General features: G+C 35.3%; 2 protein-coding genes across 2 annotated transcripts; both read left to right on the forward strand.

The window, feature by feature from the left end:
* The first annotated feature begins 23850 nt into the window (after positions 1-23850).
* LOC132562119 (excitatory amino acid transporter 2-like) lies at positions 23851-50076 on the forward strand. The gene is made up of 9 exons (XM_060226844.1): positions 23851-24278; positions 31231-31429; positions 32249-32462; positions 37550-37836; positions 38299-38425; positions 39415-39648; positions 44408-44602; positions 45229-45363; positions 47042-50076. The coding sequence occupies exons 1-9, from the start codon at positions 24144-24146 to the stop codon at positions 47262-47264; spliced, it is 1749 nt and encodes a 582-aa protein (XP_060082827.1). The 5' UTR covers positions 23851-24143; the 3' UTR covers positions 47265-50076.
* Positions 50077-61459: 11383 nt separating this feature from the next.
* On the forward strand, positions 61460-62423 carry LOC132562123 (uncharacterized protein K02A2.6-like). The gene is made up of 3 exons (XM_060226849.1): positions 61460-61526; positions 61671-61838; positions 61882-62423. Exons 1-3 carry the CDS (start codon positions 61460-61462, stop codon positions 62421-62423), a joined length of 777 nt encoding a protein of 258 aa, XP_060082832.1.
* Positions 62424-72089: the final 9666 nt, after the last annotated feature.

Below are 72089 nucleotides of genomic sequence, written 5' to 3' on the forward strand. Positions count from 1 at the left end.
AATACAGGGAACATGTTGTTACAAATACAGGAAACATGTTGGTACAAATACAGAGACATGTTGTTACAAATACAGAAAACATGTTGATACAAATACAGGGAATATGCTGATACAAATACAGGGAACATGTTGTTACAAATACAGGAAACATGTTGTTACAAATACAGGGAACATGTTGTTACAAATACAAGGACATGTTGTTACAAATACCGGGAACATGTTGGTACAAATACAGGGAACATGTTGTTACAAATACAGGGAACATGTTGATACAAATACAGGAAACATGTTGTTACAAATACAGGAAACATGTTGATACAAATACAGGAAACATGTTCGTACAAATACAAGGAACATGTTGATACAAATGCAGGGAACATGTTGTTACAAATGCAGGGAACATGTTGTTACAAATACAGGAACATATTGATACAAATACAGGGAACATGTTGATACAAATACAGGAAACATGTTGTTACAAATACAGGAAACATGTTGATACAAATACAGGAAACATGTTCGTACAAATACAAGGAACATGTTGATACAAATGCAGGGAACATGTTGTTACAAATGCAGGGAACATGTTGTTACAAATACAGGAACATATTGATACAAATACAGGGAACATGTTGTTACAAATACAGGGATATTTTGTTACAAATATAGGGATATTTTGTTACAAACACAGGGAACATGTTGTTACAAATACAGGGACATGTTGTTACAAATACAAGCAACATGTTGTTACAAAGACAGGGAGATGTTGTTACAAATACAGGGAACATGTTATTACAAATGCAGGGATGATGATAATCATTTACTGTGATTTTGATTCACTGTAGAAATATTTAGTTGGTATCTAAATTTCAAGCAGCAGTAAATAAAGTAAAATTAACTTCCCTGCCAATATTACCAGATATGAAGTACTTCATCACAAATGATTCTGTATATCAATTTCTTGGAAGCTCTTCTTCTTCTGTAGATTGACAATTTTTTTCCAATTTGGTTTAAATCATTCTTTGATAAAGGGAACTTTTGTATATAAATAATGGGTCTGACACCTTCTAGGGGCAGGGGGTTGAGGCTCCATAGGGGAAATACATATTAATCTTTAGAATCCTTTTGTTTAGATAAAGCAATGTCAGCCAAACAAAACCAGGTGATAGCTTGAATAATATTTCTTTATTAAAACTGTCTAACATGCTAGCGTATGTCCAACAGTATCAGGTAACCACAAAGGATTTGCCTTTTCTATGCCATAGTGGAGTTCATGTAAAACATTATGATGTTCCTTATCTTTGTATTTCTCATGATACTCAATTGAATTTTTGAGTAAATGATGAATATTTCATCAAGATCATGATGTAAACAGTCACATTTATGAAGGCACATGAAATAAAACTCTAAGTTTCCAAATGTCATGCATTATAAATCGCAAAATTTTACTGCCAAAATTATATGACTCAGTGGAGGATTTTATGTTTAGATTGACATTGAATTGTGTCTTCTAAAATTCTGGGAATTCATAATGTATCAGCACAGAAAGAGTGCAAGGAAAAGAATGAAATTCGACAAAAACTTATGACCTCCTAACGCTAGATGGTGACATCTTTTGCAATTTTGCTAATAAATATTTTTTTGTCTTGGGGTTACTTCCCTTGACAAAGACAGATCCTTGATAGTATCGCTGATGAGTATCATCAGTAATATTTCGGCACTGGTTCAGCAGGTTATTTCAATTTCAACATGTAAAACATCCACTTTTATAGCCTTTTGACTTTTCTGCAGACGAGTCAGGACCTGCGTTTGATCACTTGAAAAGTAATGACTGTTTGTTTTTACCAAAGTAACTTGAAACTGATGATATACTGTTCTGTAGAAAAGGTCTCCAAATCTCACAATTTCAGACTTAGTTTATAGAAAAAAATAAATGATTTTCTACCTCACAAAGTACATGTCTGCTTAGATCATCCTTAGGTATAATCATCATTTCTTATGGTAATAGGATAATGATATGAAACATGCTGAGTGCACCTTGGATACAATTGAGCAAAATATCAAGAGTTGCTTGAAGTTTTAAATACCAGGTGTAAACCAGTGGATGTCTTTATGTGATGTTTGTACCTATTGTGAATAACATTTCACTGGCTGTGATGTAAAAGTTATGGGTTGTATTATTGGAACGTGTTAAGGCAGTGTAATCGTTGCCACATGATATCTTTTCAATACAACTTCCCAGCAGCCTCAAACTTAAAGCATATTAAGAATTGTGGTTAAGAAAACATTTCCTTGTTTCAGGGTCAAATGGCAAGGTGAAGGTGAAGCAAACAGGATATTGAAATTTGTTTTCAGACGTTATTTGATATATGAATGGCTATTATCTGATTGAGTTTAAACTAATGTTGGAAGAGTATTGTATCTTCTTTTACACTTCACATTATATGTATTGAGATGTGACAAAAGAATGTTTGGCATAACATTTATAATGAAGGTTCAAGAATACAAAAGTTAAATGAAAAGTTGTGTTACAGTTTTTATTTAGGGATTTATGTATTTCTATATATAGAGATATTGATAAGATATGAAAAAACTTAAAAAAATTAATGATATGCATCTTTCCTGTTTTATATACATATAAATTTCATCATTTAAACATGAAATTGTATAAACATATGTGCTCAGTGTCGACAAAACATACCAAGATTTATATAAAACTTTTTTGATATTTTAATCACCATCTTCCATACAACTTGGGGTGCTTTTTTGCCCCTTGAGGGCTTGAGACATTGAGAAACCTGAATTTACACTTTTCTCAATTCAACTTTATAACTTGTATTTATTTTATGTTCTATGTTTGTGATGTAATTTATGTAGTATTTGTGTCTTGATGAAGGGGCAGATTGTCTCGAAAATATTCACCTGTCTGTACTGTCATTATTACTTCATTGATTGTACATGTGATAATATGTATATATATATTTATGATTGTATGTATATATATATATATATATATATGATTGTATGTATATATATATTTATGATTGTATGTATATATATATATTTATGATTGTATGTATATATATGTGAAAGTATCTACATGTGTTTGTGAGAGAATGTGTATATACATGTGATTGTATGTATATATATATTTATGATTGTATGTATATATATATTTATGATTGTATGTATATATATGTGAAAGTATCTACATGTGTTTGTGAGAGAATGTGTATATACATGTGATTGTATGTATATATATATTTATGATTGTATGTATATATATATTTATGATTGTATGTATATATATATTTATGATTGTATGTATATATATATTTATGATTGTATGTATATATATGTGAAAGTATCTACATGTGTTTGTGAGAGAATGTGTATATACATGTGATTGTATGTATATATATATATATTTATGTATACATATATTGTATGTATATATATATATTTATGATTGTATGTATATATATATATATGTGATATAGTATATACATGTGTTTGTGAGAGAATGTGTATATACATGTGATTGTATGTATATATGTATTTAATATTATATATGTCATAATATATGTATGATCAATGAAGTAATAGCAACAGTGCGGACAAGCAAATTGTCAAATTTTCGAGGCAACCTGCCCCTTTATCAAGACACAAATATTACATAAAATACATCACATATATAAAACATGAAAATGTGATTATATATATATATTCCTGTAATTATATGTATATATATATATATATTAGATATTTATTATATATGTCCCTTTATTAAGACAGAAATATTACATGAAATATGATGTAATTAATGTAATATTTGAGTCTTCATAAAGCGGCAAATTGCCTAGAAAATGATTGTATATATACATTAAGGCTGTTACTAAATAGTTTTCTGTAACTGGTCTGACCCACCATTTCCTTTTTGTTCCATTTTCTTTAAGACTTGTTAAGTAGGATGACAATCACAACAACCTTGGAGTAAGTTGATATTGATCTATTATGTATCATCGACCGGTTTTCGCCTAGAAGTAAGAAAATCTTCTCCGAAAGTACTCAAAAAAATGGGCAAACATATATTGGGACATTAATAGAGGGGGTCACATGTGTGACCTTCTATGACTTTCTATGGACTGTAGCAAACTCCTCCCTCTTCATTTCAGTTCTAGACTATAGTCTCCTTGTCCTTACTAGTTGGGAATCTGGACGAAAAATTAGTAGTATCTTTCTAGGTCATTTTCATTGGTAGGAAGTGGTCCAATCGGTTCCTTCGGCGGATCCGTAGTAGGTGCAGGGATTCCAAAATAGAGGACTAAGCATACAACCCAGGAAATTGAGTCAACACCATTACTTTCATACTTGTTCAGGACGTTCCTGTTACTCCTCCCTTGGATACCTACCAGTGACAAACAGGGACAAGCTAAGTAGGATAACAAAATTGTTGCAATAGAAAATCAGGTAAACACTATGTTAATAGTGAAAATGTAGGGATGAGAAAATCAATAGATTACTATCAGAGACACTGTCACATCATGCAATCGTAAAAAGACATCCTCATACAAATGAATAAATTTACAAAATGTTTCACAGCTAAATGTTTTTTTTTGTCTTTTTAAAAAACTACAATCTGTTCTTCCAATAACAGGTTCACACAGATATGATTTTAACAGATAAATTTTTTCCTCATTCTTGACACATTTCATTTTTAGCAGAAATGTTGTCATGGTTACGTATCAAATTTCCAACCGGTTCACTAGACATCACATTTACATCTGCCTCTTCACAATTAACAGATACATTCATTCTCATTTTGTAAAAATGGTTAATGGACTTTACACATTTGATTATTACAATTCTTGTTGAAAAGGAGAAATTCTAATGATCCTTCAACACCTTGACTAACAGTTTTCCTATTTGTATCCAGAATTGTGTAATTGCCCACACTCTGTCTCAGCACTGTAATAAGCATTGTGTTATTCTAACAGTTTAAGTGGGACATGTAATTTCTGGAAGAATTTTTTAGAAATAATCTTTTTCATTCCATAAAAATGCTTTTTACAACGCTTTGTCGGCTGGTTCTGATGGAACATAAACATCTTCGTGTGATTACTTTTGTCTTCAAAAGTTTTAAGGTCACATGCCCTTTTAAGTATTTCATTATATGGCATTTTTATCCAGTCCTCAGTCACACAATATTTGTCAGAGGAAAATCATCTTCTCTAGAACAATTGAATAGAAGCTGATTGTTGGTCTGATGCAATTGCAATCCAAAGGGACAAGGAATGACTATGTATGTGGTGAACTACACAGAGATTAATCTATAACCATAAAATGGTAAAAGTGTGAGACTAGCGACTCAACATTGTAAATGTGTGATCCTTCACTGTGTTAAACACTTATGAAGAGTGTTTTCCCTAATTTGTTGTAGAACATCTTTTAGGGGTGATGGAAATATTAGTTGGAATGGTTTCAGAGGATAAGTGTCTCTCATCAGCAATAAAATGTATGATAATGGTCAGTGTAAAGGATAAGTTCCACCAGATTTTCAAAATTATTTCAATTTCTGTCTCCTTGCAAATGATGTTTCCTTCCATTTTTGGCAAGCACATTGAAATATTGAACAAGTAACATGTAATAGAGATTGGGCAGAAGCTCTGCAAAATGATGTATTTTCAAGGGGTTTAATTCAGTTTTGTGGTGTTTAAAAAAATAACCATTCCATGCAAACTTTATTTCATGCATAGGTCTTTCATATTGATTAAATCAGTTTATGGGCATATAGTTTAATTGATTAAGAGCTAACCACCAAATCAGTGAAAATAAAATCCCCACGAAAATTAATGATTCTTTAGTAAATCAACTCCTACTGATGATAAAAAGTTAATGGAAATGCTGAGAGATATTCTGTCGTATGTGGACGTGATTAGGTGGCAGGAAAATGGACAGCTCTAAAGTGTATAACGATTAAGATTAAGGTTAAATCAATGGTGTTTGGTAGCTCGTCAAACAAGCTGTGTACACAGAAACAGTGTAATATTAGATGTTGGTGGGATTCTGAGACTAAAACAAAGTGTATGACAGGAGCTAGCAGATCACATCAAAATTGGAAGTATCACAAGAGATAAAAAATGACAAAAAGTTTCATCACATTGTGAAAACAATAAACATGTTTAGATATCCCCTCTCTCTTCCTCCTGACTTAGGATAATTATACAATGAAATCCCCCCTCTGTCAGAAGCTCTTGAAGCTACCTCTGCAGTATCCACACATTAATATTCCTGTGATACCAGTAATATGCACAGCTGTTTTTCTTGGGTCTAGTTTTCCTATGATGATGTATGGGTGTCTCAGAAAAACAAGCCAACTGATACAGATGTACCAACCTTCTATCTCTCTTTCTTCTCTGAGAACTCTCCAGCACAAAGCGTTTTGCATAGTGTGTGAGGTTTGTTATTAATTACAAAATACAAAGACGTTATCAACATCAAGATCGAGTGCATCAGGAGATCTTAAGATCATATCTTACGTCCATTCATACAGGGATACTTATATTGGGAGTACAAATTATTTCAGTTCTAAGATAATATTTGAATAGAGTTTCTAAGGTTATCATTGATTAAAATGTTGTTCTAATTATTTCATCGCAATTCAAAAGCTTCCACTCAGTTGAAATGGATGGTCATGAGATTTTGATATGCCTAACCAGACTTGAAACAGTTCTTTAATTCCTCAGAGAAATGTCCTACATGGAGAGTACATCTTTAAAAATGTTTTCTTATTTTGGCAGCGCAGTAGTTAATATTGTAAAATATTTTCACTGTAAAAGAGTCTATACTTTAAACAGAAAATTTCTTCAATCACTGATTTCACATTACAAGACAACAGAGGTGATGGTTTAAAGACATATTATGAGTGCAAGAATTCATTTTGAACAAAGTTTTCTTCACAAGAATTCTATCTTGATTATAAAAATCACTTTTTAATGCGTTTTCAGTACAAGAATTCCCTAACTTTAGATATCTTTTTCAAATCAATTTAATGGTGTAACCAGTCCATTTGAAAAGTGCATTTTACTTGGTACCCACAGATCAGTCAAAATCTTTTCGAAAAGAAACAATAAAGCTAAAATTGAAAAATCATTTTCTCAATTTAATTTCCATCATCACAAGAACTGGTCTCCAGCTGCTACATTTGATTTTCAAAATTGATTTTAGAGGTGACCTTGAGCTGATGTGTTGTTGGGCCAACAGAAATTATAGAAAATTAGACAGGTTTCTTGGGTCATGAAAATTTTAATCCAAAATCTATTTAGTTTTATTCGGTTCTATACTTGATCATCCATCTTTTTCTTTTCTTCTGTTGTGAATTTGAATTTTTTACTAGTAATTTGAAACCATCATGACAATCACTCATTATTACTGTGAATTTTACTGATAAAACAGATAATTTTAAGCCTGAATATTCTTTTGCTTGGATTGCAAAATGAATGTTGATTTTGTTCAATATCAAATTATCTCACAAAGGAAAAATATATATGTATATCTTAAGAAACTATTTTAAAGTTTGTTTTATCAACAAATCCTCTTAATTGTTCAGTTAAGTATCATCGACTTTGTTAACCACAAGTTTCTTTAACTTTTGTAAATGATATAAGAAATTTTTAATTTACCTGACAAATCCTCTTGTGGTTGTGTGATATTACACATTCAGGTTTTAGATTTGCTACATTAAATACACCAAGTATTAGACGATGATTTATGTTCATTTTCTGTTTATGAATTCCTAAGTGTAGTACTTACAGAGTACTCTCTAGAGTTCTACGCCATACCTAAAAAATAACTTGACAAGTGCTGTTTAAACAAGAACCATCTATCACCTGTATATTATAAATTTTCAGAAAACATAAGTTTGCTTCATATACCGTACACTGAGGTGGTGGTGGAATGCATGGGATGATGATATATACCACATCCTACTGCCGTGTAAATTATTAACTGCTATCCCTGTTGGAAAGAGAGCATAGAACTGATGGATCATAAATCCTGTATTTCATACTATTGTGTGTATTAGGACTGTTAGGATGCTAAGAAGATTTGGTTGTAGATTATAACAGGTGAGATCTGAAACCTGGTTTAATGATCTGCTGCTTAACCTTTAAAAGTGTTGTTAAATTGTGTAAATGAAGTTGGGTTTGGTGTTATATCAGTGTGTTGGTATAACCTTGTCTGTAAATCCTTCCTTCTCTCTCTCTCTCTGGCTGCAGACTTTCTCCACTGTATTATTCAAACCTTGCCACAATATTACCAAAAAAGAGAAGATTTTTGGATCAAGGTTAGGTCGCTGTGACCTTTCTGTACTTAAAATTTTCCCTATTTAAAGCAAATGTACTAGTATCTGAATGTCTGTCTACAAAATAACACTGGGAATAGGCACTTTCTTTATTTTTGGATCTAGAGGTCAACAGTACTGAGCACTTCCTGTGAGAAAATTTTAATGTAATTTGTATTCTACAATGGTCCTTGTAATGAGACTTTTCAAACTGATAACAGTACTACTGGGTAAACAGCTGCAAGGATAAGAGCCTTTTTTTCAGAATTTTTTAAACATTAAAGGAACTGCTTATGTCATATTTTGTTTCCTTGGTCATGTCACCAGATTTTATTTGTATGGAATTTAATCTGCTGCCCTGTTAAATCTGATACACCTGTTAAATCTGATTCACCTGCATTTAATAAGATGTTATGTGAATATAAGTCTGTCCCCATATTTCATTATTTATGTTTGATGTGATTTCCTAGTGTTGCTACCTAGTTCTGAATGATAGGGAGATGTTGATGGTAGGTGCCTAAGGAGTCTTCTTATGGAACAATCATTGACAATCATTGCCATAGGTGACACAAGCATTTCTACAAGGCCTTGGAAACTGAAAGAGGATAGAACATATTTACAGAAAACAAATATATAAATCTATTGTTTGAAATTGCCAATTGATTTAACATATTTTTCTGTGTGTTTTGATTTTTTGACTTAAGACCTGTACTGGACTCGATCATGATTTATATTTCAACATGGTCATTTCTGAAAAGAATTCTTTTTATTGCTAGTTCTAAGGAAGTAATTGGCAAATGTATGTTGCCTTTTTTTATACATATTCTGTATTGTTGTGAGATTATTTTGACCACATATGTGATGTGATTTTTTTTTGGTAAAAAATTGCATGTTTTATTCATTATTATTGATATTTAATGATGATAAGTGACCACATAAATTAATAAATTCAATGATACATTCTAAAAACAAAAATAAGATTGAATGTATTATCAATCCTAGATATACAGAATATCATATGTCATTGCTTGCTGGATTTATTGTCCTGTGAACAGCCACAATCATTTTAAAGCGGGGGTCATCTTGTAGAAGATGGCGGCTACCTCACTGAAAGTCATGGGTGGCCTGCTTTTTGGGATAAAGAGTCTCCTGCCAAGGGACACAACTATGACAGGAGAGATCAGTTGTAATCTGAAAAAATAAACCTGAAAAAATAAACTAAAGGGTAGAGATCAAAACACAAACTGCAGGTCTTCATCTTTACTTGTAAAGTCAGTTGCTCTTCAGACTGACATGCTATTGCCCGCCTTCTGTCGACATCTTGGAATTGACTTGTTCTATAGCTATAGTATCAATAGATAAAATTCAGGATAGCTTTAAAGTGTATATTCTGATTCATCACAAATGGTGTGAAATCATGTGACTGCATGTCTATATCACTTATGTCCGTTTTCACCGTTCTGAGGAGAACAGTCCCAAAATTAGACATATCTCATCAATATTTCACATTAATGTTACCAGAGTAAGTCCCTCTGACAAAATATGGTTATATCTTCCATCTGATAACTAACCTAACAATTTGGAAATTGACTTAAATTTTTGATTGCATTGTCTGCGAGAGGTGTTGTTGCCAAGGAAACATGACAATATTTATTCAATAATCATTGTTTCACGTAAACTTTATAGCTTTCACTTAAACAATAAATCAAGGATTTTATCGTTTTTTGTAGCACAATTAATGATACAATGGATCCTTGATATTTCAGCCATTTTTAGCTCACCTGGCCCAAAGTGCCAAGTGAGGTTATGCCATACCGCGTCGTCCGTTTTCCGTCTGTCTGTCCGGTGTCTGTCCGTCCTGTGTCCGTCAACTTTTCATTTAAACAACTTCTTCTGAAATACCGAAATGCGTAAAGTTATCATATTTGGCTGGAAGGTACCTTTGATGAAGCCCAACAAATTTAGCAAAAAGAAATTACCTTAACCCATATTCAAGGTCACAGAGGTCAATTGTGTGTAAACATTTAAATGACTTCTTACAAAATACTGGAAGGCCTAGAATCATTATATATGGCTAGAAGGATCCTTTGATGAAGCACAACAAAGTTTGCGAAAAAAATAACCTTGACCCATATTCAAGGTCACAGAGGTCAAATGTGTTAAAACATATAAACGACTTCTTCCAAAATACCGGAAGGCCTAGAATCATTATATATGGCTGGAAGGATCCTTTGATGAAGCCCATCAAAGTTTGCAAAAAGAAATGACCTTGACCAATCTTCAAGGTCACAGGGGTCAAAGGTGTTTAAACAATTTATGAAATCCAAGAAAGTTTGCAAAAAGAAATAACCTTGACCATTAGGCAATTCACAGGGGTCAAATGTGTTAAATGTGGAACATATGCACAGATATAGTACTGTTGGTCATAAAGATCCAGGTGAGTGATAGAGTCCCTCTGGACCTCTTGTTTAAGGTACTTTCAAGTAAGAACCAAATACACAGTGTCAATGTTTTTTAGCTCTCTGTATAGCAGATGATGGGTTTGAGATGGAGAAGAAGAATGGCCATCTTGCTTTTGTTTTTCAAATCTTTATTTGGAATTTTCACAAGGTTTTTGTCTATCTGTTCTATTTCTTAGTACTTATATATACATGTTAGTAATATATAAGTACATAACATTGACATTATGTTGATAACAATAGTATAAATGTGTAGAATACAGAAGAAATTAGAATGTATTTAGATAAGTGAGACTTTCTTTTGTTCTTACTCTGTTCAAAACATATCTTGAAGAAGCATTTGCTGATCATCTTTGAAAAGACAAATCTCTACCCTGTTTATTGCTGTAGATAATGATAAGTACTTAAATATGTCCTCCTTTTGACATGCTCCTTGAAAATAAAGTTTGTTAAAAAAAAAAAGAAAACAGTGAGATTACAAGTTTTAGCTTGTCAACTGGATTGCTTTAGATTCTAAAAGGCTTCCTGAAATAATGATAGGTTTTGATGATAACAATGGATTTGATAGGTAATATCATCTACCACAGTGAAATTTAACTTTGATGATTAATTATTGATTTTAATGAGTTATTGAAAATACATTTAAATGAGATTTTCATTTCAGTAATAATTGCCATAACTTTAGTATGCACCCATCTCTGTAGCCAAAAAACAAAAGATTCAAAACTCCCCCTACAGTCCCATGAGCCATTATGACAGAGATAAAGACATAGACAGTTATCTACCTTCATCTTTCCATTATGGCGCCTCTGATGACTGATGTATTTCAGATGAGTTCTTTCATTTTCTTGCCTTTCAGCAACTCATTTAGTTTCTGAGACTTGTTTTTTTGCTCAGTTTGTGTTGTTTATGCCCATCTGCCCTTATATTATGTTCATTTGGATTGCTTAATTGTTGTTGTGCAGTGGCCAGTGCTGAAGATTTTTTCTTTTACCATTACTCCCCTGGTTTGGCAGTCTGGAGTTTAGCATTGGTGACTTGTGAGAGGTTAACGCAAATGACTTTGACATGCATGACAAGCAGCTTGCTTCTCAGTCCACTAAGCTGGAATCAAGAGAGCTGGCAGCCTGGCCAAGAAGTTCTGTGGACCATGTGGTGTTTAGTTCTAAGGAAAACCACTAGATGGAGAGATTGCAAAACAGCTGAAACTGTGGCTCAGTCTGTGGCTGTGCCTCCTCAGTAATCTGGGGTATTTTTTATTCTTGTGTATTTTGGCGCAGGTTGGGGCACCTACTCCTTCATGGGGAATTACTTTCCAATTTTATCTGACACTTTTTTTGGATTGGGTTGGGGGTTCCCTGAACCTTTTCCTGTGCTGTGATGGGCAGCCTGGTCTCGAAGTCTCCACTGTGGTTAGGTGAATTTGCATATTAAAGTTATGGTAATTATTACTGAAATGAAATTGAGTTTTTTTCAAGTAAAACAAATTTTCAAGGTGTAATACTTACCATATCTTTATGGAGTCCCACCCTAGACTCCCCTTTCATTATAAGTTTGTCTGCTCCAAACAGGTTTTTCAAAGACGGGAGATCGCGCTATGTGTTTGTCGTAATAGCTCATGGGACTGTAGGGAGGGCAGGATTTTTTTCAATCTTTTGTTTTTGGACTACAAAGATGGGTGAAGGCACTGTATTTGAATACTAAAGTTATGGTAAGTATTACATCATGAAGATTTGTTTTGTTTGAAAAAAAAATCAAGTTAAGAATATATTTTAATGAGTTTTTAACAATAAATTTAATGAGTTATTGAAAATATTAATGAGGTCTAATGGATTTTGATACCTTTGAAGGAATCTCATCAGAAAAGCTATTTCAAGCAAGTGCTCAATAGCTATATAGTAATTAAGAAAAATCAAGTTTGAACCAGTCTTTATTAGTGTATTAATATAAACATGTATGCTGTTCAGTGTATATGTATAGGCCTTTTGACCAGAATAGATATCATTTTGATAGTATCAATGAGTTAGTTGTTAGAAATTTTAATGGATTGTAATTATAGAATTTTAATGGTGTGAATGATATAACTATGTTGATTGTGATTGTGTTTGATTATACAAATATGTGTAAGAACTTGTATAATTGATATTAATGGGTTAGGGTGAGTATTCAGATATAGCAATTTCAACCATTACTTTGACTGTATATAATAAATTTGTTCTAAGTAAGAGATATGAGTCTAGTGTGTGATGAATGTGATCCCTGTTTGTTGTAATTGTGATCTGTTTGTTGAACAACAATGAAAGTAATAGGTCTAGACTCCGCCTCAAGTGTACTCTTACATAGAAATAAGAGATGTGTTCCTCAGATGGATTGGTAGATGTCTGTGGACTCCAGTTTATCTCCAGGGTTACAGATGTCAGCTGACACTATCACTTACTAGTAAACACTGCCCTCTGTGTTCAGATCAGGTTGAGTGTCAGGCTTCAGTGTCAGGCCACATAACCTCCCTCCTCCTGGAAACTTAAACAGTCCTGTTGATAACAGAAGTCCAGGTGTAATGGATAATAACACAGCTTCAGAATAATTACTGATTTATAAGTCATCTCCCAGTGACCAGCTGTTAAAAGCCTGGGTTAAGCATGTGGACCAGTTTTATTGGTCAAGCTTTGGAGATGTACATGTAGCAGTAAAAAGGGTTTAAAAATTAAAACACATCAAATTAAAGCTACTGTGATTGGTGTGATTACATGCATAATCTTTTTTTGCTATTTTTCACTTTTATAAGAAAAATACCAGTTGAGGTAGTGTTGAATGTGTTTTGAGGATTAGCGTTGTTTCCACATGACTACCAGGACATGCATTACTCACTCTCATTTGATTAGAGGTTTGATTAAAGTCAAAGTACTGTAAGTTCTGAGGAAACAAATGTCAGAAAAAGATTTTTCAACTGTGATTGATGTGAATGCTGTATTTGCTGTAAATGTTATACAGACTAAAGTGTTCAAACATCATTTAAAACAGAAAAATGTACAAGTTACAAGGAAAAATTGAAATTATTTACATATTTTGGAAAATTTACAATATGCAAATATTAAAATATTCAATTTATCACAAAGATTACTTATTGTTAATTCATTGGCACTTAATGCTTAGACCATGGCAATTAGATGCTGATGGCATTCAAAATAACTCAACTTATTGCTTTGATAACAGTACATTGAGTAGAACTTTTATGAAGTGTGTTGTCCACAATCTATGAATGACTATGTGGTCTCTTGACATAACAGTAAGTCTACAAAGATGGAAGGTTTTTGGATGAAACCAAAATACTGAAATAACAATAAAACTCCAATTTGTTTGAAATCTTTCTGTTTAAGCATATACCTTTGAAAGTTTTAGGAAGTAATGAAAAGATTTTGTTCGCCAAAATGACCATGTGGATGTATTATTTTAAATTTCTAAAAGGTTTTAACTAAGATAAATGATGTAAATATATTCATAATTCAAAGCATAGAAAAATATTATTTGAAAAGAAATAGGCAAAGTTATCTGCATCATAACCATCCAGTTCTTGTAATGGCAAGACAGACATACATGTTACATATGTAGAATGAAAAATATAGGATATGTAGTTAAAATTTGGAAGGAGAAAATGGAGAGCTTCTCTTTTGTGTCTTTTCAATATTGTTTTTCAATATTTTATTAAGTCGACTTTCTAACAAGCTTATTACAGGACAAATACATTTCTGCTAAATATCACTGGAGAACATTGCCAAATAGCTAAATGAGAAGAAAGGATAAGAGAGACGGATAAAGGCAACAAGAATAAGAATGGCTGAATAGAATTCACAAAGGCATCGAGAAAGTTGACGATAATGTAAATCCATCTGATTTAAATAATAAAAGTCACTGAATCATGTGTAACAATTGTGATATAAAGTGTCATTCATCATATTTTTAAATATTCAAATATTGTAATTTTCAATCAAGAGTATTATTCAGGCCTGCAGGCCTATATTAAACATGTCTCTGAACTCTGAAGTATATGTTGTTTCTCTTCTTTTTTTTCTTTGTTCTTTTCAATCTATTTGTCAACATTGATTACAATATCCTCTCCTGTTATTTGTCTTTTTATCACAAAGGTTTATGTTCCATGTAATTATATTCCAGTCTGTCACAAGTTTTAGTAATCCCTACACATGAAGTACTTGAATCTCACAGAAAGCACCACTTCCTGCAATTTAGTTTCATTCCTAGGAAGACAGGGTGGAAATTACAGTGTATAATGAGTAACTTCAGACTTGCTTAAATACCATTCTACATGTTTACAAGGGAAACTTGATTTGGTTACCTGCTATTCTTTGATGTTTTAAAATCACAATTAGTGGTCCAGTGGATGTTGGCAAATCACAATAATTGCTGACTGCAATACATATCTGCTGATATTTCATGAATTTGTGACAAATTGATATATAAAGTTTCTCAAAATTTTCAATGGACTTACGCTGTTCTTGTCCATTTTTAACATTATCAGTTTGCCCATGTTTGAAGTAGGATGAAAACATTGAAAAATTCCAACAAGAACTCAGTGGGCATGACCCAGTACAGTATGTACATGTATACATGAACAGTATATGCCTCTCACCGATAAAATTAACATGGTTGATGAAACTTGGTTGCTGCACTTGTTACCTTAATCCCTTGCTCAAGTTTGATGATGATGATGATGATGATGATGACGATAATGATTGATGTTTGTTGATAATGCATTGCGAAAGATGATGTTGGATGATGATTATATGTTGCGTACAATTTATATATATATTATTTATGATGATGATTATTAAAATGTGACTAGAGTGAAAAAAAAAAAAAGTTTGATTATCAGCAAATTTTACAGCATTCAAAATTATTTTAGTATTCACAGTATATGCTACTAAATTGTTATTATTATCACTCTCAATGAAGCTCTTAACATTAACAATAAATGGTTTCAATACTCTAGTTTTCCCTGTTGCTCAATTTAAATGTATATATTTTACAAATAAATATGGGCTTGGGATCTTAATGACTATGTCCTTGTTATGATTTCATCCAAAGTGTTAGATTCAAGAAAAAAATAAGATCTAATTTGAAAAGAAGACAAAGTGTATTGATAGTTTCAACCTGGAGATGATAATAATTATTTCTTGTATCATGGGGAAAAGGTAATCATAAGTCCAGACTGAGGCTGGGATTTGCTGTTTCAGTAATGAACATGCAGTGTCTGATTGGTCAAATGCGAGATATTTTATAAATGAAATTTTATGAGTGAAAGTAGTGGTTCTAAAATTTCTCTCTAGATGGCATCATGACTCAAATCACATACACATAGTAAAGGCAACAGCATAGAACACAAATGACTTTTGGTCAAAAAGTGGTGCTGCGACCAGGATTCAAACTAAAATGTACACAATATGGTCTTTTTGAACTGATGACATTACAAATTTTTTTTTATTGTTTTGTAGACACTATATACAGATTTTCTTGTCTATTTACAAAATTGCAGATTAAAAACTTCTTATATTAAAAAAATATCTCAGTTTCTTAGTTAAAAACAAAAGTAATGAAAGTTAACTATTCCACAACCTAATAACATATATATATGTTTTTAATTTTTTTTTTTTTCTTGTATTTTATTGCTTTTTTGTCTAAAGTTAGAAAACCAATCTGGTATTATCTTACTAATATGCTATACGAAACAGCTACAATTTAATAGATAATAACTTAATTACATATATATTATAACTAGACATTATAATTCATCATCATGTTATGGGAAAATTTAATTTCTTTTCGCAAAAATTTAATTGAATCATAGATATGAAAAAGAATTTTGAAAATGACAGAGGCCCATAACAGCCTCTCCAAATACACCAGAGTTATTAGAGATGAAATGGTAAATCATGTGTAAAATTATGATTTATTGCACAACAGACTTGATGAATAATATGTCCATTAAAAATGATAAGTCATATATAAGATAAATAAAGATATAATCACTGCAACTGAGGATTTAAATTTGAATTTCAAAATAGATTTTTTAAACATTCAATTGTCTATTGCCTGCTGAATTTCATTCCTACATTTTGTAAGTTAATTGTAGTGTTCATGCTTGTTCAGGTTAGAAAAGCAGGCTGTCATATCCCAGGTTACTAGTGTGTTTGCTGACATTTTTTCTCGTGTGACTTTTGTGAATGATGTGTATGCATATACTGGCACCAAAAACACATGTTCCTGGTAAGTGGGAGTGGGAAAGAGGGACAGAGTACATGTGCATGCTGTATGACTGGGAAAGCCAAGTTGTTGGGGAGGACACTACAGTACACATTCTGATATACCACTGATAATCCTACAGAAAAAGATAATTTAGGTTAAATGACGTAGTACACTAGGTATTTTCCATCAGCTTAAGACAGCATGTTAACAGTATGCTGGTACATTAAAAGTAATTTTATGATATCCTTCGTATGGCCTCCTTCTCAACACCTGTACATAGGAGGATTAAAATTCTCAGTCTTAGGCCCCAATTTTAAACATGAATTGTTAGTAAATTGTTCATAAATTGTTCATAATTTCAAAAGATTTAATAAGTTAACCTGAAAGAACAGCTGACTATATGTTGTGTGTGGTAGAGGACTTTGTCACAAAGAGGTCTTTAATGTATTTAATTTAGGCTTTAGAAGGGGTGTTCCCTCAACTATTCATGTCTAGGACCATAGGTAGAAACATCAAAGGAAGGCTATTTATAGTCATATAGGTACTGTATTTACCTGACATATTTTACCGATTTCAATTTTGATGACACAGACGGGTTTACATATTCACAGATGTATGGCTTTAAAATGATATTACAGATGTATCATTATAAATCAACAATTAATTATTGATATTTTGTCTCTTAGTACTTCAGTATTGCAGCCAGAATGTTTCATCTTTACATACATGTATACATGCACATGTCCTTCTAGAAATTGAATCAACTTCTTACTCTGTTAAATTGATAAATAATAAATCTATGCATAATCATTTACCTTTCTCCGCGAGAAGACCCAATTCTGTATAAATGACCGTTATATGCTAAGTTGTTACCCCCTTTTCTATTCTGGATGAACTTAAAATCGAACTGAGCATTAGCCATGATTGATTTCTAACAATATCAGTTAAGTGTCAGAACCAATTAATGAATGATGGAATTGGGGATTAATTTTGAATCTTATATAGATAAATATATAGCTTAGATACTGAACTCCAGGTGTCATGTCATATGTAGCTTGGTCTCCGTTAACACAGTATTAACACAGCTCATCATGTTTTTAAAGGTTGAGCTAAGATAAGTGAACAGTTTTCATATTAAAACATTTCACAGGAAAAATATCATCTGAACCCAAAAATATTATAATTGAAAATTATATAGTGGAAATGATATCACAACAGTTTATATTGTAATACATAACACAAATAGTATAACATCATTAAACATGGCATAATAATTAAATATACATTACATCACCATATACTTTTTTATTATGTTATGCTTTTAATTATTTTATCTAATTTCCTTTTTTGGCTGAGTTTCTTATACATGTACAGGTGAGGGTGGTCGGGTGGCACAGTGGTAATTCACTCGCCTTTCACCTAGCCGACCGGGATTCGATTCCCAGAACGGATGTGAAAAGGTAAGGGGTCACCTGCCCGACCATACAGGTTTTCCCCGGGTACTCCCGTTTCCTCCCACAATAAGACCCCTCCCACACTTACATCCGGGCCAACAAGGGTGATTAGTATAAGTTGGCATAACTTGTTTCGCAATTGTTGTAAAATAAATAAAGTTTATATTTATATATTATATAGAGAACCACAGGTAGAAACACAGGTAAACCAAACTGACATTAATGATATAGACTATAATCACTGTAAATTTCCCGGTAGATGGTGATAATAGGTATGTGTTCCGGAATACAGCCGTTTAGAACATGTGCAATTTTCTTCTTAGAAATTCCAAAAAGCAGGCAGGTAAGCTTTTTTAATAATAGTAGGTCAAAAATTCCTTAGTCTTCTTTTGTTTTATCTTATCCCTCAAGCCCAGGGGACCACCACCCAACACATAACATCTCTTATTACCTAGCATGCAGGAAGTATATATTGCCACATAGGATTCCTTTTTGTTTTTTTGACAGGGAGGTGGGGGGAGTGGAGGAGAGTGAGAGGATGAACAAAACCTTATATCTAATTACAAGAAGGCCCACACTTGACAAGATACTATTCAAACATGATTTCAAAGCATATTGCTTCAGCTATGAGGAAGAAGCTAGATGAGTATGCAGTGTTTGTGACCTGCATTTAATCGCCTGTTAACATACCTCCTAGGGCTATCATTGTTATTTTGGCCTGGTTGAACACACTCTGGGTTTATCAAAACAGTACCTTTTTTTAGAGTGTCAGAAGGGGCATATTGTACTGTGCAACCAGATGCAGTTATAGAAATTAACTTATGAAAACAATACTGAATGTTTTTTTTAGATTGACAGAGTGTTGATAGATTATCAGAACACTGTGGAGGCATTCAGTTGTTTTTTTTTTGCCTTGTGTTGCTTCTGATACAGTTAAACTAATACTACATGCATTGTTAAGTTCCTTAGCCCACAAATGTCAAAACGTCTACATCAAAAGTGTCTCATTTGGTACAACCCCAATATCATAACTACAGTAGAGTTTGATCTAAGTACTATTGTTGGTTTTGGCAGATGGTAAGTGAGTACAGCATGTCACTTGGAAAAGCTAGCAGTTTTATAATGATAGTAATAACATATAATAGTATTCAGTGCCGCTAATGATGCCAATAATGAAGCACTCATGTGACCTCAAATTTTAGAAATGCTGTGACAACCTATATTCAATAATACAGGGTCATGCTGATTAAATTTGTTATATTGTTATGAGGGAAAATCCTCTCTTTCCAAATTTGTCACAGATAACTAATAAACATACAGGCTGGAACAGCAGTCAAATATGTTTAAATTAATGATCTTGACCACAGTTCACAGTTATTAACACAAGGTCAGTATATCTGGTGCTCTTCGATGTGCTGTAAGTTCTTGTAAAGCAGGGTTTTCAAATTTTGAGGAGGATAGAGGGGGCTGATTGAAAAAAAATGCTTAGACAGGAAGGATGAGATAGGGAGAACAAGACACTGAAAAGTCTTGATTAATGTTATCTGGGAATAAGGCCTTGTAATAAGCCCACCCATATTTTTTATTTCTGACAGATTTTATTTAACCATTAATTCATTGTCCTAAATATACGAGCAAGTTATGTGCTGAACCCTTTAACATATTGCAGGATGCATACAGTATGTGGTAGACAATGAAAATAACTGGTCAGTTTAGTCATTACTTCAACACTCTTTCTTGCTTTTTACTTTCCATTGACAATATTCTGTAATCAGTCAGTTCTTAGTTAAAGTATGCTGCTTGTAGTACTCTTGGACAACAGCCAAAGTCTGTCCAGTTAATGGAATGTTATGTTTTATCTATAAATGCTTCTTTCTTTTAATTCAATTGTTCTACTGACCAAGAGCTGATGATTTTAGGATCATCTTGTTCTCACACATTTCTAGCTGTCTTTATTCACTTTCTGAACAGCCTCTGCTGTACTGTACAACATAATTTTTATGGTTGTAAACATTTTATGTTTGTTAACAGGTCGTTCTCCATGCCTGTGGATATCTAAAGGTTATTTTGTATCTGATACAGCATAGCTATTGTTAAGTGACTACATTTAGATATTTTTTGGACTTGGTATAAAGCTTGCTAGTACTTCTCTTAGCAAATAGATCTTGGCTGACAAGCTTCTCAACAGAAAGTTTTTCAAGCTTACTCTTTACTTTACATGACACAAATGATATATTTTACCATTTTCACTATAGAGACATATTTTCTTTTGTCAGTTCTTGCTCCGGTCAACCTTTCTCTCATCACAGTAAGTTGAAGATTTTGTCTTAGCAAGATTATGTCAGCCAGTATAAGCCCTTTACATAATAGAATTATTTATTGTTCTCAACAAGTTAAAAAGTAACTAAGTGTCTAAATTGTTACTTGAGCTGGGAAAACATGTCACAAGATGATGTAGCTAGCCTGAATACCAAGGTCTTAAAAGATGTTAAACCAGAATATTTTTGTGGTAGACCATGTATCATGTCCGCTTAAAGGGCAATGAAATATTGGATGTCAGGATTTTTATTTCTTTTCCCCCATGGATACCTTCCGGGATGAAAAAAACAGCTTATTATAGATAGTTATATATACTTATCTTCAAAATTCATTTGTAGGTACCTGTGCTATCACGTATTTGATATCTGTTACCTGCTGATTAAATTTGCATAATATCTATTAAACCTCAAAATACATATGCATGCTGACAAAAATATATTAGAGACATATACTGGTATGTTGATACATGTAGATTTACATTAAATTTTCAAAACTGACAGCCAATTTAGCAAAACATTACCCGTATATTTAAATAATTGCAATTAGTTAAAAGATCTTAATAGTGTGATACCTTATAAAATCTACATTTCATATTATTTGGATGTTACAGATCTTTTTAGAAATGCACATTTCTTATCAGATCCATATTGTATTGAAGTATTAACATATATTAAAAATTGGCTTTGTGACCATAGTAATAGTCATGTAATGTTTTAAACAGGCAAATGTATGTAAAGTTGTACAATAGACACACAAGTGAATAACACATTTCAAGCCCAATTTTCTTTCTAATTATGGTGAATTTAGTCTTCATAAGTGTATTGGCAGTAATATTGTATCAGCTTATGTTGAGAGTGAGGTAGGGGACATGATAGCTCAGTCAGGGTAAAGCATCAGACTTTACAACCACAGATGGAGATTCAAGGGTCCCTGATTCTTATTCTGGGTATTTGTGTTTCTCAGGAGGCTGATTTCAGGGATCACCCTGTGCTGCTGTGGTTGTATCCTTGGGAAAAACACTTGTTCCTCCTGCTTGTTGTTCAGTGAGTTTGTCACCAGCTCTCTTAACATGGCTCTATCTGATTGACTGTGAAGATAGACAGTGTTTATCTGTACCGGACATGTCATTTGTACATATTTGTACAATTTCTGAAATATCTCATCACTCGAAGGAAAAAAAAAAAAAAAGAAAATACATATTGTGCTCACATTAAGCCCAAAAATGAAGTTGTACATTGAATATTCAGATATTGAATATTTATCTCTCGTCTTCTGAGAAATCAAAGAAAGTGCCTTCAGAATTCAAACTCTAATTACATGAAACTAGATTGGAAAAGGAATGAAAGAAACATTCACATGGAGACCCCTTAGAAATACAAGATGAATAAGACCACGTGTTTTGGGAGAATGTCATCTGCATCTTTGTTAGTCCTGGGAAGTAATGTCCCTAATGAAAACAAGATAAACAACAACACCACCAAAGATACACATTAATGAGCATCAAACATGTCCAGCTTCTTATCGCAAAAGATTAGGAAATACAATATTTCCCAGTTTGATCATTATGACAATCAGAACACTTCCCCATAATCTTCATTAACCTGCTTCTCAGGAAACCCTGTGTTATAAGTTTGTCTGTCAGTTGTTGACATCTTACATAAAAATCGTGATATTGGGAAGAAAGCCTTGGCTGCTTTGTCATGGGTATAGCAATCTGTACTACAACACCTTACCATTTGATAAACAGGAAAAACAGACAACAGAATTTTGGCAGAGCGGAAAACAGTTCACATAGGATCAACAAACAAGTGCTCTTAACTAATTAAGAGTAGAAAAATTAGAATACAATAATTATCAAATTCATTAATTCTATCATAAAGGTTAAAGTTCTATTTCATTATGAATAATGCATAAGTGACAGCATGCATTGCATTAGATATTCTGTGAGTCTGTATATTCTGAGCTAGGTCTCTGAATGCATTTCAAATATCTTCCTAATGGATGTGTTCACCTGACTGAGACAATAACAATTTTGACCTCAGCTGTAGATTGTCTGTAAACAGAATGGCAAATGTGTTACATTTTAGTGAAGGTTGCCAGGATCTCAGTGAACAGAGGAACTAGCCCTTGAAATACAGTAATGACTATGGAGTCAGGTGTAGAAGCCACTCCCCTCCCCCTACTCCCCCCATTTTCCGACCCCTCCCTTTCCACTTTACCCAATCTACATGATCCCCCTCCTCACCTTTCCCCCATATTTCCCTCATTCTTGGTCTGTCTACCAGTCATTAAGTTTTTGTAAAGAATTCTAAATCTCTTCCTATACAACCTTAACTACCTTCATTTGAAACTTAGAATTAGACATTGCCTTGAGATTGAAATTTTCAGTCTTAAATTTCTTCTTTAAAATTAAAGAGTCATGAGACATAACTAGTCTACCTTTTTCCATACTTGCCTTCCCTTTCCCTATTCTGTATCATATTCCATCTCTTTTCTTCCCCTCTGCTTTGATCTTTTTCACTTTCCCACAAGCTGCATCTATTTAAGTCTTCAACTCTTCTGTTCACGAAACCTCCTTCTCGTTCGCCTTTCAATCTCTTTTCTATTTCTTCTCAACCTTTTCGTTATAATGCATTCTCCCTGTAGATTATCAAGGCATTCATGTCATTCTTCATATTTATGTATTACACCTTTAAATATTTAAATGTTTAAACAAATGACATTGTGTTCTTGATATTATGTTAATAGAAGTATGTGATAGTGTGTATCAATTATTCTTTGTGGTATCCATGTGTGATACAACAATCTGTTCTCTGCACATGCTGGAAAGTGGACAGGAACACCACTTATGTAGTTTGGTCTCATTTCAGAGTTTGCCCAGCTGTGTACACATAGTATCATTGTTGGAGTGCCTCCTCAGCCACAGTAGCCCTGGATGCTAAGCTGTGTCCCCAGTATCAGTAGAGTGCCTCTGTCAGCCTCAGTAGCTCTGAATCGCTACGGTAACACCACACCATAACAGGGAGTAGTAAGGGAATACTGGCCTGACACTGTGTAACACTGCTGTAATAGAGATTATTGGGAACCAACTAAACATTTTAACTACAGCTAATCTCATCTGACAAACTGGTGTGGGTAAAAGATATTCATCACAGTCCTCCAATCAGACTGGCCAACAGTGAGAATTTTATCCAGGTTTTTTCAGACAGTGCCCTACTGAGATTTTGTACTCAGTGGTGTGTGAGTGATATCTCTCTGTAGTAGTTGTCTCCTTAATTCACACAGATTTGGAAGGAAAACTACTCCAAAACCATGGCCGATCAAGGAACTACATATACAGAGCCGATGGTGGACCAAGTGGACCATAATGACCCAGCTTCTAAAAACAAGTTCAAGGCAAACTTTAACAGGTTCAGGAAAAGCAATGTAGGGAAACGCTTTAAAAAGGTAAGACTTTGTGTGTTGCACATATTGAAGTTACTATGAAAATAAATTACCATTACAAAGATAAATGTTTTAAAAAAATAATATGACACACTAGCTGATCAGAGTTTACTGATGTTTAGTGAAGAAGAACATTAGTGTGCATGTAGACATTCAAACTGCTGGATTTTTTTTTTTTTTTATTCCTTTTTTTATTTCAATCATTTACATTCTCTTGTGTTATTAAAGGCACCATAGTAGTATACAGATAACAAGACTCCGACAAACCTTCTGTAGAAAGCACACCATCGCCATAGTAACTCCAGCTATCATATTCCCAGAAGAGTCATTAGGAGAAAATATCCTTGGAAAGTGTACTCTAAATATCAAGACATTTACTGTATATAAGATTACATCCAATTTAGCTGGGGAAAAGCCACTCATCAATGTATAGATATCCATGTATTAGATAGGGCTTTATCATAGTGACTTTACCAAGATCGCCAGTAAACAGGTTACTTTAAACATTTTCTTCGCGACTGAAGTAGATATAATTATGACTTGTATGTAAGTGTAGAACATCTTATTTAAATGAACCAGTATTATAAATCCCAGAGAAATTGATTTTGATTTTTGAGCAATAATGACTCCAGAATTAATGTGTCAATAAAGAAAAGCAATGGCAGAGATATCATGACTGTTGAAAAATTCATGGATGTGTTTAAAAATTTTGAAATAGATAATACAAGAAAAAAGGGAAAAAAAGGGGGAAAAAATCAAATTGTGTAAAGATTTCTGAAAGGTTTTAAGAAATTGGTCAGTAATTACACAGAAAGTATATGTCAGAGTTGTTACAACTGAGAAATGACTATCAGAACTTATCCAGCCAAAAATATGAATGAAACAGGGTATTTCAACAGAAAAGGAGAATCATTTGAATGTTTCAACATGAAAATGTGAATCAGTTAAGGATCAAGAATTGCAAAAAATGTGAATAGATAAATACAGAAAATTCTGTTACAATTCTCAACAGACAATGATACTTTTCATGGGGCAAATATTACTTAAACAATATCTGTAAAGTAAATGTTATCAGAACCAAGATCATTTGTACAAATATGACCACTGCCTGGATCTTAATATTTGACTACTGCCAGGATATTTGAACAAATATGTTACTTCAGACTGGATATTTAAACAAGTTTGTGATGACTGCCTGGATATTTAAATAAATAATGGAGCAAATGTTTGATATATACTACCGGAATAGTTGAACGAATATGTGATTACTATCTGGATATCTAAATATATGACTACTATCTAGATATTTGGACAAATGTGATTATTGCCTGGATATTTGAACAAATATGTGAATGCTGTGTATTTGAAAAAGGTATATCCTGCAAGGACATATAAAAAGATATGGACTACTCCCTGGATACTTGTCCAAAGACCACAACCAAGGAGAACAGACTGGCGTTTGGATATTAGAACAAATATGTGACTATTAACTGGATTAGGTTGTACTACCAGGATATTATGAATATTGCGAGTATCATGCAACATTGTGACCACCATCTTCTACTACGTGGAAGTTTTTCTTGGATACAAAACTTAATACTACCAGGATATTCCAACAGAAATGTGATTTCAACAGAAAAAGTAATCATCACAGGAATAATATAGTTGTTTTTTCTCTTCCTCCTAGATATTTATACAGAACATTTTCCAACTTCAAGACAGATTAGATATTAATTTATGATACATAAGGATAAGTTTAATTAGTGAAAAAGTATACATGTATGTTCTTTGATGTTCAACAAATAGTTTTGTTAATACCCCAGTTTATCCTTAATTAATGGTGGCCCTCATTGTCTTTTATTAGTTTTGACTTTTTCAACTTTACTTCATTAAAAATAAATGGCATGCAATTAACAGGAAGAGTTTCAAATTTGCCAAAACTGATCTTAGTCGACTAATTACTGGGAAAGAAGGTATCATTTAATCATGGTTCTGTCCATATATCTAACAGGATTTGACTCTTCTAGCACTGCAATAAAATCAAGAGGGTGCACTGAATTCATTTCTTGTCTACAAAATCTTGTGTAGTTTTTATTCAAATTTCATGAATCTCCACTGGTTTTATCATCATACTGAAGTTGTGCCCCTGCACTTGGTTGACACTGTATATGGAGCAATGCCAATTTTGTAAAACATCTTAACCTTAATCTTGAATTACAACAAACTCCTTCAGTTTCTTTGCGAGTTTCACATATACACGTGTATTTAATAACCATAATCTAAAATTGTGCATTTGATTGAGTTTTTATTGGAGTTATCTCCCTTCTGTATAATATTCAGGCAGTTTTGATGAAAGATGTTAAGACAAGTTTTTACTATACCAGTGTAAATAGTAATTTTACAATGCTGTTGTTACAGCTAGGATACCAGCACTGTGTAAAATATATCAAAATAAACTAATTAAAGTCACAGGCTTGAATAGTGTCAACTATGTGTTGACTAAATGGGCTGGTTAATTACAACTGATATATTTAGAAATTAATTGACAGAATTGTTTAGCTTAACTGTTATGGAGCACTACAACCAGTTTTGTTTGCGATGCCCCATTTAAATGTTGTACATCTTTCATCTTTTATACTAAAATACCATCTCCTCTGAAACCATTCATCGGAATTCAACCAAATTTTGATGGTAGCATCCTTAGTGTATTAAGATAAAACATGATAAAATAAAAAGGAAAATGCCTAACATTGCTACCGTTACAATGTGTATCCTCATAAACCTACTGGGCAGAAGTTAGCCTGTTAAGCCCCTTGTGCCTCTTGTTACAAGAGAATAGATAGCAGTAGTTAGTCTGTGATTAAAATCTAGTTTCAAAATTGTAAAAAAAATTCATAAATTTATGGCATGGAATTAAATATATCTATAAAAATAAGGGAAATATGATAGAGTTATAGGGCCATGTACTATCAAAGATGTTGGTATTTAGGAATCTCAAAAGTGGATACGTTGTCTGCATTTCATTCTATGCAGATATACAATTGTATATGAAAAAATCCCTGTGAACATGTTTTGTGGACTGGGCCTTTTGGGTGGGCAGCCAGGGTGGTATTAAGTGTATGGGAAAGCTTGTGTGTGTACTTGAATGTGGGAGGTTGTGAACAGGAAGTTGGACACATAGATGTCACTTCTTCATGTTTGTTTATGTTAAGTTATATAAACAGACTCGACGGCTGTACACATGGGACTATTTTTGTAACAATCAGTGTTAGCAATATTTAATGTTATTAATTCTTATTGAATTTTATTAGTGGGGTAGGTGAGTTGGTGAAAAGGAGACATCAATGTAGCTCAAGGTTTTATCATATATGTGCTAATTAACATATATACGGTCAAGCAAAGCATGCGGTCAATCAATACAAGACTAGAATTAGACTGGCATGTGTCTAGAATCTTAAAAAGAAGAAAGAAAAAACTTAAAATCTAGCCAGTTCCAAGTTTCAAATGAAGGGGAAATCAGTTAGAAGAATAGAGCTGGAGAATTCATTACAAAAACCAAGGGGCTTGTAATAATTTTAATTTTCTGCCCAAACCAAGAAATCAGCTTAAATGATTTTCACTTTGTCAAACACATAGAATGGATTCTGCTTTTCAAGCAGGTCCTATTAATACAATGCCTCCACATTATTGGCTTAAATATACATTTTTCAGTGATTGCATTGAGAAGATCTTTGTACAACATTATATAATCTGGCATTTTTTAGTTTTCTTTTATGTAGATCCAAGCGGACATAAAATTTGCATGATCTACATGAAACATTTGTGATCATAATTGTTTTTCTTTGTTCTGGACAACTATAGTTAAAAATCTGTGTTATATGTTTATCATGTTCTGTGATAAGCATGTGGCTGGTAATAAGTACACCCACTAGAGCTATCACTGTTAAGTGGTACTACCAACTAAATATTGTCCAGCAATAAGCCCGCCCCCTGACTTTGAGTCATTGTATTTGCCCCATGGACAAATAGATACAATAATTGTGACATGGAGGAATCCATCCACTGTGTTCATATTATGATATTTCTGTAACTTTTGAATGCTGTAATTATCTTTGTAAGGACACAAAAGGGAAAAACACAGGAACATTTTGAATTTGTTAGAAATAAAAATTATTGATGTCATTCCAGTGGAATAAAATGTAATTACCATCACTTTGATGGACTTTGATTTTTTATGACATTTCAGTTCAGTATCAGATGCTGACCTGAAAAGTCCTGAAGAGTAGCCTGAAAATATGAGCAGTACTTTATGGTCTCCTTATTTTTTTTTGATTTCAGAGAAAATGAAATCTTTTATGATCTGATTGTCCACATCAGTTATGTATGTAAATATAGATATGTCCTGTTAGAACTTTGCTTTCTAATTACTGCGGGTGTCTAATTTCTGTAATAGAGAACATACTTTAATTAAAATTGGAAATGTTATAGGTGACAATTGATTAAAATATATACGTAGGTGAGTGAGTGTAATAGCATTATGTATCCCATTATTTGGTGTAATCAGTGCATGCTTGGTTTTTGTAAGTTCACACATTATAAATACACAAAAGAGATGGTAAAGTGCAGCTAATAATCTATGTACTTTTAAGTAAAGCAATTTTATTTTTAAATTTTGACATTTTGGATTTGGTTTATTTAATAGCTAGAAAGTTCTGTCACCAATACAGACTTTTTATTTTCATAATTTTCCATAGTGGCGAAATCAGCTTCTGTCCTTGAATAATAAAATCATAAAGACGAAATATGCGTTATGAAATATTGAAGAAGCTAAAGATGATTTTCTTGTTTTTACCATTTTAACATTTAAGTTGTCAAAGAAATAGTAAAGAATATCAGTAGGTAAAAAACACTGAAAAGTCATTTGGCAAATTAGATTTGTTTCCTGACGAATGTAGGACAATCATTACTCCCTTGTAATCCATGGATTTCCTATGGAAAGTGTGACTTAGTGGCTCACAAACGCGCTGGAGTTCACAAAATACTGCAAATTCATTTCGGTTGTCAGTTTCACTTTAGTAAATGTAGTTTGTTTGGTGTAGCATTTGTCACGTTTGTTAGATTTCCCACAGGGATAGTGCTTCTCTAGTGCAATAGGTGTTTCCTTGATAAATCACTTGGATCTCTATGGATTCCAAACTAGCATATAAAATTAGAAACCTTCCAATATGTGTGTCATGGGATCTGTACTTTATAGTTGTAATCTTACTAAAAAAGGCGATTTATCAGAGTCATGGAGGAAGTGTGTTGAAATCTTAATAATGATAAATGCCTACAGTGGGAGAGAGCTAACATTTCTTTGCTTATTTTCAGATCTTTCTAAATGTACTAGAAGAGTAAACACAGGTAACAGGATTTTCTGCAATGTATCTAAATGAGCTAATCAGCTAGTCTGGTTTTACTTTATCTAATTCTAAATTAAGTTGATATGTGTTAATGTACCTGTGTCTTTTGTAAATAAGCACTTTAAAGATTGTTGAAATTGACATCGGGATTTATGTTCTTGTATTAAAAATGATTTTTGAATGGTTAAGGAAATGTCAGACTCAGAGTGATACTGGTGGCTGATAAGGAATAGGTTTTACACTATTTCTCACACTTTTATATAATTTAACACAATTAAAACACTTCAGAAGCCAATTCAGACACATTCTTTCTGTAAGAGTCATCGAGTGATGTATTGCCACCCAGAACTCATGCACATATACAATAAATTTTTATACATATCATAAACAGATTAGTTTACATGTTAAATAAAAAAAAAATCACTTTGTTATCATAAAATAGTGACATCAAATAATATGTAAGACATGAAAGTGTAATCAGGTGACATATACACACACTTACATTTGTATGTACACTTACATTTGTATGATCTAAATGAACACAGATTGTATGACTGATGTTAGATGTACATATGTATTCTAATTTCCTCTGTACTTTCAATCTGACACGATGGATTTTTATATCTTTAAAGATTACCTATCTGAAATGTTCTTGAGATACAAAATATTGTCTTTGAAACAAGGGTTATGTGTGCTACATAAAAATGTTAAATATTTGTAACAATGCCACTGGAATTCTTAGTCTTTATGCTACAGTCCATACACCCAGTTGAGCTGCAGGGTGTAAAAATTGTACCTACTTCTGCATTGCATGATTATAGGAGAATACTTAACTTGGGCTCTAACCATTTCTTGTTTTTATACATCATTTTTACCCATAACCTGATGCTTTCCCATGGCACTTTCTCACTTTTGGCCTTTTAATTTGAGTGTTCATCCCCGTGAGGAAGGCTTTGTTGAAGGATTCTGTCTTAAGGTCAAGAGGGGATAAGTGTATGACATTTTTTTGGTATGTTTTGTCCACAAGTTCTTTTATCATTTAATATTATTAGGTAGAAGTCAAAAATAATTTTGAATGATGGTCACATGGGGGACACTATTAAGTTACAAGATCTTAAAATCTTCTTCTTTAATACCAGAAAGTAAAGACTGATAGTTATATGGTGTTGGGTCCATTAGGCACCCAAGGAGGTGTGGTATTTAGTGTTCTCTAAGGAATTAACCTTAGCTTACATCTATGATACCTCACACAGAATGTTTGTGATTTGATAGAGTTAAGGATGTATGCTGCCTTACACAATACCTGTGATTTATGTTAGAAGTAAGGTTGTATGTTTCTTCATATGTGTGACAATTAATTGGATAAAAGATATTGTTTTACCTTACACAATATATATGTGATTTTTATTTTGAAGTATTTACACAGTGACTAACACCTCAGAAACCTTGAAGAATTCCATTGTAAGCATGATTACCTAGTATTGCTATGTCTCAAATTGTTTGTTTCTGTTATTCATGTTTGAGTGTTAATGGTTTCATGCTTTCTACATCAGGCAGGATCATGGGGGAAGGACAACCTACTACTTATCCTTACAATTGCTGGTGTTGTTATGGGTCTCATCCTTGGCTTCGCCCTTAGAGTTGTAGAACCTTCTGATCAAGCAAAGATGTTAATTGCATTCCCTGGAGACATCTTGATGCGGATGCTGAAAATGTTGATTCTTCCTCTCATCGTATCATGCATGATAACAGGTATGTAGTGGTATAAATAAGAAGGTGTCAACTGAATGTTTGTTTTATATAATGTTTTCACTTTACCCACAAAGCATTACTAAGACACTGATCCTGTTGTTGTCATAGTCCTTTACATGCAATCTTTTCTGGGTCCATCAAAGCATAGTTGGTTGAGCACTGCACACTCATACAGTCTAAGGTGAAGATGAAAAGTGTGTGGTATCCTTTTCTTAAGGCAATTTATATTTCTCATGAAATTGAGATCATGAATTTTCCAGTGCTGTCATTGATGAGTTACAGACTTTACCTCAATTTAGTGAGATAGCCATTACTATAGAGAGATTCTGCCTGAATATGACCCTGACTGTCCATGAGGTGATAAACCCATAGGCAAACATATTACCCTCACTGAACATCAGCTGGGAGGGACATTGCAGGCTATCCAAAGCAACTGGAGTTAAGTGTCATGTCCATTCCATGGATTTTACCATCATAGCACAGGATTGTTCTTGAACTTGGCTTCTTGCGAAACACAAACTGACCCAGGTAGCCATAGAATGACAAAACCTTAACAGCTCTATACATTATTAACTATAACACTGCTGTACAGAGCGAACATTGAAACATGCTGGAATAAAGTTCCTTGTAAAAGATATTGTTGATTACTTCAGATCCATGTCTGAATGGTCGTGAGTTTGATGAATACCATGTTTATTAGATTGCATATCAGGGCAGCAGTTAAAACCCCATAGCTTTCTTCCACCTTTATAGTCCTTCTTTTTATCACTCAAAACTACTGGTACATTAATATTTGATCACTGTTGATTCTCTTTACAGGATTAGCATCAATTGACGCCAAATCGAGTGGTCGTATGGGTCTGCGTGCCATTGTTTATTACTTTGGTACAACCTTCATCGCCATCATCCTAGGAATCATCTTGGTTGTGTCCATCCACCCAGGTGACAAGAACCTCATGCCTCCAGATGAAGGGGGACCCTCTAAGGGTGATGATAGAGTTAGCTCTCTTGATGCTTTCCTAGACTTGATCAGGTGAGATTTTCTTGTCAAGTATATTAGATTTGTTTAGCAATGAAGTTGTTCAGATTATGAGGCTTTGGGTTAAAACTTTCACTTTATTGTTAAAAGCTTTTAAACTTTAACAATTGTCAGATATATATCAAATGTCGACATAACAATCTAAGGTTATGTCTTTTATGTATTATTGATGTTATGACCTTTAACTTAACAACAGCAATGAATGAATGACAAATACTTTGACTTTTACTCTTCTACAGCGTGATGATTGGTTGATCTTTAACCTAACCACTGAGTGACTGTAGACTGACCTATAATGTGACGAAAAATGATGACTTTTAACCTTAACACAAAGTGATATTGATCGACCATTAACCTTAACACAAAGTGATATTGATCGACCATTAACCTTAACACAAAGTGGTATTGATTGACCATTAACCTTAACACAAAGTGATATTGATCGACCTTTAACTTTATAACAGTGTAATGATTGATTGACATTTAACTTTACTACATATTGATAATTGATTGATTTTTAACCTTACCACTGAGTAACTGAAGACTGACCTTTAACCTTACCACAAATTGTTGATAAAAGATGATTGACTGATCTTAACCTTATTACATAGTGATGATTGACCTTCAACCTAACAACATAGTGATGATTTACCTATAACCTAGCCACAGAGTGATGATTTACCTATAACCTAGCCACAGAGTGATGATTTACCTATAACATAGCCACAGAGTGATAATTTACCTATAACCTTATCACAGAGTGATGATTTACCTATAACCTTACCACAGAGTGATGGTTTACCTATAACCTAACCACAGAGTGATGATTTACCTATAACCTTACCACAGAGTGATGCTTTCCCTATAACCTTACCACAGAGAGATGATTTACCTATAACCTAACCACAGAGTGATGATTTACCTATAATCTAACCACAGAGTGAGCAATTGCCTATAACCTTACCACAGAGTGATGGTTTTCCTATAACCTTACCACAGAGTGATGATTTACCTATAACCTAACCACAGAGTGATGATTTACCTATAACCTTACCACAGAGTGATGATTTACCTATAATCTTACCACAGAGTGATGATTTACCTATAACCTTACCACAGAGTGATGATTTACCTATAACCTTACCACAGAGTGATGATTTACCCATACCCTGACCACAGAGTGATGATTTACCTATATCCTGACCACACAGTGATGATTTACCTATAACCTTACCACAGAGTGATGATTTACCTATAAATTTACCACACAGTGATGATTTACCTATAACCTTACCACAGAGTGATGATTTACCTATACCCTGACCACAGAGTGATGATTTACCTATATCCTGACCACACAGTGATGATTTACCTATATCCTGACCACAGAGTGATGATTTAACTATAATCTTACCACACAGTGATGATTTACCTATAACCTAACCACAGAGTGATGGTTTACCTATAACCTAACCACAGAGTGATGTTTTACCTATAACCTTACCACAGAGTGATGGTTTACCGATAACGTTACCACCAAAGAGTGATGATTTACCTATAATCTAACCACAGAGTGAGCAATTACCTATAACCTTACCACAGAGTGATGGTTTTCCTATAACCTTACCACCACAGAGTGATGATTTACCTATAACCTTACCACCACAGAGTGATGATTTACCTATAACCTTACCACCACAGAGTGATGATTTACCTATAACCTTACCACCACAGAGTGATGATTTACCTATAACCTTACCACAGAGTGATGATTTACCTATAACTTTACCACAGAGTGATGGTTTACCAATAACCTTACCACAGAGTGATGCTTTAGCTATAACCTTACCACAGAGTGATGATTTACCTATAACCTTACCACAGAGTGATGATTTACCTATAACCTTACCACAGAGTGATGATTTACCTATAACCTTACCACAGAGTGATGATTTACCTATAACCTTACCACAGAATGATAATTTACCTATAACCTAACCACAGAGTGATGCTTTACCTATAACCTTACCACAGAGTGATGATTTACCTATGACCTAACCACAGAGTGATGATTTACATATAACCTTACCACAGAGTGATGATTTACCTAACCCCTGACCACAGAGTGAGGATTTACCTATAACCTTACCACAGAGTGATGATTTACCTAAACCCTGACCACAGAGTGATGATTTACCTATAACCTTACCACAGAGTAATGGTTTACCTATAACTTAACCATAGAGTGATGATTTACCTATAACCTTACCACAGAGTGATGGTTTACCGATAACGTTACCACCACAAAGTGATGATTTACCTATAACCTAACCACAGAGTGAGCAATTACCTATAACCTTACCACAGAGTGATGGTTTACCTATAACCTTACCACCACAGAGTGATGATTTACCTATAACCTAACCACAGAGTGATGATTTACCTATAACCTAGCCACAGAGTGATAATTTACCTATAACCTTACCACAGAGTGATGATATACCTATAACCTAGCCACAGAGTGATGATTTACCTATAACCTAGCCACAGAGTGATGATTTACCTATAACCTAACCACAGAGTGATGCTTTACCTATAACCTTACCACAGAGTGATGATTTACCTATAACCTTACCACATAGTGATGATTTACCTATAAATTTACCACAGAATGATGCTTTACCTATAACCTTACCACAGAGTGATGATGTACCTATAACCTTACCACAGAGTGATGATTTACCTATAACCTAACCACAGAGTGATGATATACCTATATAACCTATTAACCACAGAGTGATGATTTACCTATAACCTTACCACAGAGTGATGATTTACCTATAACCTAACCACAGAGTGATGATATACCTATAACCTAACCACAGAGTGAGGATTTACCTATAACCTGACCACAGAGTTATGATTTACCTATAACCTTACCACACAGTGATGATTTACCTATAACCTTACCACAGAGTGATGGTTTACCTATAACCTAAACATAGAGTGATGATTTACCTATAACCTTACCACAGAGTGATGGTTTACCGATAACGTTACCACCACAGAGTGATGATTTAACTATAATCTTACCACAGAGTGATGATTTACCTATAACCTAACCACAGAGTGATGGTTTACCTATAACCTAACCACAGAGTGATGTTTTACCTATAACCTTACCACAGAGTGATGGTTTACCGATAACGTTACCACCAAAGAGTGATGATTTACCTATAATCTAACCACAGAGTGAGCAATTACCTATAACCTTACCACAGAGTGATGGTTTTCCTATGACCTTACCACCACAGAGTGATGATTTACCTATAACCTTACCACCACTGAGTGATGATTTACCTATAACCTTACCACCACAGAGTGATGATTTACCTATAACCTTACCACCACAGAGTGATGATTTACCTATAACCTAACCACAGAGTGATGATTTACCTATAACCTAGCCACAGAGTGATAATTTACCTATAACCTAGCCACAGAGTGATGATTTACCTATAACCTAACCACAGAGTGATGATTTACCTATAACTTTACCACAGAGTGATGATTTACCTATAACCTAACCACAGAGTGATGATTTACCTATAACCTTACCACAGAGTGATGATTTACCTATAACCTTACCACATAGTGATGATTTACCTATAAATTTACCATAGAATGATGCTTTACCTATAACCTTACCACAGAGTGATGCTTTACCTATAACCTTACCACAGAGTGATGATTTACCTATAACCTAACCACAGAGTGATGATATACCTATAACCTAATCACAGAGTGATGATTTCCCTATAACCTTACCACAGAGTGATGATTTACCTATAACCTTACCACAGAGTGATGATATACCTATAACCTAACCACAGAGTGAGGATTTACCTATAACCTGACCACAGAGTTATGATTTACCTATAACCTTACCACACAGTGATGATTTACCTATAACCTTACCACAGAGTGATGGTTTACCTATAACCTAAACATAGAGTGATGATTTACCTATAACCTTACCACAGAGTGATGATTTACCTATAACCTAACCACAGAGTGATGCTTTACCTATAACCTAACCACAGAGTGATGATTTCCCTATAACCTTACCACATAGTGATGATTTACCTATAAATTTACCACAGAATGATGCTTTACCTATAACCTTACCACAGAGTGATGATATACCTATAACCTAACCACAGAGTGATGATTTACCTATAACCTTACCACAGAGTGATGATATACCTATAACCTAACCACAGAGTGATGATATACCTATAACCTAATCACAGAGTGATGATTTACCTATAACCTAACCACAGAGTGATGATTTACCTATAACCTTACCACAGAGTGATGATTTACCTATAACCTAACCACAGAGTGATGATTTACCTATAACCTTACCACAGAGTGATGATATACCTATAACCTAACCACAGAGTGAGGATTTACCTATAACCTGACCACAGAGTGATGGTTTACCTATAACCTGACCACAGAGTGATGGTTTACCTAAAACTTAACCACAGAGTGATGATGTACCTATAACCTTACTACAGAGTGATGATTTACCTATAATTTTACCACATAGTTTTGATTGACCTTGATCATAACCACAATGCGATAACTGATATAGTGTTGATTGACCTTTAATCTTACCACATAGTGATGATTGGCCTTTAACCTAGCCACATTATAAAAGTTAGTTTCCTTTAACCTTACCACAAGGCATACTGATAGATATTGACTTCTAGTCCTGCCATAGAGATGATTGATTTGTTTTTTGATGCCAAATAATGACTAATCAACCATTAAAACTAATAGAGAATGGTGACAGGGTGACCTCAGTCTTAGCCATCACCTATAACTCTATCAAAGTGATTAAACATGTAGAGATTTCTTTTACGTACAAAAGATTTCATGCACTTCATTAGTTTGAGGGAATGATATATATATATAAACAAAAAACAAATTGCATGGTAAAGAATGATATCATTTGAATTCAGAATGTGTTACTTTCTATACATGTATCATATATTTCTATTTTTCATTTGCAGAAATGTTTTCCCTACCAATTTGATTCAGGCCAGCTTTGCTCACACTCGTACAAAATACATTGATGTGACCAAAAATGTGAATCAGTCTTTGCTCGTACGAACAGCAGATCTTGTTCAACTCAACATTTCAAAGGAGCATGTCAACAAAAGTTTGGCTATGTCTCTTAATGCAGCAATTGTAAATATCACCAACAAAAACATGTCTGAATATACTGAAGTAAAAGTGAAAATGTCCAAGGTTGTTGTAGAAAGGCAGCTACCCTTCAATGATGGCATCAACGTTCTAGGTGAGTAGGTCAAGGTCATTTTAAGTTAAAGGTCATCTAAATATATCTTATTTCATTAGTATAACTGTTCATTGTTTTTTAGATGATTTGAATTGAAATATAAAATTATGTATAACTTAAGTTATTGGAGAGTGTGTTGTTTTTCAGAATTGTTTTTTGAGAAATGTTTTTATTCTCACATTGAATATTTGATTAAAAAAAAATAAAGATTACAAAGGATGTGCATGTGATATCTAAGAGAAAAAATTATCTAAAATAACATGTATAATGTACAGAATAATATGAAAAAAGTAGAAAATAAAATCATGAAAACAATAATTCTGTTTGCATTGTATTTAAAAGTTGGTATTTTTTAATTTAGTGCCAAAAGTGTTAAGGTCTTGAATTTAGTTTTCTTAAAAAACTACGTCCATTGACGTAGACCATACACATATTAGATATGGGTATACTCTGTATTTTCAGGCATTATAACTTTCTGCACTGCGTTTGGTATGATGCTGAGCAAGATGGGCAAGCGTGCCAATTTAATGGTGGATTTCTTCCTTATCTTAAACGACATTATCATGCAGATGGTTGTACTAGTCATGTGGTAAGTTATCTCCCCTACCTTCATTTTACAATAGAGCTGCAAACGATTTTTTTAGTTAAATCTCGAAGGTAATCATGTTCTGGAGGAGAAAGTAGAAGGGGATTTAGTGTTAAACTGTTAAAGTAGGGAAAACAAAAAGCTGTTATTTGTTTTGACATGATATTCTACAGCTTTGTCTTTATAATCGATGCATGTTCTTTCAGCTGAGAGACAGAGATCAAATTTAACAGTATGTATAAGCTACTGTCCAACCCTGCCACTTTACTCACACATCTTCATATTTCGTAAATCTCAAACAAAATTCTCATAATTAAAATTTCTTAATGTACATGAGAAAAAACAGGCTTAATATATTCTAGCCAAGTACACTGACAGAAGTCCAACTTTCATGATACTGTACAGCTTTAACAAATGGGCTAAAAAGGCATGCTAATCTGTATAGACTTTTTGGAGTAGAAGAGATTGTATTTAACATGTTTAACTTAACACATTCAAGCAGTATTATTACCAGCCCACTCCTTTTAAAATTCTATAATACAAGTTACATTGTATATTTTTATCATAGACACAGATTTCCTTTGTTAGACTTTATCTTTTAAAGTGACTAAGGTTTAGCATTTATGATAAAGATGCTATTCATGGCAGGAAAATGTGTTTTATACAGTGGTTTCTTAACGGACCTGAGAGGAAGAATGTAGTTCAGTTAGTTACCTCCCATTATGTAACTTTTTCCAGAGTTTTACTCAATGATTTCATATACAACTGTATTCTACATGAAAGTTTTGGGCTTTAAAGTACTTTATATGCATTGTTGTTTCTGTGCTCAATATGAATTTCATTTGTTTTATTTTTAAGGTATATGTAATGCTTTTGCAACTGTATAAAAAACAAATGTTTTTTTCGAAGTACTTTGTATATTTTGGAAGTTGATAAGCCATTTCTAAATACTCTTTATGAAAAGTGCTTTATGTGGAATTCTTTGTTTGCAGGTACTCTCCGGTTGGTATCATGTTCCTCATCACTGGTAAAATCCTGTATATTGATGACCCGGGGGCAGTCGGGGCCAGACTGGGCATGTACATGGTGACTGTGCTGACTGGTCTGTTTATCCATGCTGTCATCTCACTGCCTCTTCTGTACTTCGCCGTGACCAGGAAGAACCCACTTAACTTATTCAAGGCTGTTTTACAGGCTTGGGTCACAGCTCTGGGTACCGCATCCAGGTCTGTCAGCAAGCATAGATCAATTAACAATATCTAACTAATTGTCTTCACCACAAAATAGACATGAATTCAAAACTATTGGATACAAACATGCTTTTATGTAGCAGTTTGGCACCAATTTCATAAATACTAGTTTTCATTTCAGTAATAATTACCATAACTTCAGTGTGCAAATACAGTACCTACACCCATCTTTGCAGCCCAAAAACAAAAGATTAAAAAATTCTGCTCTCCCTACAGTCCCATGAGCCATTATGACAGAGATATATAGTGATATCCCTTCCTCTTTCCTTTATGATGCCTCTGATGACTGATGTGTTTCAGATAAAATGAAAACCTTGTTACAATTTCATAAGTTGATACTAGATTTGAGAAGTTCTTGCTTGGGCAAAAGCCTGAGCGAGCTGGGTCCCGCCAATGGAGACTAGCCTCTCTCCTGTCTGGCCATGAGGAACCAATACATACTGGCTAGAAAGGTGCTTGAATTTATACATGCCATGTTAATTAACTGATGAAGTACTAATACACATTAGCTAACAGGTAAACATGGATTGAAGTATACATGAGTTGTCAACAAGGTCTTGCACACATAAATGGCAATAGATTTGGCTCTTTACAACAAGATAAAGATACACTGACCATCATACAAACTGCTTAGATAAGCTTCAGGTAATGACTTATATAATCAGGGAATGAACTAATACATGAACATGTGTAGTAGATCAGTAACGACAGAATACCTCTGGTCACTGGTCATTACATAATTGTTCACAGTAGATGTCATTACTAAATTAACACAGGCAGATACATTGTAATGAAACATCTACCTTATGTCTAGCACTAACTTTTAATAGTTGACAGAGTTCTATCATTTTCTTGCCTTTCAGCCTCTCAGTTCTATCATTTTCTTGCCTTTCAGTCACTCAGTTCTATCATTTTCTTGCCTTTCAGCCTCTCAGTTCTATCATTTTCTTGCCTTTCAGCCACTCAGTTTTATCATTTTCTTGCCTATCAGCCACTCAGTTCTATCATTTTCTTGCCTTTCAGCCATTCAGTTCTATCATTTTCTTGCCTTTCAGCCTCTCAGTTCTATCATTTTCTTGCCTTTCAGCCACTCAGTTTTATCATTTTCTTGCCTATCAGCCACTCAGTTCTATCATTTTCTTGCCTTTCAGCCTCTCAGTTCTATCATTTTCTTGCCTTTCAGCCTCTCAGTTCTATCATTTTCATGCCTTTCAGCCACTCAGTTTTATCATTTTCTTGCCTATCAGCCACTCAGTTCTATCATTTTCTTGCCTTTCAGCCTCTCAGTTCTATCATTTTCTTGCCTTTCAGCCTCTCAGTTCTATCATTTTCTTGCCTTTCAGCCACTCAGTTTTATCATTTTCTTGCCTTTCAGTCACTTAATTCACTTCTGAGGCTTGCTTCGTTTGCTCAGTTTGCATTGTTTATGTCTATCTGCCCTGAATATTTATTTGGCTTGCTAATTTGTTTTTAGCGATTCACTTCCTCCATATCTCCGAGTGGTGTGCCTCATGGTCTGCCATTACGTTTTTACTGTCTCTTAGAGAACTACCATGTTGGACTCACTCCTTTGTACTCATTGTTTTTCTTTGTTTCTGTACTTGCCTTGAAGTTTTCACTTATTTTTTTTTTAAATCTTTCCATACTTATTTATATTCTCTACAACTTGTTGTTTGTAAGTGACAGGGTATGTCCCATGGGTGTTCCCATTTCTTTGGAGAGCGGAACTCTCATGACGCTTGTCCCCTCTTTTGTCCTTGCAGTGAGTCTACTTTGTATGAACTTTGCTGGCCCCTCTTACTGGCCCTTTTCCTTTTTCTGGGACTATTGGTCCCGACCAGGTGGAGAATATGGATTGTGAGGACACTGGTATGGCAGAGGAGGATGATATCATTGATCTCTGTCCTGGATGCTCGGAAATAGGTCCCAATCTTTCCGAATTCTGAGGTTGAGGCTCAGCATGTTTTGTCCAGGATGAGGCCCTTAGGACTGATGTTTCCTGGTTTTGCGGGCAGCCATTCAATCAGAGCGATCTTATCAATGTTGTGTTGACTAGACAAACGTTCCAGTTTTGAAAGTTCACCCAGTCAAAGAGAATTACATTTTCCAACTGGTGACAGCCCCCTTCTCGGGCCTTAGGCTTTTAAAAGAGGTTCTTCCTTCTGTACAGAAGGATATGAACGAGGACTCAGTTGCCTCAGCACTTTTGGTGAAGAGGTTTCAGGTGGACAAGGGCAGTACCTTGCAGGTGTTAAAAAGAAGACTAAACCTTCAGCTACCCAGTCTACTGCACTGCCAATGTTGATGCCTCGCTTCAAGGGCAAGAAAGGGAAAGGTAAAAAGTTAAGAACCGTTCTGGAGGCAAGAAGTAGGGTTCCTGACTCCTCCATCTCCTTGGCCACTTCAGATGCATGCTTGTCCTGGGGGACAGCGGTTGTCTCGCCTCAAACTCATGTCCTTCTCTTGCCGCATCTGGCTACTTATGTTTAGACAATTCTCCTGTATGGCAGGGTCTCGATCTACCTCATCCGGATCTTCCTGTGAGGGGGCATCTCTTTGCGTACCTTCCAGAATGGGTGGAAATCATGGAAGACACTCGGGCATTGTCTGTGATCAGGAGGGCCTAGGAATTCAACTTTTTCAGGATCCGCCCATAGCGTCTCAGCATATCTTTCCTCCTCTGGGGGATCCAGAAAAAGGCTCAGGTGCTCCAGGAGAAAGTAGGGACCATGCAAAAGGCACTGTCAAGGTGTTTCCTGTGGCCTCTACTCCAGAATGTTTCTGGTTTGGGAGATCATAGATCTAGGTGCCTTTAACAGGCATGTAGACTCTTCTCACTTTAAGATGGAGACTCCTTGGGGCATCATTGCCTCTATGAGGGACGGAATGTGGGCAACTTCGGTAGATCTGAAGGATGCCTATTTCCGCATCCCATCAAGAAGTAGTGGAAATAATGGAAGTTCCGTTTTACTTGCGATGGAAAGATCTTTCAGTTCTTGGCCATGTCATAAGGGCTCAGCACAGCACTTTTGGTTTTCACCAAGCTGTTGCAGGTGGTCATGGGATTCCTTCACTCTTGCGGAATAGATGTTCTTATCTATTTTGACGATTCCCTCATGCTTCACCTCATAAGGGACTTCCTTTTCCTTTGGAATCATTTCAACATGGTTCAGGGAATAGCCCTTCCACCTTTTGAGAGGTTTGAGAAGACCAGGTCTATTGCTCTGACCTTCCTCACTTGGTAGTGCATTCAGGTGTATTGGTTTCTCAGTTTCCTGGGTTAGCTCCACTGCCTTGAAGATGCCGTAGCCTTAGGGAGACTTCACATTAGACCTCTCCTGGCCAATAGGGTCCCTGCTTCCAGGGATTGAAAAGCATGGCTTCATCTCAACCAGTCGGTCAAGGAGTTAGCTCCATGTGATGGACCTTTCAGGAGAACATGCTTAGCTGCCTACTTTCTTTGGCTCCAGATCCAAAGGTTTGGGCCATGGATACTCTATCTGGACTGGACTGGGCAGGGGATCTTGTTCCCGTCTGTTTTTGCCCAACAGATAGGGTCATCAGGATATGTCTTCCCAGTCAGTTTCAAGGTGGGTTTGCCAGGTTATCAAGTATTCATACGAACATTCAGATGATCAGGCTCTTGTGAGATTGCAGGTACAGGATCTTGATGTTAGAGCCCTTGCTGCATCTTGGGCCCTTCTCAATGGGTCTTCCTTTAAGGAGGTCAAGTCCTCAGCATTTTGACGCGAGGGGAATATTTTCACAGATTCTATCTGAGGTCCTTGGCTTCTCATTCTGAGGGTCTGTACTCTCTTGGACCTCTAGTGGTGGCTCAGTCCAAGGCTGTATCTCTTTTATGTTTAGACTCTTTCATAGGGAGTTACTTTCCAATTTTATCTGGCGCTTTTTTGGGTGGTTCCTTTAACCTTTCCTCCATACCTGGAGTAGTCTCTGGGTTGTGTTGTGCTCAGATGGGCTGCCTGTCCTTGAAGTCTCCACCATGGTAAGGTAAATGCGCATAGTTATGGTAATTATTACATTTTTTCAAGATTTTTTTAAGAATAACCAATTTTCATGATACAACAATTAATGGGGAAGGGGGAATTTTTCAATGTTTTGTTTTTGGCTTCAAAGAAGAATGCAGTTAATGTATTTGCATACTAAATTCCGGCAAGTATTAAATCATGAAAATTGGTTTTACTTGTAAAAAAAAACTCAAATTTAACTCAATAAACAAAGATCAATTTGTGACTAAAATTATATGATTGAAATTGTGGTATGCGTGTAAGTGTTTTTAGAGCTATATCTTCCTAAATGATACATAATGTTGTTGTAACAGCTTCACTATCAACTTCAGTATCAACTTCAGAGATATAACCAGGTAGAGAGTTTTCACAACATACGCCAAACTCGGATGAGTCTAAACAAAAGAAATCCTTTCATTATGTAGACCAATTTTGTCCACTCATGGTCCATCAGGGCAATGAAACATGCTGTTAGAAGCCATAAAATACAAAAATGGTGGTTTGATGTATACACGCTGTAATTGTTCATTTCTAATGTCAAAATTATAGATAATATTATATAATAATACTATTGAAATAATTTCCATTCCCTATTAATAAATAATTTAGCCATATGAACGTATGTGCATTTGATTATAAAGTTTCCCATTCGACTATGATAGAGTTTGATCTTGTGATGTTTTTACCTCCCTTGTCTGTCTGTTCAGCTCTGCCACTCTGCCCGTCACGTTCCGTTGTCTAGAGGAGAATATGGGTATTGACAAACGTGTAACCCGCTTTGTGTTGCCCATTGGTGCTACAATCAATATGGATGGTACAGCCCTGTATGAAGCTGTTGCTCCAATTTTTATTGCTCAGATGAATGGTATTGAGCTTGGCATCGGCCAAATTGTGACCATCAGGTAAGATATTAATGTCTGTTATTCTGAAATGTAAATGTTTTTAAATCCATCTTTAAATTGTAATGTTATGTAAAACTTTGTCTGAAGGTTTTCATCATACATCAGATATTTATTGTGGATTTGTCAATATTACTATTTTCTATTCAAAACCTGCTTTATGAAAAATTGATCTAACAATTCGGAAATGGTGGAACATTATGAGTTAACGATGTTAGAAAAATATGACCTGTTTAAGTAGCCAGATTTTCCAGATTATATATTCCTGCTTTATTTCAGGCGAATTATACAGCCCATGAATGGCTTGTTAGTCCTTAAATATTACAATTTTGATTTCTGGTATTTTTGGACAATTATTTTGTTTTAAATTCATTTTTGTTTTTCTTCAATTAATTTTCCTTTTTTTTTATGAATTTACTTTTTTTTCTCAACTTACTGGGAAACACCATCATAGTGATTTTGTAATGTTCACTCTAAAAAAATTGAAGAGTTTAATTCTTTCGAAGTATATCCTATGAACTCATCTTGATTGCCTATCATAGAATTATCAAATCAAATGCTGAACTTTCCATCACTCTTAACGGTTGGTCATTGTAAAGTGTTTATTACCATATGTGTGATGTTTTCAGTCTGACAGCGACCTGTGCCAGTATAGGGGCAGCCAGTATACCAAGTGCTGGTCTAGTTACCATGCTTATGGTACTAACATCCGTTGGTCTGCCTACTGATGATATTTCTCTCATCCTGGCAGTAGACTGGTTTCTGTAAGTACCAACAGACGCACATTAATAATAGGAGTTAAGGAGACATATTTTGTAACTGATAGAAGTGTCTGTTTCACACAAGAGTTCCAGGAAATTTACTTTTTATGATTGATAATTTGGTCTTATTTGTTTTTATAACATTTTTAGCTCACCTGGCCCAAAGGACCAAGTGAGCTTATGCCATAGCGCGGCGTCCGTCGTCCGTCAACTTTTCATATAAACAACTTCTTCTGAAATACCAAAAGGCGTAGAGTTATCATATTTGGCTGGAAGGTTCCTCTGATGAAGTCCAACAAAGTGTGCATAAAGAAATGACCTTGACCCATATTCAAGATCACAGAGGTCAAATGTGTGTAAACCTTTAAACGACTTCTTCCAAAATATCGGAAGGCCTAGAATCATTATATTTGGCTGGAAGGTTCCTTTGATGAAGCCCAACAAATTCTGCAAAAAGAAATGACCTTGACCCATATTCAAGGTCACAGAGGTCAAATGAGTTAAAACATTTAAACGACTTTTTCCAAAATACCGGAAGGCCTAGAATCATTATATTATGCTACTATGTTCCTTTTATGGTGTCCTACAAAGTTTGCTTAAAGAATTACCCTGACCAATCTTCAAGGTCACAGGTGTCAAATGTGTTAAAATGTTTAAACAATTTCTTATGAAATATAGAAAAACCTAGAATGATTATATTTGGCCAGTATGTTCCTTTTATGAAGTCCAGGAAAGTTTGCAAAAAGGAAATGACCTCGCCCCATAGTCAAGGTCACAGGCGTCAAATGTGTTAAACCTTTAAATTTTCTGATGATCCAAAAAATCTGGGATAGTGATATTATTCCAAAATAGGTTCTCAATGATGCCCGGTAATATCTGAGAACAGAAATGACCTTGACCCATATTCAAGGTCACAACAGTCAAATGTGTTAAACCTTTGAACAACTTCTGATTAAGCTAAATGCTTAGGATCATAATATTTGTCCAAAAGGTTCCCTTAATGGTGCCCACATAGTGTGTGAAAAAACAGCTTGACCCATATTTAAGGTCATTGGGGTTTGGTAAAATAGTTAATCAACTTCTTCTGATTAACCAAAAACCGATCATATTTGGTCATTAAAGGCTTATATACATATGACTTATTTTGGACTACTAAGGGAAAGAACCCATATGGAGTAATTTGTCATATTGCTTTAAGCATCTACTGTAGAACATATGCACAGATATTGTACAGTTGTCATAAAGATCCAGGTGAGTGATACAGGCCCTCTGGGCCTCTTGTTTATAATATACAAAAGTTCTTCTCTACACTTATCGAATATAAAATGTGAAAAAAAAAATTATCCCAAGGGAGATAACTTTAAATATTTAATTTATTTTAAATTTATAAAAACTACAAGATATTTTGCAACTTTCATGGTCACTATGTTTGTCCAACTTAAACAATTATATGTTAATGTTAAGGTGTAAAAAAACAGAATACAGTAAGGGTCATTACAATGTGTAAAAGGTAGTGCTTTCCTTGTTTAAAGACAATGAAACGAGATTGTCAACACAAAATAGTAAGGAATAAACTTCTTGTAGGTGGGCTTATTCCAAGACAAGGGCTTACAGCTGGATTCTAACATAAGGTTATAAACATCTGCTGAGTTTTTAAGGATTTCTTGTTGTTAATTTGCAGGGATAGAATCAGAACATCCATCAACGTTCTTGGTGACAGTTACGGTGCAGCCATTGTAGCTCACCTCTCGCACAAAGAGCTGGCAGAACTAGATGAACAGGAAGCAGCTCTAGCTGTAGAGGGAGGAGAGGTCGAACTACAGGATCTAGAGGATGACAATACAATACATCCTCCCCCTAATGGACCTGCCACAGACAAGTCCATGTACCCAGAAGTCAGTTAATCACAAGGCAGCTAGGTGATATGGAAATATTGTAGTCATATTGTTGTCACTCAGTGTAACATTAAGTCATGGAGATTTAGCCTGATTGAGAAGCCAGGATTCTAGAAAGTATGTTGAAAGATGGTTTATATAGTCAAGGTAGACTTCTAAGATAGAAAATATGTATGATGTTAAACGAATGGTCATCATCAATTTGAAAATTATTTATTCTGTCAATCACAAATTATTATTTTGGAAGATTTATAATTCCAATCACTCAAAACTGGTCATACCTGAAACACTAACTTAGCTCTACGTTAGTTTCTAAGATACAGGCAATCATGGTCAAAATCTAGAACATTCTTTTCATAATCAAGGTTAATGATAACTCTACATCTCAGTCTGTGTTTGGTGCAAGTAATCATGTCATGATTTTGCTTCATATAAGGACTTGAAGAGTTGTCTTTCCTTAGTAGTTGAAGAGTTGTCATTCTTTGGTGAGGATGGAGTAGATAAGAAAGTTTTCTCTCTTGAAATGAAAAAGGCTTGTTTGATATCTTTCAGAGTGCAGAGTAAAAGCAAATATAAGTGAAAGAGAAAAAATACAATTGTACAGCTGGCTATGCTATTCTTTGGGTAGAAGTAGTTCTATATGGCCTTCTGGTATTTACTGACCCATTCGACTCGTTCCCAGAATCCTTGATCTCAGTCAGGTCCAATATCAATAAGTAAGATTGCTATAAAACAGAACAAAAATATTTCTATGCTATTCAATTGCTTTTCTAAAAAACCTGGATACATTTGTGGATTGTTAATTATGAAAGGATGCACTTGATAATCTCCTGATGCAATGTATACAAAAATTTTAAGTAAAAGGGAAATATATTGATTAGCAGGAAAATAATATCAAATATATCATCTTACTGCTAGAATTGTTCCTCTCTAGGTACACATGTACTGAGAAGTAGACCTGTTTCTAGGTACACATGTACTGAGAAGTAGACCTGTTTCTAGGTACACATGTACTGAGGAATAGACCTGTTTCTAGGTACACATGTACTAAGGAGTTGACCTGTTTCTAGGTACACATGTATTGAGGAGTAGACCTGTTCTAGGTACACATGTACTGAGGAACAGACCTGTTTCTAGGTACACATGTACTGAGAAATAGACCTGATTCTAGGTACACATGTACTGAGGAATAAACCAGTTTCTAGGTACACATGTACCCAGGAGTAGACCTGTTTCTAGGTACACATGTAATGAAGAATAGACCTGTTTCTAGGTACACATGTACTGAGGAGTAGATCTGTTTCTAGGTACACATGTACTGAGGAGTAGATCTGTTTTTAAGTATACATGTGCTCAGGAGTAGACCTGTTTCTAGGTATACATGTACCCAGGAGAAGATCTGTTTCTAGGTACACATGTACTGAGGAGACCCATTTCTAGGCACACTTGTACTGAGGAGGAGACCTGTTTATATGTACATTTGTGCTGAAGAGACACATTTATAGGTAAACTTGTACTGAGCAGAAGACCAATGTATAGGTAAACTTGTACTGAGAAGATCCATTTATAAGTACACATGTACTGGGGAGCAGACCTGTTTTTTAGGTACTAATGTACAATAGAGACTCATTTGTTGGTATGCTTGCACTGATATGTACATATATCTATAGATATATATGTACTGTTTAGATTAAAGTATACCCATAAATAAATGTCTTCTAATACTTTAAAGAATTAAAATTTATACATTTCAATTTAGGAAATTATAGCCAGCATTTTTACAGAAATCTTTTGTCCATGAAAAAACTCAAATAATTGTTGTTGTTGTCCATTATGTAGAACCTGCACAATTTTTGTTGCAATATGATAATACATTGTGTTAAGTGGAGACTTTCTTATTCAAAAAGAAAAGTATACATAAATATATGTACATACATCATATTTTGATTTTTTTTTTATTGCTCTATGAAACGCTTCATTATTGTAACTTAAGTTACTGTCAACATAAATTTTCCGTCTCACAATTTGTTTTCATGAGAAAATGTGAGACAGATAACTGTCTTATGCTTGAGGTCATAAAATACACATATGGTTCTTAAATGCCCAAGTGTCAAAGACAACAAAGGTTATCTTCCCTTATCATAGGACAAGAGAAACATGATTATGACAAAGAACAGATACAGAGATATTATCTCCCCTGTGAAAGGTCAAAAGAACCTTCGATATGTGACAGAGGGATGCATTTCCCTATCTTGGGAAGAGGAACATATCATGACAGTGAGGATAGGCAAACTTTATCCAGGCCAAAGGACCATTGATCTTCAGAAAGACTGGTTTTGCTCACTGTCAAGTGCCAAAAGGCTCTTAAAGAGAAGAAGAATATCTCAATCCATTCTCTTGGCTCATAGAATTTGCAGTAAGGAGAGATTATCTCCCTTTTTATATGGTTTACAAAATGACTTGTATTAGAATCCAGATCAGTTCCCTCCCCTTGCTATGACAAAGAGAAGGGAGAATCAAAAGTGTTTTATTCCCTGCAACAGATTTCTTGGAAAATATGTACTGTATAATGTATAATGATGTGAAAATCTCCGAAAAATAAGGACATCAGAATGCATGTATGAGATTTCTTGGGCCCTAGTAAGTCCATGCAAAACCTTCAGAATTTCATTTTTTGTGTGCAATCCAATTAAGCATTTTTTAAATGATGATGATGTCTATTTTTAGACACAGTTTCTTTTCAATTTTTGAAAAATGAATTTGAACACATTTTTTATAATAAGCAAGCAATTACACTTTTTTTATAAATTAAAAGTAAGGTGATGAGTTAAATGGTTTTACTTATCCTAGTTGTTTCATTCATTACTTATATTGTATATACATGTAGTAAATATGTATACATAAAAATCCTCTCGGTTGTGGCTATTGTAGTGATCAATCATCAACATTTGTTGTAATCATATATATATATATATTTCAATGGTTTTACCATAGGTAAATAGGTACATGTAAATATACATAAAAAACACATCTGTTGTTTTTTGTTTTCAAGAACCATACTGTTTACATTTACATAGGTACACAATGATAAATTTTAACAATTACTGGTTGTTTATGAAAATTTGTACAGAATTTTTTGAAACTTGCATTCAGATCTCCAGTTCCATTCACTATCAGATATTATCAGCTATAAACATAAAGGGAGCACCATTGAGATATCTGTTGTAAAGTATTAAAATCATATGTCAATCAGTGTAATACTTCAGGTGAATAGGATCACCACTATTCATACAACTCATGAAATTGACTTCCAAAGTCTTATACTAATTTGGTTTTTGTTGATATGTGACTGACGTTTAACCATACATGTCCCCTACACTTCTGATGTATTTTCATGTTTTTATGTAATTTCCATATATTACAAGCTAGTTTACAAATTAACTCCTAATTGGTGTATTTTAATATGTTTCATTTTGTTACTTCGCTGTTACTGGGGTAAAACTAGTAACAAGGCAGTGCATTAATCTCTATTGTAGCAGCATCCCACTTAATACTCAATACCTTTTACCATATCGTTTCATCAGGGTAAGGTTATGTAACAGGTTATATACTGTAAATCACTTACATTTGGCTTGAGATTTATTTTCATGATAACATGCAATGAAAGCCAGTCATGAATTCAAACCCCTATCGATTATCTGTACAGAAATAATTATTGATGACAGCCATGCTGATCCTATTAACAATGTTGTTATCTATATACCTAACAGCCATCATTCAAGAATTGAAAAACATTTCTAGACCACCGTTTGCAAAATCATGTATCCATCAGAAGAGGTAAGTCCTCGAAATGAGATATTCATGAAATCTAAGTGATTAACAGTTCTACATTGTAGTTTGATATTCAATCCTGCATACATTGGTCATATAAGTCGAGGGAGACCTTGTAGTCTGTAATAGGGCTAATGGCAAACCGTTCTGCAGTAAGTACTTACAAGAACAATTAGAAATATGATTTAATTGAAATAAACTACTAATAAAGCATTGAATTTCTAATTGAATTCATTTTTTCCCATTAATATTGAATCAAGAATTTATATATATTTTTTTGCAATTTCAAAGAAAAAAATTCATGTAGAATTTAATTTTCAATAATGTTTAATATGTTAATCTTTGAAATATCTTGAGATATCTATTCTGTGTCTTATGATTTAATGATATTCTGAATCACTAACACAATTGTAGGTTTATTCACCTGTGCGTTTTGTACAAAGTGTGCTGTATAAGGCATAAAATGTGACAGGGTATTTGGTGCACTATTTGTAAAAATAAAGATATTTTTGAAGTTACCATGCTTGATTTGTAGTAAACTCACTTTTTTTCTAAAACAATTTTTAACATGAAGACTTCTTTCTTATACACTGTAACATATTTCACTGATTTTTGTTTTGAACAGAATTCAAATTTTCTAAAGAATTGTCGACATTTGACGATTTTAATTTCTTAATTGGTGCTCTCAAAATGTATGGACTTACATCTAATTTCAATTATGGCTTCATACATCATCCTCCATTTTAGTCCAATTTAATATTCACTATTTTTTACAAATCAGCACAACCGGGCAGAACCCAAGGAAATACAGATCATGTTCTCTCCCATGTTTATATGTCAGACAGATGTTTGTAAATTTTGTGTAATTGTGTGATGAGAAGTTTTTTAACCTTTACGTAATTGTTATTTAAAGAATTAAATAAAAAAAACCAGCAAATTGGAGATACTGGATAAATGGTCTTTTATAATTAATAAAGTTAATGAAAACTGACAAAGGATTTCTTTCATCTAAACTCTTTCCCTATAAATCTACTCGGGCATTATTTCAGCTACAAGATATATTGGCTCCATTTTTTGCCCTACTCAGCTATGGTGTGCACTAATTCACAGTGGTAATATTCTGTTGAAATTATCTCATCAATCATACCATTTAAGATTTGAGATTCTATTTCTCACACCCAATACATACGAGATTCTACATCTCAAAACCATTTAATCATAGGTGGACAAATAGTTTAGATGTCTTCCTAGATCGGATTTAAAATTTTTCAGGTGTATCTGAAAATTTTGATGTAAATAAACACTGGTTATGACTCTGGTATATAATGACATATTTAGGGCTAAATGATTCTCCTCGAGTAGGTGTAGGACCCGGTTCAGAAATATCTAAATGTCTATTGTTTTTGTCTTTATATGTATCTGCAATACTCAACTTTTTATTGTCCATCTTTAAAATACAGTATTTGTACTTATTCTGTGTCATAATAAATGTATACCTGTCGTTTTTTTTTAAATTCTTTATATTTTGTTACCAGGTACATATATAGCATATACTATTAGCATATATTCATATAAAATGTATCTAAATTGTATTTAATAAAAAATGGCAACACTAATAAATTGTCATATTGCAGTCATCATTATCAATGTAACATCTTCAACAAGCATTTTGTACTTTTGTAAAGAAAAAGATAATAATGCCAATTTTGATATTTTTAAAAGATCTTATTAGAATGTGGAGATAAATTGTTCATTGACATGTGCCTAATTTTCATGAATATGGCAACCATATTTTTAAAATCCAGCAAGTCTTCTAAACTGCCGGCATTTATGTACGATGTGTGTGTCGATTGGTTCATTATGCTTACATTTATGTAAGGTGTATGCTGATTAGTTCATTATCCTTACATTAATGTAAGTTGTATCTTGATTGGTTCACGATACCTACATTTATGTAAGGTGTATCTTGATAGGTTTACGATACCCCCGTTTATGTAAGGTTCTTATGTTCTAATTGGTTTGTTATCCCTACATTGATGTAAAGTATGTGCTGACTGGCTCATCACCTATATTTATGTAAGGTGCATACCGATTGGTTCGTTATACTTCTGTTTTTGTTTAGCATGTATTGATTGGTCGACATTACTTTCTATTATTGCTAGAGTGTAGTGATTGGTAATTATAAAACATACCAACATCCTTGTTGATTTGTCAATATCTTCATTTAAAAAGTGTGCACTGATTGGTTAATTATGTCTGTCTAAAGTACAAAATGATTGGTTCTTTGTATCTGTCTTTCATTTTAACTCTTAGCAGTTCATCAGCATATGCTTTCTGGCAAACTGTCATTTAGAAGACACTTATGCTGATTAATGAAAATATGGTTTGTGAAAATATCTCCCATTAATATATAGCACTGAGCATTCAGTATTACAAAGTAAGTCATTGTTTGTAACCTTCTAAACACGATCGTATTGGTAGTATTCCCTGCATGATGATCTTGAGGTGCTTTGTCAATAATCTGTACATACATATATTTTTTTCATTATTGATTGTCACACTTTCTTGATGTGTATATTTTCCTTGCTAAATGTCACAATTGTATATATATATACTGTCATTAGTACAGGTAGTGGTTTATTAAAAACTCATTTCTCTGACATCTTTTCATTAAATCAATATCATACAGATATATATTTGTCTTTTATTTTTACTATCACAGAGAAGCTTTGTTCCGTTAATAGTTATGTAATGTCCTCTTCAGTAAACATTTGCATCTTTTCCGGATAAGCATTCTCATTGAAAATAAAATTTTAATGTTTGAATAACATACTCTGAAGCAGTAGCCAAATTGATCTAATTCTGAGTTTGAATGGCTCTGTGACCTGGATCATCACTTCTTCCACCTTTCTGAGTTTGAATGGCTCTGTGACCTGGATCATCACTTCTTCCACCTTTCTGAGTTTGAATGGCTCTGTGACCTGGATCATCACTTCTTCCACCTTTCTGAGTTTGAATGGCTCTGTGACCTGGATCATCACTTCTTCCACCTTTCTGAGTTTGAATGGCTCTGTGACCTGGATCATCACTTCTTCCACCTTTCTGAGTTTGAATGGCTCTGTGACCTGGATCATCACTTCTTCCACCTTTCTGAGTTTGAATGGCTCTGTGACCTGGATCATCACTTCTTCCACCTTTCTGAGTTTGAATGGCTCTGTGACCTGGATCATCACTTCTTCCACCTTTCTGAGTTTGAATGGCTCTGTGACCTGGATCATCACTTCTTCCACCTTTCTGAGTTTGAATGGCTCTGTGACCTGGATCATCACTTCTTCCACCTTTCTGAGTTTGAATGGCTCTGTGACCTGGATCATCACTTCTTCCACCTTTCTGAGTTTGAATGGCTCTGTGACCTGGATCATCACTTCTTCCACCTTTCTGAGTTTGAATGGCTCTGTGACCTGGATCATCACTTCTTCCACCTTTCTGAGTTTGACATTTAATTGAATAATTTGATTTCTTCCTCCTACAGATTAAATCTTAAGGTAAATTGCTTCCTCATGATGCATAAAACTAGATGAACTGTTTGTAGTTGATATCAAGACAAAAACAAGGAATGAGACGCATGAAAAATCAACAACACATGACTTCATCTGCCTTATACATCTGTGTCAAACCATGGAAATAAGGTCACATTCTCAAAACTGGTCGGACAAACATTACAAGAGTCCAAGGGCCTTAAAGGTCACCTGCGTCACAATGGTTCTTGTAACATTTCATAGAAATGGTTTTGTTTAAAAAGTAATATAACTATATTGTCCACATAATTCAAAATTAAATTATATATACATTAACTGTTTTTCCTTATAAAAAAGTCTTCCATTCAGAAAATCTTTAAAATTTCACTTAATTTGACCCACTTTTGGCCACTCCGCCCCTGGGAGTCAGTCAAGGTCAATATGTGTATGTCATCAAACAGTCAGCTTATATTGATAAACAATAAAATCTAACCATGTTTGAACTATTTCTGAAAGAAAATAAACAAATTATGCTCAAATATGTAATTTTCCTATATGAAATAAATTTTACCCCTTCTCCTGGGGGAAATGTGAGACCCTGGGGACATGAAATTTACAATTCTTATAAAGCACCGCAAGAAACTTCCGTTCATGAAAAGTATTTAGTTCTACATTATCTGGGTATCAAGATATTTTTGAAATTTCAATCAATTTGACCCTTTATGACCCCACCCTCAGGCCCTGGGGGTTGGGGACCATATAATTTACATTTTTTGTGTGCCTTACGCCATGGTAAAGTTTTGTAATATTTCATTGAAATCGGTTCAAGAGTTTTCCAGAAGACGAAAAGGTTAAAAGTTTGACACATGACGCCGGACAAAAAAGGGGATAGCAATAGGTCCTCATTATAAGACATAATTGTACCATCATTGGTAAGGACAGATCAATGAGTCACCAATGGTAGAAGAAAAAATCAATCATGAAGGAAAAGCAAACAGAACACTTTGTGATGCAAGGGAAAGAGAGAAAACCAGTAAGAATTGAGTTGATCATAGTCTGAGCATTACACAAACACGTGCCAGTTTGAAGAAGATAATCACAATCCATACAGATTTCACAGGTTGATTTGATTGTTTCAGTCTTGATGATTTGAACAGAGAAACTGATGAGCAAACATTCTCCACGATCTCTGGTCTCCATTGTTATTTACTAATTGGTGGACGTTTTCAGAGACCAGGCTATTATGTCGGTCTACATCTGTGTTGCAAACGAAGAAATGGAGCAGTAAAGAAATCAATGAAATTTATATTAGATTTCTGATTCTCTTGATAATTGGACATGTACAAGTACCTGGTTACACATAATGAGGTACAAAGTGAAATCAGAGCGCAGATTGTTATTAAGTTGAGGTTTACTAGCAAGATTTCAAATGATACATTTCTATTTCGATTCATAAGAAGAAGGACCATGGATCAATTGCAATACATATATTGATAACTCCTAAATCGGTCACTATCGTTTATTTCTGTAAATATAACTTTTTACAGAATGGAAATAATAGCAGTTTGAAAAGCTCATATCTGATACAACATGGTGAACCATGATGGTCAAGGAGAATGATAAGTCAAATGCAAAGAGAAAAACCGTGTTAACACAATGAACAAAGTGTGAAAAAGTGAGTGCTATAATGTATTTTATATGTAGATAGATTTCCCTATTGGGTTCTGCACCTTTAGCCCCAGGGGGCCAAGACCCACTATTTATATAAAACATATTTTCCTACACCCAAGCATACTTCAGACCCAACTTGGACAATATCCTGCTATTCCTAAAGAACAAGATAGAAATTGATTGTCCCTATTGTGCCTTGCCCCTCTGGCCCAGAGAAGACCAGACCCATCGTTTACACAAAAATGGTTCCACTTTCTCAAGGAAGCTTCAGACCAAATTTGATTAAATCCGCTCAGTTGTTCATGAATAGTTGCAATATATAGTAAAAGGTGACGAATGCCGCAGTATCCCTATAGGTCACCTTGGCCCTTCGACCCTGGTGAGCTAAAAATATAAAACTCCTTGACTTCTTTTGGACTTCACATATTATTTTGACGCCTTGTCTTGTATATATATATATAATTTGATGATAATAAAAATTCCATTGTCTGTTACCAATGACCTGTTCATTTTCAACAAGTAACCCAAAAATAAAACTTCTTTTAATGAATTGGAATAAGAAGAATTCCGGCAGAATTTCTACACTTTCTAAAACCTGACATTCTCACATAATATTAATAATTGCCTCCCCCCCCCCCTCTCTCTCTCTCTCTCTCTCTCTCTCTCTCTCTCTCTCTCTCTCTCTCTCTCTCTCTCTCTCTCTCTCTGAATTACATAATTTTGCAATGTTGGTTTCCATTAATCCAGCTTTTCTTGTTAAAATATGTTGACCAATCTGTACTATATCCAAAGTAATTTAGTATTTTTAGTAGCCCTTAAACAGTTTTTATACCTTCATAATTTGAATTTTATTATAATATTTCTTCCCATCATTTCCTATTAGTTATAGTCGTAGAAATTTGTACCATAAGCTTATTTAATTATAATATTTCTAATATTTCTTCCCATCTTTTCCCATTTGTTAGAGTGGTTGAAATTTTTACCATAAGCTTATTTAATTATATTTCTAATATTTCTTCCCATCTTTTCCCATCTGTAGGAGTGGTAGAAATTTTTACCATAAGCTTATTTTATCATGTTTCTAATATTTCTTCCCATCTTTTCCCATCTGTAGGAGTGGTAGAAATTTTTTCCATAAGCTTATTTTATCATGTTTCTAATATTTCTTCCCATCTTTTCCCATCTGTAGGAGTGGTAGAAATTTTTACCATAAGCTTATTTAATTATATTTCTAATATTTCTTCCCATCTTTTCCCATCTGTAGGAGTGGTAGAAATTTTTACCATAAGCTTATTTTATCATGTTTCTAATATTTCTTTCCATCTTTTCACATCTGTTAGAGTGGTAGAAATTTTTACCATAAGCTTATTTTATCATGTTTCTAATATTTCTTCCCATCTTTTCACATCTGTTAGAGTGGTGTTAATGTTTCCACCATAGAACGTCTTGTAAGACGTCTTTGGGAAACTGGGCGCGTAACGTCACAACGTCAGGATCGCTATATCGTCGTCTCTCGTGTGCGTAATCGGCGCCTTACTGCCGTTGGAAGTGCACTTAATGTTCGTGGAAATCATGGGCGACCTATAAGTTCAAAAACTGTAAGGAATCAATTACGAGAAGTTGGTGTAAGAGCACGTCGCCCCTACGTAGGTCCACACCTTACCCCTGCTCGACGTCAGCGTCGTATGGCCTGGGTCGCTGCACATGCTCCACGACGGTTTCCACTGAGGCAGTGGAGACAAGTTTTCTTCACGGACGAGTCTCGATTCTGTCTTTATCGATCTGACGGCCGTCAACGTGTCTACCGACGTCGTGGCGAACGTTTTACGGACGCTTGCGTTGTAGAGAGGGATAGGTTTGGGGGCGGTTCAGTAATGGTGTGGGGAGGAATCTCACACGGGTTAAAATCACAATTGGTTGTTATTGATGGCAATTCAACAGCAGCTAAGTATAGAGATGAGATCCTCCGATCCCATGTTATCCCTTTCTTACAGCAGCATAATCTAACCCTCCAGCAGGATAATGCTAGGCCCCACGTAGCAAGAATTTGCCAAGTCTTTCTGGCCAACAACAACATTCAACCACTAGATTAGCCGCAATATAACCCTGATTTGTCCTCGATTGAGCATCTTTGGGACCAGTTGAATAGACAGGTTCGAAAGCGCCAGCCACACCCTGCTACTCGAGAGCAGTTGACCTGAGCTCTGATTGAAGAGTGGGACAACATCCCCATAAGACGGATTAACGCTCTCATGAACTCTATGACCAGAAGAATAAGGGCCGTGACCACAGCAAACGGCGGACACACAAGATATTGATGACTCAGTTCAATTTCAATTTCAAAATCCTATGGGTCCATTCAATTTAATCGTTAGTACCTCTTAACCAATTGTCAGATGCAAAATACAGACTTTGGACATTTTTAAGCTTTAATTTATCTGTAAGTATACAAAATTTCGTTTTAAATGAAGCCCGATATCATACTTAATTTCTGGTTTAAAGTTCACCCTGCGTTTCTTTATCCTTTTAGTATATGTGTTCCTTAAATTACGTTTTGTTGCCTTTGTTCCTCGAGTGAATATTGTATTCGGGCAAGTGAATTTCAAGATTCACTTGCCCGACAGACGAGTAGCTGAAAATATTTGTTTCTAACCCTGTATTGATACAAAATTTGATTTCACTAAATGGCTTCTACTTCCAAAAAGGTTTTAAAATAGATTTTGAAGAATACTGTAACTTGTGCGGGGTCTGCCTTAGTTGGTAGCGCTTGCAAAACGGGTCCCGAGACACGCCACGTCTCCGTGCCCCACTATGGACACTTGTGGGTGGGTTCTATTGGATAACCAGGAGACAGATATAGAGTCAACAGTTTATTGGACACGGAATGACACCCAAGGTACAATTTTCCCCACCGGCGGCGAAATACTAGGTTTGGACAAGGCTATTTGACTGGGAAATGATACGGCTACCAGCTGACTGGTCGCAGCTCCTAGGGTAGGCACTCGGCTGACTGGTCGAAGCCCCAAGGATAGGCACTCGGCCTGACCTTTCCCTCCATATACCCCTTACAACTCTATCCGCGGTCATCTACTGATCTTCACCACTCCACGTACAACGTCTCCCGGGCTGTCTCTGTTTCCACCGTCTTCACCATTCGCCCGCCGACCAGCTCTGTCCACTCCCGGATCCTCACTCGTTCCATCTGACGCGGTCTTACCTCCGTTTGGGTTCCCTCCTCGCAGGATAACACGACTAATGCCTTAATTACCCTGTCTTTACGCCGCACAGTGGGTGGCAGGCCTGGACCCTTCAGGTTCCGCTAAGAGGACTATCTCCTCTTCAGCCACCATATGCTTGTTTAGGGGAAGACTCTGGTCTCAATTGTTTATGTTCCTGCTTTCGATGTCTCTGCAGGCCTTCTTCATGCTTGTATCTTTTGCCGGAGGCGTCGCAAGAGTACTGGAGCAGGCGGTTAAGTTCCTCCCGGCTGTGTGGGCTCCAGGTACCTTTGGTGTTAGGCATCCTGGCAGAATGGTGACAGAATCTCAAAATGTCAGGGCTTATATACCTGTCTTCCCGCCAAATATTCAAATAACACGTGCAGGGCGATCTTTCAATTGATGACACAGCACAAATGTCAACGGTCAATCAACGTACGTGACAGCAAGTGGAGTGGCCGTCTCATCATCTAATGATACTTCCGCCACACGAAAACATTTGAAATGTTTGAAATGTATGGAAGCTGCGTGGCTCCTCGCGGTATGGAACTCCATCGGCGCTAACCTCCGTGAACTGTGGAGAACAGCGAAACAGAACATAGTTGACAAAACGACCTGTTTTTCGACGTTTCCTCCCGAATTGACTCTCCTGCGTCAACGGGGGCACCATTTCCGCTTCGTTCTCAGCCACGCGACCCTCAAACTCTGTTGCCTGGTCCGTGTCAGCCCGAGTTCCTTCCTCTTGCTTATTGGCCAGGAAGGGTCCGGAACAATCATCCCCGTCCAAACCATCGGGACGCTTCTGCAAAAGTCTGAGTCTGTCATGATGGACAATGTCACAATGGTTAGGGGGTTTCTTTACCCGGTAAGTCACAGAGTCAATTGCCTCCACCACCTCATACCCTTCCTTCCAGCAGGACTGCAACTTTGGCGAGAGACCGACAGTCTTACGCCCAGTGTAGACCAAGACACGATCACCAGGTTGATATGACATTGCCTTTTTACGTGTGCCATATTGTCTCTTCTGTCTTCTCAAACTCTCAAAAGTGTTGCCGCGCAATCTCATGAACCTCATGAACCTCTTCTAGACCAGTTTGTAGTTCCTGGACCCACTGAGTAGTTCCTAAAGGAAGCTCCTCTGAAACACTACCCATGGTCAGATGAACAGGAAGCGCCACCTCCCTTCCCAGCATCATTCGGTTAGGAGAAAACCCCGTTGATTCGTGTTCAGCGGCTCTGTACGCCATGAGTATAAGAGGGAGGCAAAGGTCCCAATCCTTTTGATCTTCTGCGATATATGCCGACAGCATTCCCTCCATGGTGCGGTTAAATCTCTCTATAAAACCGTTGGACTGGACGTGGTAAGCAGTCGTTTGTGTTTTACGGACACCCAATAACTGGCACATCTCCTTGAAAACTCTGCTCTCAAATTGTCGCCTCTATCAGAGTGGAGGATGCGAGACACTCCAAACCTTGACACATAAACTTCCACCAGAGCCTGTGCACATGTCACAGCTTCCGCGTTGGGTAGAGCTACTGCCTCCCTCCATTTGGTGAAATGGTCCCCTATAACAAGGACATGGGTGTTGCCCCAGTCAGTTCTTGGAAACGGTCCAACTAAATCCAGAGCGACCCGTTCTCCTGGGCCTCCAGCAGCGCTAATCTGCAGTGGAGCTCTGGGTTTCTGGCCATATCTATTGCGCTTGGCACATGTCTCGCAGCTTGCACACCACAATCTGACGTCTTTCTGAAGTCCAGGCCAATAATACGCTGATCTGATTTTCGCGGTCATATAAAAAGGGCATGTAGAAGGAAGGTCCACAAGGCACACTACCTAACAGCTGAATGTAAGTCTGAGGATGAGGAATTCATTGCACATATTGAGCTGGTCAATGTAAACACTACCAATAGCTGTGGTCGAGACTCAATTTGGTTAAAACCCACAATAAATGGACATGAACTCAAAATGGAATTGGACACAGGATCTGGAGTTACAGTCGTTACAGAGGAAGTGTATAAGGGACACTTGAAAAGTAAAATGAAACAATTGTTGAAGACAGACATTTGCTTGAAAACATAGTCTGGTGAAGAACTATGTACACTTGGAGTGGCCAAGGTCAAGGTTGAGTACAATGGACAGACCAGAAAACTAGATCTATATGTTGTTGCTTACGTAGGCAGACCGTTATTTGACAGTGAATGGCTTCGTGAAATCACACTCGATTGCTCAAACATGTACCATGAACGCACACAAGTGGATTCCAAGTCTAATATTTGTTCAAGTGTACAACAAATGCTGGAGCCAATAATGGATGCCCATCCGTCAATCTTCAAAGATGACTGGGGTACGTTGAAAGACATAAAGGCTTAATGTTAATGTTAAGCCAGGGTCACATCCAAAATTTTGCAAGGCCAGGACAGTACCTTATGCCATTAAACCCAAGGTCGACGAGGAATTGGATCGTCTAGTCAGTGCTGGAACCTTACCCAAAATCATCTACACTGAGTGGGGTACACCAATTGTCCCTGTGATCAAACGCGACGACTCAGTGCGATTATGTGGTGACTTTAAAGTAACCCTTAACCCAATGTTGGAGGTTGACCAATACCCATTACTGCGTACTGCTGATATTTTTGCATCATTTGCAGATGGCCAGAGGTTTTCGAAACTGGACTTACAGCATGCCTATCTCCAAATGGAGGTGGAGGAGGATTCCAAAGATTTACTTACCATTAACACTGAAAAGGGACTATACAAGTTCAATCGGCTCATTTACGCTATTGCGTCTGCACCAGCGATATGGCAACGTGCCATGGATACTGTTCTCCAAGGTCTACAAGGAGTTCAGTGCATCATCGATGAAATGTTGATTACAGGAAAACAGATGAGGAACATTTACAAAATCTGGAAGCGGTTTTCGAGCGGTTAGATAAATACAACTTACCACTGCGAAAGGACAAATGTGAATTTTTCAAGTCAAAGGTGTCGTTCTGTGGTCATGAAAAAGATACGGAAGGTCTGTATAAAACTGACAGTAAAATTGAAGCTGTTTTACAGGCACCAGTGCCTACAGATGTTGGATAATTAAGGTCATTTCTTTCTGTCAAACCTGTCAACTGTACTTCACCCACTACAGAGGCTGTTGGAGAAAGACCGGAAGTGGAAGTAGAATGGTGAATGAGCATTCAACGAAGTCAAACAGCTTGTCACATCGAAAGAGGTGTTGACACATTACGATCCAGCTAAACCCGTGAGGTTGGCATGTGACACTTCTCCAGTTGGACTTGGGGCAGTCTTGTCGCACGTAATGGAAAGAATGGGACAGAACGTCCAATCGCATACGCTTCTCGAACATTAAACACAGTGGAACGAAACTATTCACAAATTGATAAAGAGGCCTTAGCTTTAATCTGGGGAGTTAAGCATTTCCACAACTACTTGTTTGGGCGAGAGCTCACATTCATCACAGACCATAAACCTTTGGTCTCTATTTTTAACCCGGAGAAGGGGATTCCGTTCACAATAGCTGCAAGAATGCAGAGATATGCTCTGTCTCTTTCTGGTCTCACATACAAGATTGAGTACAAATCTACGACAGCCCATGGAAATGCGGATAGTTTATCCAGGTTGCCAATGAAGGTAACAACATTTACAACAGACAACGATGATGATGAGACAGTAAATGCAATAAACATAAGCCAGTAAGAGAAATTGCTAGTGACACAAGCACCGATTCGTAAGGAGACGAAATTTGATCCTGTCATGGCAACCGTCATGCAGTTGATAATAAATGGCTGGAATGAGGAACTCTCGGATCCTAACCTCAAACCTTACTCCTTGAGAAGGACAGAGCTAACAGAACATCAAGGATGTACTCCGGATGATATTTGCTAGGAATGGCAAACTGACTGAAATCGTTAGTGACAACGGACCACAATTTGTTTCTGAAAGTTTTAAAAACTTTGTCAAGGCGAACGGAATCAAGCACTGTACATCTGCTCCATACCACCAAAGCAGCAACGGACTGGCAGAGAGATTTGTGCAGTCATTGACAGCAATGAAGGCTAGCTGAAAAGACAGCGGTTCAATGACAAAGACGTTGGCAAACTTCTTGTTCGCTTATCAGAACTCGACACATGCCACAACCAATGAGTCACCAGCCAGGTTGTTCATAGGACATAAACTACCATCAAGGTTAGACTCTCTACTTCCAAATGTCAGAGATAGAGTCGAAGGCCAACAGAGTCAAATGACATTTAATCGCAATTCGACAGCCAAGTTTTTTGAACTAGGCCAAAGTGTAACCACATCGGAGGCATAGTGAGGATAAATGGGTTTCTCGAAAAATCCTCGAACAAACCGGTCCTGTATTATATCGTGTAGAAGTCTCACCAGGAGTATACTGGAGACGCCACATTGATCAACTAAGGGATGCCACTGCCCAACTTCCATTAAAGGTTAACTTACCACTTCCAGTATCCACGACATCATCAGGTGGCTACAAACCATCAGAACCGGAAGTGATTCCTCAGGAAAACACTAGTGATGACAGTGGTCAATCGGCACTGATCTCTACTCCATCTCTTACCAAATCACCATTGGTGACCTCATTCTCTGGGTCTTCATCGAAGGAGCCAACCTCCAGTCCAAGGTATTCAAAATGGTCTACTCGGATGTGTCCACCCATTAAGTATAAGCACTTTGTAAATAGCTAGTCAGAAGTTGGCACACGGTGTTCAGGCATAATAATCCTGGTGTGTACCACAGAACCTCATAGTTTCTAGATAGATATTCAGTTAAATTGTTAGTAGTATGACACTTCAGTTATATTGACAATGACAATTTTTGGAACGGTGTCTCTTTAATAGTAATATAAAGGTTTGGAATTATTGAGTAATTGGTCTATTAGTTAATTTCAAAACCTGGAAGGGAGGATATGTTATGTATTTACTATTTTAATTTATTCCGGATTTTGGGACACATCTTTCGGCTATGTAATTGGTCCCGCCCAAATTGTAACTCTCCTGTATAGAAAACAATAAACGGTCTCTTGCGTTGAAGGCATGGCTGGCTTCGGGTTGTTTGTGACAGACACAACAGACCACACAAATTTTCAGATAGAAATTAAGACTCCCATAGCTGTTATTAGGACAGTTAATCTTATACGTATCTCGCATTCAAACACCAGTTGCTTAAACGAAACTGGGAACCTAGTGGTCTGTCCCTGTTGAAAAGTCCTTGCCTATGCGCGATATCTATGTCGTTAGATTCCAAGAAATTTCCGACGGAAGAAAATTTTCCCCACTCGTGCCTCCGCCATCTCTAATTCTTTGTTGTCCTCTAGGCCTAATATCCGGATAGAATTCTTCCTTCCCTGTTATTCCAGATAATTCAGCTGGTGTCCTTAGCTAATGTTATTTTTTCTCTGACACCTTCACATGATTTTCTAGCTGCTTCACTTTCTCTCAAAGAATTTCATTTTCCTTCTCTAAGTCGAGTATTCTTGATGTTTTCTCATATCAGAATATTTTTGACGTTCGTGCAGAGTTACCTCCCCGCACGGAGCTTTCCTACTTGATTTTATTTTTATGTAAGCATGGCGGGTATTACGCGCACCTCACGGAAAGAAATTGCTTACAGGGGAACTGTGGTGAGTTCTTATGCGTAAGTAATAGTTCTTTTTGTATTATATTAATATTATTTAATTGATGAAATGGTGCTTCAGCTGTAGTTTTTAGAGATCGCGTAGTATCGTTGTAGAATTTTATGGAAGCGCACTGCAACCGGTGCAAGGGAAATTTTAACCCATTTAAACATGCCAAGAGAATCATTTAGCAAAAGTAATTTTAAATGTTAATTATTAACAGGGATAATATCAATTTTATTTTTATTTATTTATATATATTTGTTTATTTTTTATTTATCGAAAAACACATGAGGAATAAATAGATTCATATATACTATCAGTCTATAACTCCCATCGTCACACACTTACAGAGTATAGTCATGCATCATTTTCACCACTAAACACACAGCATTTTGAGTTGCACACTATATCTTAACTATCATAGACACTGTGTAACACAATCACTCTAAACATATATTTATAACTTGCAGCCATACTAGCACTCCAGCATTGTTACATATACAAACAACATCAGCATCTGACATCAACGTCATCATATACAATCATCATCCTCGTCACACATTAGCATCATCACATACCATCAGCATCATTATGGTCACCTATCAACATTAGCATCATCACACTTCAGCAGCATTACACATCCGCATTATCACATACCAAATCAGCATCGTCACACCTCAACATCATCATATATACCAACATCAGCAACATCACACAGCAGCATCACACATCCTCATTATCAGTTTCTTCACACACTTTAACTTCCATGCATAAGGATGCTGCAGATTCTTAGACACAGTCAACATCATTATCTTCATCATCAAGCACACATAGACATGCTAATTTCAGTAATTTCTCCATAAACTAGTATGGACTCATAATAAGTGAGCAACTGACAGCTGTCACTATATCACTATAAGATAAATGTTCCTAGATATAATGAAATAGACAAATAAAAAACAAAACATGTGATGATTTTTTTTTATAATTCTTTAAACAGCAGACAACTATTAGCTGTTAATAATAAATGTAAATCAATATCAGAAATACTGTCAGTTCTTACCATTGCTTGTGAAGTGATTGATTCTAAGGTGACCGATAAGGCCCATGGGCCTCTTGTTTCTAATCTTAAATTAATTTTTCAATGTATTTTTATGCACAATATGCGTACCTCAAGTGATTTTGCTTATTATTTTAGATTTATGATCTTTACATTTATTTACTTCTTTTTTTTGTTTGATATTTATGTATTTTATACATCCGTCAAATGACAGGACATATTATGGTATTCTCGTCTTCCATCCGTCCATCTTCCGTCCGTATGTCCCTCTGTTCGTAAACATTTCAATGTCCCAGCGATTTTGGAATTTATTAAGCCTTAACAGATTTCTTTTAACTTTCATTGCAAGCTTAAGTACAATCAAAGCTAGATTGAGTTTGATTTCCATGATTTTTGATCCACAACTTTTAGAGTTACGGCCCATTAATGTCTGTAACCTTTTCAATGTCGGTGCAATAACTTTGCAAAGTATTACGCAATTACCATTGAAACAAATGCAATATATTATATACAGCATAAATAGTGTAGGTGATAGTCAGACAAAATCACAGGCGTATTTCGTGACCTGAAACAGGCTCTTGTTTTTTTTTTTTCGTGTGACAAATTAAAATGATTGTTCAATATAGGAATATTGTCAGCATTCCATTATACCTTCATAGATCCCTATTAGGATAAACTGACGGGACAGAGCTTGTTTGTTACACTATCAGAATAATGTAAATCACTCATACTGGTGGAGGAATTACAGTGATTCTAGCATTAAGTTGTATGGTTGCCAATTTATTTGCAGATAAGTCAATACCATTATTACTATTGCAGCCATGGTCTTTTGATGGCGTCGTTAACTTCACCTTGTCAGAATATCCTAATGGGGCAATATTTTGTACATCATGTGAGAAAAAAAAACATATTTACAAAATTAATAACCAGAAGTAGCAAAATCACAGGGACTTTTCGAAATTATTTTTCTTATCTTAATTATCTAGACAAGCCATTGTGGCTACATATAAATATGCAAGTGTTTCTGACTTCGTTTTAAATAAAAAAATAGTTGTGGAGTGATAGCTTTTGATAATGGATATATGTATATCTAGTTTTGATATATGCTTTATTTGACAAGGAATGTCAATTTATTGTTGTTAATAAAGTTACTGTTTCAATTTTGTTGTCATTGGTCCGTTTTTCCTTGGTCCGGAACTATTTCTGAAGGCGTCTATTTGCATCAACACTGCATCGTCATGCCGGTAATTACGGGCTTAAAATAGATTTTCTGTTGACCAATTTCATTTGACAGATGGGATTAAATCCCTAATGCGTCATATCGAGCGTAATAGCTTATTGGATAAATATTTATAGCAACCTATATTGAACTTGGGGAAACCCGTTCGTCCGCCATGGTGTTTCACGTTGTAATAGCAGCAAGCTGCAAGATGAACTCGAGTAATTTTACGGATGTTTCCTTTGATTACTTTTCATTATAACTACTGGAGCATGCATAAAACATCCTTGTGTCGTTGTCACGAAATGTAATAGATGTAGCAACAACCATTTGTACCTTAACTTTAATAAAAACATGCCAAATGTCGTATCTTTCTAATGGGAAGCCTGTTACGACGGAGATGTGAAGGGGACGTAACTCTTGGCGAACGACTACTATGTTCTGATATGTCTTAATCTTTCAAATTTCTAGACCACTATTCTGTCCATGCCAGACTTCGTCACTAGCGTTGAAATCATATCGAACAACGCATCACACCTGTCTTTGTCTTTATGTGTATAGTCACAAAGACATCTATACGTTTACTCCTCATACTGGTCTTTCCAAGTTCTCAGCTCCGGCAAGACCATAGGTAAATATAGTCCAACACACTAGAAGTTACTCATTTGCAGGCAAGAATACTTCACGCACGCGTCTGGTCAGTCCATTGTCCTGAAAGATTTTATCCAAAACCAATTTCTATACATACTTCCTTAAACGATCGAACACTTTGTCTTACACCGTCATTCCATGATGTCAAAAATCAAAATGTAGCATTATCCTTTTCAGTAGAAAATGGTTTACTTCTGTAGAATTACGGAGCCCATACACAACCTGACTGACCAGGTCTGTTTGACCTTGGTCCTAGTCTCTAAACACTTACATACACTGAGACTCATGAAAGTAAGATCAGTTGTTCCGGAAGGTAAGCGTCTTCTGCTTCACCGACGACATACGCCATGTAAATTTAGTCAGTGTTTTAAACAGAAGTACTAAATGTTCACAATTTTAGCTCTGTGGTGGAGGTATTTCCCGGAGCGCCATAACGAGAGTCAACACGAGAAGGATGACGAGTACACAAAACATATGGTTACAAAGGGTAAAGTTTCACCTGCTTGACGACCATAAATAACATACGAACAGATAAGAAAGCATTACAAATTTAAGAAAATGAAGTTATCCTATCAGTTATAAAGTGTGGTAAGAAAGACCTAACATCAAATTCGTAAGATCGAACAAAACGGGGAAAAATGAACCTCAGAGACCCCTGCACCCATGGAACATGTCATGGCAAAATTGAAGCTTCCATGTGCGACTCTTGTGGATAAGACTAGTTTGATGCTTTGATGTACAACAAACGAATGTCTAGGTCGCATAACGGTATGTCGTACTGGCTTTAAAGTTTGATGTTTATGTTTGTTAAAACGCGTCAGACTGATCGTCAATTAGACGATGGGTAAGTTAAGCCACATTATTCATTGAAATGTGCTGCGGGATTATTCATTTAATTGCAGTTAACTTTACTTCGATTGAAGCAATCAGTACTATGTCTGTAAGTGAATATTTGAGTCGAGAAATCGTGCTTTCCTGTGGAATCGTTCACATTTTGAGAACGTACTATATTTTTGAGTAATTGAAATTTTGAAAATGGTGTCCTGGACTTGATTGAAAACCTTCTACACCAATAATTCACCATAACAATGTACATGTATACTATTAGATATCCTCTCCACATTAAATAAAGCGCTTTTGAAGAACGAATAGAGATCGTTTGAATATTATTGCTGGTAATATTATTGTGTTAGCAAGAGTATGTAATGAACACATGTGTATGTATATGTCATTTACAACTGGTGTTACAATGTGTTCAATAGTTTATGAGCAATTACATTTGTATATTCTTTTCCTGGTTTAAATTAGCACTAATTTGGTCGAGTTTGTGACCTATAAATATCTGGCACCCTCTATACAGTTCTCTACATTAATGTTTCCGATCAGCCCTGGGCGTATATGTTTACTGATTCAGCAGCTTCCTTTGAAATGATCATTACAAAATGCAACATGATACACCATTAGAAGCCGTGGATTTCAAAGGCGTCACTGTTTCAGCGAGGTTTCATGGAAAAAAATTCCATAGGTTCGAATATTATAAACGTGTTCTAGTCGTGTCCCTTAGGAATTCAGACCACTTTGTCTGAGTATATAGGTTATATATCAGTACCTACATAGTATCCAAAACCCGCAGGCTTAAGGCCAAGGTGTAAACCAATGACATTGAAAGGCTTGGCCGTATAAATTGGATAACGTACTCCTATATCACCAATGTCATTTACGTCATTTAAACACCAGTATAAGCCCTTTAGCTCTGTATAGACTTTGAACATATCTTATGTCAATAAAAGTAAACGTTTTGAATATAAAACCGAGTAATCATTAGCGTTTGCGACACGCTCGTTCAACATCCGGTTGGAGCACGACTGTCATGAATTGTACCCCGACTATACACTAGCGTAACGTCATTTGATGAAATATTGTGGTAGTATGACGTCATATTAAATGACTGTCTGATTGGACTGATTTCGTCTTTGATTGTTTGGATTTTATATTTTCTTGCGCGTCAGTGCTGCTGAATGTTTATCTTGTGTCAGCTTCCAGTCGAGTCTCCTCTGATCTACGCTCGTATGTACGTCCTTTTCTGACCTCGAGCGTTTTTTACGTTCTTGACGGTGTTCATCCCGAACCACACTTTTTTGAGCTCCTTCGGAGACTTTTCCTTTACTAGTCTTCTAGTTTTCTAATAATGTTTTTGTTGTTTCTTGTTATTAATGCTAGCTTTTAATAGTCTCATAGTTGTTTGATCGGGTCGTCCTAATCTGAATAGGCCGGTGATGGCCGATGCAGATATTAGTAATTTCCTAACGCCACGTTAGGTTGTGAGTAGATGAGAGACACCATTCAATTTCATTTTGATAGTAACGAGTTTCAACTGAATGAATGAAGTATGTGGTTCAAAGTACATGTGTACTAATTCAGAGTATCAACTTATTTCTGTATATAATCGATAGCACCTTGAGCGTGGCGTATAGCTGTCTTCCAGAGGATTAAGCCCTCAATGTTCTAGTATCATGACCATATATACGACACGATGACTTAAAAATGTACTTTAGGTAGTGTACTCAAAAACACTTCACTAAGCTATACCACTGTCCTAATATAATTATATCTCACGAAAAAATGTTCAGATCAGATTTGAGACAGCAATTTATTGGGTCTGGTAGCACATTAATTACACGTGACCGAATTGTTACCTTAAACAGAAGGCGACATAAATCTTTATCTTCATCATGTGGTTTTATAAGATTACAACAGATCCTCCGAAGATGACAATCCTATTACAAAATATGATTCAGAGGAAATATCTCCTGAAAGTGGCACTTTCACATGCGACAGAATCGAAAAGATGTCGCAAATTCTTGAAACGATTTAGCTATACACACGGTAACATGAAAAAAAAACTAGATGAATAAGTATTTTATATGTTTTTGCAGAAATATTGTTGTGATTGAAACTCATCTGATTTTGTTGTATAAAATTTGTTTCTGGATTTATACATCTTCCTGGTGTTGTATGCAGAAGCCAGGAATATCTCTCGTATATCATGACAAACCAACATACAGCTGACACGTTGTATTGAGAGAGGTCGTATGATATTATGTCTTATGTATACAATACTGACAAGAAGATAATGAATCTAATAGACAGTAACATTATCATCCCGTCTTTTGTTAATGAGAAATAGACATTTCCCAGAGTTCTGGTAATTCAGATAGTTTAACAAAATATAGGAGTAGTGTGCACTTGTCTTTCAGGTGTAATAAGATTTAATTAATTACATTAATTAAAATGATATTAAATTACACTTTCAGGTCGTGTTATATTTCTCTATTGACCGCTTTCTGTGTTATGTTTTGATATTCCTTCTGAGATTTACTCTTATTTACTTTCATCATAAAATTATGAAAATGAAAGTATTTGATTAGTATTGCCAAAATGACGCTTTTGGGAAGACGTGATGGTGTCTTGACATTTCGGTTGAAAAATATCACATACTCTATTTTTAATTATATCAAATGAGGTGCAATCGACAATATTTGACACCTTGATTTATTCAAGATCAATATCATAAGATAAAGATCAGTATTATATTATAAAGACCGATATTATACTATCAAGACCAGTATTATATTATAAAGACCGATATTATACTATAAAGACCAATATTATACTATAAAGACCAATATTACACTGTAAAGACCAATATTATAATATAAAGACCAATATTATACTATAAAGACCGATATTATACTATAAAGACCAATATTATACTATTAAGACCGATATTATAATATAAACGAGTTTAATAAATTCCATAATACATTGACACGAGTGCAAGATTCTATTTATCACATAACCAATTAAAATGGAAAAATCGCCAGAAAACTACGATTTACTTCCACTATGCAATCAGCTGTTTCTATATAGGTCAAAGCCAACGCACAGTAATCATAGTTTTATCCATCCATGTTGCAAATTGTACCTTTTTTCAATGATCGAATAAGAGATTGTTATG

This window comes from Ylistrum balloti, unplaced genomic scaffold, assembly GCF_031769215.1.
Source record: "Ylistrum balloti isolate Yb309-2 unplaced genomic scaffold, AGI_CSIRO_Ybal_v1 Utg371348, whole genome shotgun sequence".
Classification (NCBI taxonomy): domain Eukaryota; kingdom Metazoa; phylum Mollusca; class Bivalvia; order Pectinida; family Pectinidae; genus Ylistrum; species Ylistrum balloti.

Excerpts from the sequence above, each read along its gene's own strand:
- LOC132562119 (XM_060226844.1), top strand. The coding sequence starts at position 24,144 with ATGGCCGATCAAGGAACTACATATACAGAGCCGATGGTGGACCAAGTG. Across the intron at positions 32,463-37,549 it reads GCTTTCCTAGACTTGATCAG|AAATGTTTTCCCTACCAATT; the intron begins GTGAGATTTTCT and ends TTTCATTTGCAG. Across the intron at positions 37,837-38,298 it reads TGATGGCATCAACGTTCTAG|GCATTATAACTTTCTGCACT; the intron begins GTGAGTAGGTCA and ends CTGTATTTTCAG.
- LOC132562123 (XM_060226849.1), top strand. The coding sequence starts at position 61,460 with ATGGAATTGGACACAGGATCTGGAGTTACAGTCGTTACAGAGGAAGTG. Across the intron at positions 61,527-61,670 it reads GTATAAGGGACACTTGAAAA|GCAGACCGTTATTTGACAGT; the intron begins GTAAAATGAAAC and ends TTGCTTACGTAG. Across the intron at positions 61,839-61,881 it reads AATCTTCAAAGATGACTGGG|GGTCACATCCAAAATTTTGC; the intron begins GTACGTTGAAAG and ends ATGTTAAGCCAG.